Genomic DNA, 72,089 nt, shown 5'->3' on the forward strand with positions numbered 1-72,089 from the left:
GAACTAGTGGCTCAGGCTCACACAGTTTCCACCTGCTGGAAGACAAATTATATATAGCCGTACTAATAAAAATAATAATTAAAAATATTTAATGATGTTAACAACACAAGTCACTATTTTGGGACAGTATAGTAGGTTACAATAAATCTTGCCAAGTGAGAATGTAAAAGTACATCTTGTAATGTAACCATCCAGAGAAAATATTTATTGCACTGACCTTAAATCAGAGTCTACAGACTCTGAAGTGCAAAGAAATCTTAACATATAGTAAAATTTTGTTAATGATAATATCAATGATGTTATTTTGAATATATACATATACCTATATGTGTATCATATAGGGAAAAACAAATAACTGTTAATGTTAGAATCAAGATTTTTAGAGAGAGACATTAAGTTAAAATTCTGTGACTTTAAATTTCAATTGGAAATATTAGACAGAATTAATGACTTTTTTAAAAGGCAAAGTTGGTGGCCCACTCAAGCTGTCTTTTGTATCCTCACTCCCTCCCTCCCTCCCTCCCTCCCTTCCTTCCTTCCTTTTGTTTTGTTAATCCTCACCAGGATATATTTTTTTCTGTTAGTTTTTAGAGAGAGTGGGAGCAAACAGGCGAGACAGAGAGAGAGAAACATCGATGTGAGAGGGACACATTGATTAGTTGCCTCCTACACATGCCCCAACAGGGGCCAGAGATCCAGCCTGCAACCGAGGTGCGTGCTCTTGACCAGAATCCAACCCAAAACCCTTCAGTCTGAGAGCCAACACTCTAACCACTGAGCCAAATTGGCTAGGGCCAGAACTCATGACTTTTTGTTCTTTTCATATAAAAAATAAACATTTCCAAAACATGTTCACCAAAAAGGCATGAAAGTATGACAACCCAGGAACAGTGAGCATGCAGAATGCCTAAATTGTAGTATTCAAATTCCTCCACTAAAAGGAATCAGACTTCCTTGGGGGAAATAGCTGATTCTATATATGGTGTAGGAAAGTTCAAGATGAAGCTGCAATATCTCTCTTTTTAAAAAATATTTTTTATTGTATATTTGGTAAAGCCAATTTTCACAGAATGCTTTTGATGTTTATTTTAAAATATATTTTTATTGATTTCAGAGAGGAAGGGAGAGGAAGAGAGAGATAGAAACATCAATGATGAGAATCATTGATCGGCTGCCTCCTGTATGCCCCCTACTGGGGATTGAGCCCACAACCTGGGCATGTGCCCTTGACTGCAATCCAACCTGGGACCCTTCAGTTCACAAGCTGATGCTCTATCCACTGAGCCAAACCAGCTAGGGCTGCAATATCTCTTTGAGCCAGAAAGCAAGGACGCTATCAAAGACTGATGGGGTCATGTAAAAGAAAGCTGGAGCCAACACAAAGAGACTCCTTTTGACCAAAGTTAAGATTTTAATTGATTATGTCATATTTTATATAAAAAAGCTGTATTTCTAATGGTAGGAAGAGGTGATGGAGGAGTAGGAAGAGAAGGAATATAGAAAAGAAACACACCAAGCTCATTGGAAACTATTGGACGTTTGCTAGGACATCAACTCATTAATTAAATATTGACAATTAAAAAGAATTAAGCATTTATCTTACCCAGTAGAAACCCAGTGCATGAAATTCATGCACGGGTAGGGTTCCTAGGCCTAGCCTGTGATCAGGGCTGATCAGGTTCCCCAACTCCCTGCCTCCCCTCCTCCTCCTTTCCTCGCTCCCTCAGCACCCTGCCATGGCCACTGGTCACCTGCCATGTTCCGCACTTCCCCCTGGTGGTCAGCACACATCATAGCAAGTGATTGAACTCCTGGTCTCCGGTCGAACTCCTGAGGAGACACTTTGCATATTAGTCTTCTATATATGTATAGATGTTTATAAGTTTTATTTCAATGTAATTAAGTAGACTTGTGAATAAAGGAATTCAGAAGATTCTAGCAAAATAATACAGAATGATCAGAAAATTATAGTCATCATTTTACAAACACTAATGAAATAAGTTATTTAGGCAATACTCATTAATAGATGCTAGAATTATTAGGTGAAATGTTGATGAAGAACTCTACAATGAAGGGAACCAAACTGGTCAATCCCTTAATCCACTGGTTAATCTCAGCATTACTAAAATTGAGGTAACAAATGTGCCTTCTGATGTGGTTACAATACTAAGGAGACTACACCTCCTATGTAGTATTCTTAAACCTCTTCCCCCAGATATTGAATATGTATCAAATCAAGCCTTTAACACCTTTTTCTTTTGCTCCTTTTAAAAATTATGTATTGGTTTCAGGTGTACGACTTAGTGGTTAGACAATCATACTAATGGTTAAACATATACTGAAGTAGTTAAAGGTGAAATGACATGATACTTTGAATTTGCTTTAAAATATTGTAGAAAAGGAGGGAGAGAGGGAACAGATGAAAAAAATTGGCAAAATATTGATGGGTATTGAAGGCAGGGGACAGGTATATGAGAGGTTGCTGTACTTGCTATGTTTTTGTCTATTTGAAATTTTTACCAAAAAAAATTCAAAGTAACTTTTAGGAAGCCATTACGTTTCAAAAGGCAAAACTGGTTGTGAAAGGTAAGGCTTTTAAAAGTTTAGAAATGAAACACCTTGAGAGGAGAAATTAAGTTTCTTAACAATAAACAATCCAAAACCTGTGCTGGTGCAACTATAGAAAACCTAAGACAATCTCAAAATAGGTCAAAACTCTGGGAAGTTTTCACAATAAATACAGCAGGTAGGTATGAAAACACATAAAATGAATAAATGAATTAAATCCTTGGTGTTGCTATTTTAGAATAAGTTTAATTGTATACTTTTTAACACATTTTGTAATCACTGCATAAGTGTGTGTTTTGTCTGGTGTTCAGGGACTCGAGGTATTCAAAAGAATGTTATGCTAAATTGTAATTGCAATTTTGTACAGCAACAATCAAACTGTATTTAAATGCTTAAGAAAAATTGGTTTCCAAAGTTTTGTTTATCAGATACATGATTTTAATAAATTGAACATTAACTAAAGTACAAACAGTTATGAGTTTTTCACTAGATACACAAAAGACCTTGGAGATTTATTGAATTAATCTATAATACCTGGCATTGCAAAAACACTGAGTTAGTATTTTAAAGAGTCTTAGTGTTTTACTAAAGGAAAGAGATATTCACTACCATGAAAATCGAGACATGCTGCATTTTATTTTACTGATTAGTTCTTTTTTTCAGAATTATATCCATTTCTTAGATTCTAGTATCTTGCTTCCACAGGTGAGAGGGAAGGAATCATGACATTGCATTTTTGCAACTATTAGCATAAAGTGATTAAGTTGTTCAATGTTTTTTATAATACATGAGATTGTGTGTGTGTATCTAGTTCATGTAGACTGGCATCTTCTTTAGGAAACAATTATATTTATAATTGATGGATATACAATTATGATGATAATGATGAAGATGTCATGGAGCTATGTTGGTGGCCAGTGTATCTCATATTGATATAAGCAATGTTTCTAAACAACAGGACTTAATGAACATATCCTATCTAATAAAAGAGTAATATGCAGATTGACCATCACTCCAACACACAAGATGGCTGCCCCCATGTGGTCAAAGATGGCTGCCCCCAGGTGGACACAAGATGGCTACCACAAGATGGCCAGCAGGGGAGGGCAGTTGGGAGAGACCAGGCCTGCAAGGGAGGGCAGTTGGGGGTGATCAAGCCTGCAGGGGAGGGCAGTTAGGGGTGACCAGGCTGGCAGAGGAGGGAAATTGGGGGCGACCGGGCCTGTAGGGGAGGGCAGTTGGGGGGGACCAGGCCGGCAGAGGAGGGAAGTTGGGGGCAAACAGGCTGGCAGGGGAGCAGTTAGACATCAATCAGGCTGGCAGGGGAGTGGTCAGGGGGTGATCAGGTTGACAGGCAGAAGCAGTTAGGGGCAATCAGGAAGGCAGGCAGGCGAACAGTTGGGAGCCAGCAGTCCTGGATTATGAGAGGGATGTCCGGCTGCCCGTTTAGGCCTGATCCCGATCCTACCGGGATCGGGCCTAAATGGGCAGTTGGACATCCCTCAAGGGGTCCCAGATTGGAGAGGGTGCAGGCTGGGCTGAGGGACACACCACCGCCCCTATGCACGAATTTCGTGCACCGGGCCTCTAGTTTTATTACATTAGGATTAAAAAAAATACATATATTACTTGTCCAGTTACATGTCTTTTTCTGAAAGAGCTCTATTATGTAATTTAGAGCCTCAAGAAAAATACAAGAGAACATACACTTCTATCATTAATAAACTTTACATTTTAGTAATCCTAAGGATTGAATATGAAAGTTTTCCCTACCTTGCCCCAAAAGATAACAACTTATAGCTGCCCGTTTAAGAAGAGACTGACGTCTTTTTAATTCTCATAACTATAATATCTTTTTATTCCCCTGAGGGAACACCAGGCTCAGGCATATATGTCATGTCACAGACTGCTGTGACAGGCTTCCCTCAGATGCCAACAACTGTCAAAGTTTATGGCTTGAAAGTAAGTTACCCTTTGAACTTGGGGTATATCAGTGTGCTTAAACCCAGAAAGGCCCTGTGCAGAAATAAAAAGAAGAAGCATGAATTCATGTCCTTCTTACTCCTTTTGGCATCTCCTTTTACTCTCAGCCACGCTCATGTTTATGTGGCCTCCCATCTTCTCTCTCACAAGATCTGTTCTCTGGAAATTAGTGATTAATGACACATTTTCTACTGGATACAGTTGTATTTCTTGCTACCTTTCACACACAAAATTCCAATTCTTGAGGTTTCTCTTTGCCTTAGATGTGTGGCCCAAAACTGACAAGACTACTGAAACCTGTATAGTAATATATTATGCTGTATTACCAGTATAGCAAAAAATAAAGGGGCTGCGTGCATTTCATGTATTTCTGGATAAGCTGCTTTATATACTACTAGAGGCCTGGTGCACGAAATTCATGCACGGGGGGACGGGGGTGTCCCTCAGCCCAGCCTGCACCCTCTCCAATCTGGGATCCCTCTCACAATCCAGGACCGCTGGCTCCTAACCGCTCACCTGCTTGCCTGCCTGATTGCCCCTAACTGCTTCTGCCTGCCAGCCTAACCCTAACTCTAACCCTAACCCTAACCCTAACCCTAACCATAATGATGGAGATGGTGGGAAAATATATCAATTGAAATAACCACTGAGATGAATTTGGAGGTGGAGTGTTAGCTATGGGGCGGGGGAGGTAATTCTAGGCAGAGGAGAAAGCTTTGTGGAAGCTTGGGTGGGTATTTAGTAGCCACAGTTAGGGAATTGCAGTAGTTCCACTTGGCAGGAACATTGGATGAAGTAGCAAGAGATAACCAGAAGAAAAAGAAAATATATTGACACTTGAAGTGACTAATTTAGTACACTGGAATTCTAGCAGCAGGTGAATGAATGTATCTCATAATCTAAATTTACATTGAACTAATGGGGGGGAAGTATATAACTTATGTAAAGCCCACATAGAAAAATCAAATCTATTACAATAGAGAAGCTTAATATGAAAATTCCTAGGTACTCCTCTGCTACACAAAGGGAAACCCTGTAGGAGGTGGTAGAAGACAGTAAGAATTGTAAGTAATTCATTTAAATAAGATCAGTTTTGGCTTCTTCACAATAATTATATATGCTATGGAATTCTTAATGAATTGAGAAAGTTTGACCTAAAAGTTGCTTTTAAATATAAAGACAATGTTTGTAATCCTAAGAATGAAGTTGACATGTCATAATTCATTTAAATATTTAATCAAGTATTTATAGATTTAGAATTTGCTCCTTTTTGTCTTTGAGACTGGTGCATATATATTTTTCATTTCTCCAGTGTTTGTGTAAGCCCTTGAAAAGCTCAGAGACCCTGGGCTCCGTGCCTGTGTTGTGTAACAGAACAAATGGTCCTGCTTGGTACTTGGCAGTTGGGTTTGCACTGAAGTGTGGCAGGTGAAGAGGCACATTCCTTCTCCTTTGTCAGTGAATGAGTGGAAACCCAGGGTGTTCTTTTAGAGGTTTTACTTTTGAAAGATAAGTTTAAAGCCTACAAATATGCATTTACACTTATATTTTTCTGTAAATTATATATTAACAGATATATAACCAAATATAAATATATAAATAAGAGAGGTATTTACAGATATATAACTTTTACCAGATGCAAGATCCTGTGCTGGTTCTTACTCTTTTTAGTAGGCTACACCTTAAAAAGCTTTATACTATTTAGCAGCCAGTTATTAATTTTACAGGAATCGAGTTTTTACATATATTATCAACATAAAAATGATACTTTTCTAACTCCATTGTTTCTTCTGTATTTATTAGCTAGTAGACTATTGTAAGGAACAACTTTTTCTTTTCTTTTTTAAAAAAATATATTTTATTGATTTTTGTACAGAGAGGAAGGGAGAGGGATAGAAACATCCATTCAGCTGCCTCCTACACACCCCCCACTGGGGATGTGTCCACAACCAAGGTACATGCCCTTGACCAGAATCGAACCTGGGACCCTTCAGTCCGCAGGCTGACGCTCTATCCACTGAGCCAAACCAGTTAGGGCCAACTTTTTCTTATTATTTGTCTATCTGTATAGTCATCAATATGGAGTCATGGATTTTTATATTATTTAATAGGTTATTGTATTTAGTTGCTGCTTACATTACTCCAAATGTGGCCAGTGGGGGCTACTTTAAAGTGGTTCCTGGTCCCTTTACCATGTCCTCATATTTTTGAGCACTTTTTTTCTAAGGTGCTTAGGATCCTTTTAGTGTGGAAAGGTATTTATAAATAGTGATTTGTTTGTTAGTTGTGTTCCTTGCCAATGGATTTCATTTCTTTCCTGCAGCAAAGACAGCTAGAAAATACAAGTCACTCCCCCCATAACACACACATGCACACATTTATATTAAGATTTCCCATTCCAATTTGAACTCCATAGGGTTCTTCCTTTACTACCCTTATTCCATTTGTATCTCCCTTCTTCAGTGGAAACCCTTGTTTCTCTAGCATCAATATGTTTACTTACCTGTTCTGTTCTACAATACACAGAAGTTTCAGAATTGCTATACCACTAAAAACAAATTTACTCAGAAGAGTTCAGTATTTTTCAATTTTTATTTTCTTTATACTAAGGATACATAGTTAAACTGCTTACAAAAGTTCAAAAGTTATTTAGATTTTCTTAAATCCTCCTTAAGCCTTCTTAACAAATTTTGAGTGCTAATTCCCACTCTTTTGTTAGCTAATTTTCTATAGATGCCTTCCCAAACTCTCCATGTTAGTTTAGACCTGTTTATTACATGATTCCATAGCATCCCTTGATTTTCCTATATAGAACTTTTCCTTTTTAATATTTGTTATTTTTTACTGAATCTCCTCCCCCCAATATGCTGTAAGTTTCAAAAGGATAAAGATAATGTCTCTCTTATCACCTTTTATTCTCCTCTGACCACATAGTAGGTTTTAAATAAGTGTTCAAATAAATGAATTATATCTAATAATTGCTACAGGAGCTTCAGAAAAGGAGAAATTATAAAAGGTCATCTGTTACCTTCTTTCTTCCTCTCACTATCCTACCCTTTCCTTTCCTTTTCCAGAAGCAGAGATCTTTTCGTTTCAGTTGACAGACATTTGTTGAGAAACATCTATGCAGCACCTAATGCATATTTCCTGGGCACTGAAATATATATCATTCATGACCTTAAGATCTTGTGACAAAATGCATTGTTTAGTGACTTCACAAATCAAGTGGGTTGCTCAAAGACCCCAGAAGAATTGGGGCAGATGCTTTTCTACATTTATCTGTTCTTATTCGACTAATGATCCATACATTTCCAAGTTCATTCTTGAAGATATTTCTGCCAAGTGTGCTTTTTCTTCTGTGATTAAATGTAAAAATAGAACTTCTCACTTAGAAGCCTCTGAGTTAGTTCCCTGTATGAGTGTAAAAATTCATTACTGACAGGATTGCAATGAAAATAATTGTAAATAATTTAAGGTGTGTCTAGAGCTATGTGATTTCTTCTAATTTTGGCTGTCCAAATGAAAACCATGTGGCCCATGGTTAAACTGAAAATTTTCATTATGTGTTAAAAAACAATAAAGAGGAAACAAAGCATTTTGAACAATTGTGAGAACCTCTTCAAAAGAAATTTAAATAAAATATGAAAAAATACAGTTATTTCTATCACATGCTTTTCCTTCATTTGTTGCTGCTAGTCTCTAAGGTCCTGTGTCACCTTTTTTCATACCCTAAACCAGATCATTTGTTGTTTCTTTTGAATTCTCAGCACTCAATTAATATAGTTCCATTACTTCACCTTACCTCCTGGAGAAAAGTGGAGGCTAATCAAATAAAGAAGAATGCAAAAGGAGGCACTATGGTGTCATGGGGGGTGTAGGGCTTTGAACTCAGAAAGTCCTATCTCTACATCTCAGCTCTCCTAGATGGAAAGCCTTGGATGAAGCTGATGTTTCTAAAGACTTTAAAAAAAATCATTGATTTCAGAGAGAAAGGGATGAAGGGAGAGAGATAGAAACATCAGTGATGAAAGAGAATCATTGAACGGCTGCCTCCTGCATGCCCCACACTGGGGATCAAGGCCACAACCCCAGGCATGTGTCCTGACTGAGAATTGAGCTGTAATTTCCTGGTTCATAAGTTGACGCTCAAACACTGAGCCAGAATGGCTGGGCTAAAGTCTTATTTTTTTCATGACTGAAATATGGTTCATTTTATGTATATACAGGATGGAGCAAAAGTAGGTTTATAATTGTAAGTACACAGAACACAGTTTATTCTTGTATTATTATTTATTCATTATTGTATTATTTTCTACAAACAACTGTAAACCTACTTTTGCCCCACTCTGTATTTTGAGGATTAAAAATTACATACAGTAATGTTCCTCACACTGTGCCTGGTGCATAGAGAGTGTAATTTGTAGTTGTGTGTGAGTTTTTAACCTTCTCTCCATCCATAGACAATTATTATGTATTTATTATATATTTTGTGGGCTAGGTAGAATAGAAATTAATTGTAAAATATAGTCCCTATCAGGCAGTGAACCACGTCCAGCTTGGCCAGGAGTGAACCTGAAGAGTGGTGGTGAAGGATTAAAGAAGATAGACAAGAGAATACAGTTGGGACCAGGTGGATCACTGTGCCTGGATGAGGAAACTGACACAGCCTGTAAGCTGAGTCTTTATTTTATAGTCAGATCACACAAAGCAAAACAAGGGCAAGATGTTTACAGTGTTCTTGGGAATTTCAAATCTGCTTCTTTCCTGGTGTTGCCATTCTCTGAACTCTATCAAGCTTTGTTTAGGCAGCACTTGCTGTACCCCTCCACAGCCCACATCCCTTAGCTACCTATGACTGCAGGGTCAGACTATAAGGTTAAGCTTACAACCATAGCCTTTTGGCTATAATTGTGCTGGGAGGACTTTGCCCTCCAAGCTAGGACTTGTATGTGGCTTTTCCTCAAGTAAGTCCGAGGCTTGATCCTGTCCAAACTCTGTAGCCACTCTCCACAAGGCAGATTAAGGAGGACTGAACCTGGAGTTACTCTTACCATCTAGATAGGAAGAAGGCCATCCACATCTGTTAAAGAAGTAGCAGAACAGCCCAGCCAGCATGGCTCAGTGGTTGAGCATCAACCTATGAACCAGGAGGACACAGTTCAATTCCCAGTCAGGGCACATGCCCGGGTTGTGGACTCGATCCCCAGTGGGGGGCATGCAGGAGGTAGCCAATCAATATTCTCTCTTATCGTTGATGTTTCTATCTCTCTCTCCCTCTCTCTTCCTCTCTCTGAAATAAATAAAAATGTATTAAAAAACATAAAGAAAAGCAGAACATAATATCTACAGTTTGGCAGAATCCTCTGGAGGATTCAGCATGCAAGGAATCCAATGCAGGTACACGTGGGATTCAAAAGATGGGAAGAGCTTCTAAACTCCAGGAATGAGTACTATTTTTAAGAGGCAAATGTGTGAACCAAAACAGTCATATATTTTCACAGATACAAAGTTAATAGTTATTGTGCTAAAAGTGGGACAAAACTCAAATCTCTGGTACAGATGGGTGTAAAAAATGCACCCATTTTTTTCTTCTGCAAAGTCTGAAGACCTTAATAAGTTTATCAAGAGAGGGTTTCAGGAGACGGAAGAGCAAGTTAGCAGAGCTGGGATATAGAGAAGGGACTGAGTTCTAAGAATTAAGTAGAGTACTTGTTTTAAGGCTAGAGTCAGAGAAGTCATAAGCATGATTGGATGGTGAAATAATACAGAGAAGTGGATTATCATATCAGAATTATAAAACAGATTTTGACCAAGAACTAGTGATTTCTGTAGTGCTTATGAGACAGATGAAATAGGGAGGAATCTGAAATAGTCACTACACCCACCTTACTGGGTCCTTTTTATTTATTTACTAGAAGCCCGGTGCACGAAATTTGTGCATGGAGGCAGGGGAGTCCCTCAGCTCAGCCTGCACCCTCTCTCAATCCGGGACCCCTTGGACATTGCAACCTGGGACTGCTGGCTCCTAACCACTTGCCTGCCTGCCTGCTTGATCACCCCTAACCACTTGCCTGCCTGCCTGATGCCCCTAACTGCTCGCCTGCCTGCCTGATCACCCCTAACTGCCTCTGCCTGCCTGCCTGATGTCCCTAACCACTCTGCCTGCCGGCCTGATGCCCCTAACTGCTCACCTGCCTGATCACCCCTAACCACTTGCCTGCCTGCCTGATCACTCCTAGCCGCTTCTGCCTCAGCCCCCACTGCCGCGGCTTCGTCCGGAAGGACGTCTGGAATGAAGTCCGGAAGGTTGTTCGGCTATCTGGTCTAATTAGCATATTATACTTTTATTATTATAGATTTTCTGCATTAGAATGTTCCTGGGGCCCAGATTAATATATGAGGTCTCCAATGAAGTATGCAGTTAAGTCATTTATGGAGGAAGAGCTGCTTGGGCCATGAAACATTCCTGTTTTATACTCAGAATTTATATAGTTTATTTGACATTTTTCAGGAAGTCATGTCTAAAATCCATAGATTCCAGATATGTTTACCATAAATCATCTTGTAACAGATATATCCTGCTGTAGATGAGGACTGTTCTGCTAGCAAATGCCATTGGTTTGTTCCCTAGAAGTCATTAGTCTTAGCATATTTACAAGGATATTTGACTAGCTCATCTTTTTTTTTTTTTTCCTTTCCTGGAGATGTCCCCTGCCAATTGGAGGAAATGGATTGCAAATCTTTTATTTAACTTGTACTCCCCAGATGGTGAGACCCAGAAAACTGGAATCAAGTCAAATTGCCACCTTCCTGAAATCTGGATTACTTTTAGAGTTTGATTTAAGGACAGAACTGGGTTTGGGTAATACAGAACTGGGGAAAAATGCAAAGGAACTTTTGCACTTGTCCCCATCCTTAGTGAACGTATTAAAAAGGATGAATTGACATACAATAGATAAAAAGTTCCTCGAGTATATGGATAAAAGGAGATCAGGTGAGTTGGAGTAAGGGTTTATGACCATCTATGATTTCCTCTTTTAATTTAACCCTTTCTCTCAGCCTGTGGTGAAGTGAGGATGATTTCTGTAGACCACTAATGGGTAAAGTTCCGTCCATAAAGTCAAGGATCATTCAATGCAAAATCCAAAACAAAAGCATGAAAGGTAAAAGAGGAATTCACAATGAGAGAAGATTTTAATAGGTAGGTGGTTTCTGTGTCTTGAACAGGCTTGACTTAATTTATCATTGACATATGGCTCATCATCAAGCCTGAAGGCCTCTCCTAGTAACATCTCACACCAGTTGGAAATATTTTGTAGGATGATCATGATTCCTCACTCATAGTTTCTTTTGCAATTTTTAATACCCAAACTAATGCAAACAGATTGATTTCTTTTTTGGGTTTATAATTGAGGTTTCTTGCCTGCTCAGTTAACAGCTGGACAAGAACTAGATAGAACTCCTGCAATATACCTTCATATAAAGGTACAGAAAGAGAGGGAAATTAGGCAAGACAAAGTTGATAGTATCATTAACTAACAATTATTGTGTGAGCCTGGCTGGCTTTCCATCTTGCAACATGATGGGCTTTCCTAGTACCCTGTACCAAGACATTGAGTAGAACTTTTAAAGACTGGCCACAGGATATTTAGAGCTGATAATATCAAGGAAGAAGAAATGTTTGGAGAAGAACCCTACAGCTTCTGGTAGAATTTTCTGGTAAATATTCTAAGCAGTGAATCATCCTACCTTGCAACATTTCATCTGCTATTACCTTGGAGTATTATTTAAATACTAGAGGCCCGGTGCACAAAATTCATGCACTTGGGAGGGGTCCCTTAGCTGGCCTGCCTCCTCTCGCAGTCTGGGAGCCCTGGGGGGATGTCTGACTGATGGCTTAGTGGGCCTAAGCCGTCAGTTGGACATCCTTAGCATTGCCACAGAGGCTGGAGAGGCTCCCACCACTGCCGCTGTGCTTGCCAGCTGTGAACCTGGTTGCTGGCTGAGCGGCGCTCCCCCTGTGGGAGCACACTGACCACCAGGGAGCAGCTCCTGCATTGAGTGTCTGCCCCCTGGTGGTCAGTGTGCATCATAGTGACTGGTCATTCCACCATTCAGTCATTTGCATATTAGCCTTTTATTATATAGGATATGCTGTAGATGAGGCCCTCTAGAACCATAAGAAATGTAAAAAATTCACTGTTAACTCATTCTCGAATTGCCCACACTTAAAATCAAATTGCCCCCCTCTGCCCTGTGGGGCGTGTGCTGCACCTTGGGAACCACTGGGCTTGACACTTTTCCTCTCTGAGCTTCATTTCTGAATACATACGCATATACCATGGGAATTGTAATCTCTTCTCTGCCTACCTCACTGGGCATGAGGAGGTTCTGGTCATGAGGAGGTTCTGAGCTAATAAACCTAGAAATGTTTCATCAAGTAAGTGATGTCTAAATGGGAAGGGATTATTATTTGTAAGCCCACGGGTACCCTCACAGGTAGCAGGTGCTGATTAGCGGAGGAGGGCATAATTGTTTCCTGGGACTATAGCTATCGAAGCTTTGCAGAGGATCTGCAGGCCTTGGAGGGGCCATGTAGCAGTGGTCATCCCTGGAGGTGCTGGCGGGGGGAGGGTGGTAGAGGGCGCTAGGGGGCAGCAAGGCCAAAGGGGGAGTAACTGTCAAACCTCCCCACTTGGTGTCATTCTTTAAATTGTACTTGGCTTTTTCGCAGCTATACATGCTCAGAGTGGGGCTCCAATCTCCTGGAGAGGGGTGGGGGCCGGGCCAGGGTGGGGCCAGGCAGACTAGGAGGGCAGGTTTAGCCATGCCCCCAGCGAGGTGCTGCTGCTGGGGGGGGGGGGGGGTTGACCCTCGGGGGCCTCTCAGGCCTGCCTCCACCCTTGGTCTGGAGTTGTAGGAAGGAGAGGCATGCTCAGCCCCAGCAGAGAGGGCCCGACAGTGGCAGGCCGTGCGTCCCGGGGGCCCTGACGAGTGGTTGCCAGTGTGCTATTGTTGTGGGCACCCCTGGTGGGGGTGGCAGGGGAAGAGATCAGGAGTCGGAGGTGCAGGCTGTGGCTACCCCGGAGGCTGGGTCTTCTCCCCATCCGGTAACCCTCCCTGTGTCCCTGGGAGTGCGGGGGCTGGGGTAGGGTGTCCGTGCAGGGGGATTGGAAGAGCTCCCTGTGGCCGCTTTCGCTTCCTTCTTTGCAGTCCGGGCTCCTGTCAGGCACTCTCCTCAGACACCCGGGAACTTGGCTCCGGCTGCCCCGCCTCTCCATGGCTCCCTGCAGCCCCTGCTCCACTCAGCTCTCCCCGGCCACCCACCTGTCAGGAGGCTGCAAGGGTGCCCTGCTCCGGGCAGCTTGGTCTTGGGGCAGGGGTGGGGGTGTGGGGAGCAGCTACAGTAAAGTTTAGTAAACCCCAGGACGGCTTTGGGATTCAGCTGTGGGGCCGCAGGGGAGTCTGCCTGGGTGGGACGAAATTGCGCTAGACCTGGAGTCCTGCCCCACAGCCCCGCCCACCCTGTGAACGGTTGTGATGTGATGGCGTCCTGGATAATTTGCATATTCCTCTAATATATATATATAGATGTCTTATTGTTTTTCTTCATTTCCATGCATATATTTTTCTTTAAAAAATTTTTTTCTTTATTGATTAAGGTATTACATATGTGTCCTTACCATCCCATTGCCCCCCACACCCCCACTCATGCCCTCACCCCCCCTGGTGTCTGTGTCCATTGGTTAGGCTTATATACATGCATACAAGTCCTTTGGTTGATCTCTCCCCCTTACCCCCACCCTACCCTACCTTCCCTCTGAGGTTTGACAGTCTGATTGATACTTCTCTGTCTCTGGATCTGTTTTTGTTCATCAGTTTATGTTGTTCATTATATTCTATAAAAGAGTGAGATCATGTGACATTTATCTTTTTCTCTGTTGGCTTATTTCCTTAGCATAATGCTCTCCAGTTCCATCTATGCTGTTGTAAATGGTAAGAATTCCTTCTTTTTTACTGCAGCGTAGTATTCCATTGTGTAGATGTACCATAGTTTTCTAATCCACTCATCTGCTGATGGGTACTTAGGCTGTTTCCAAATCCTAGCTATGGTAAATTGTGCTGCTATGAACATAGGGGTGCATATATTTTTTCTGTTTCTAGTTTCTTGGGATATATTCCTAGAAGTGGGATCACTGGGTCAAATGGGAGTTCTATTTTTAGTTTTTTGAGGAAACTCCATACTGTTCTCCACAGTGGCTGCACCAGTCTGCATTCCCACCAGCAGTGCACGAGGATTCCTTTTTCTCCGCATCCTCGCCAGCACAAATCATTTGTTGATTTGTTGATGATAGCCATTCTGACAGGTGTGAGATGGTACTGCATTGTCATTTTGATTTGCATCTCTCAGATGATTATGATCATATGATCTGCATGTTTTCATATGTCTCTTGGCCTTCTTTATATCTTCTTTGAAAAGTATCTATTTACTAGTAGGTCCATTGCCCATTTTTTGATTGGGTTGTTTATCTTCCTTTTGTTAAATTGTATGAGTTCCCTGTAAATGTTGGAGATTAAATTCTTATCGGTGATAACATTGGAAAATATGTTCTCGCATGCAGTGGGCTTTCTTGATGTTTTGTTGATGGTTTCTTTTGCTGTGCAAAAGCTTTTTATTTTAATGTAGTCCCATTTATTTATTTTCTCTTTAGTTTCCATTGCCCTAGGAGCTATATGGGTGAAGAAATTGCTTCGGCATATGTCTGAGATTTTTCTGCCTGTGGATTCCTCTAGTATTTTTATGGTTTCCTGATTGTTTAAGTTCTTTATCCATTTTGAGTTTATTTTCGTGTATGGTATAAGTTGGTGGTCTAGTTTCAATTTTTGCATGTATCTGTCCAATTTTCCCAACACCATTTATTGAAGAGACTGTCTTGACTCCATTGGATGTTCTTGCCTTCTTTATCAAATATTAATTAAGCATAGTGGTGCTCAATTAATTTTGTTTCTGGAGAGCACAACCACTAGGTGCTCAATACATGTTTCTTGATTTAATTTGCAGATCTAAGAGACTTTGGGAAAAACTTTAAAAATTAGTCTCTTTGGTATCTATCTCTGCTAAGGCAGCTTTAAGAATCTGTAAAGACAGGCCAAGTACCTTGCCAATAATTTAAATTTTCTTTTGGTGGATATTCATTATTTCCAGCTTTGTTTTAAGAGCTTAGACAATAGTTCAAAAATAATACTTGAGTAAAGAGAAAGATAGATATAGAACATTCTATACTATAAAAAGAAAATTAAATTGCAATCAAATGAATTTTTTTAGTATAGTTTGTAATGGTTTTTAGGAGAAAGTGTTGAAAATTTTATAATTTTTTAATAGGTATTAATTTTTTTCTTTCTAATCTATTGTATTTCTAAGAAAATCTTAGGTTCTTCACTAATATTACAAATACTATTTATCTAGGTCAGATTTCAATCAGAAAAAGGTGTTATTTTAAATATTCCAACTGGGATCTCTAAGGGGTGAGTCCATGGAGTTTGTCCAGAGGCCTCTGCTGGCTTCTTGCATCTGCTCACACTCCTGCAGAGACTACTGGCTTCTTTTCCCCCACCTTCCAAATCTAGCCTAAGTACTCCTCATCCTCAGACTCTGGCTCAATTAAATTGTTAGGAATTCTGGGAAATGTAGTTTTGGCATCTTACATGTGATGCAAAGGACATGTAGAAAGGAGTGGGGAGAGATGCCCCAGAGACCATAGATCATTTTGCATACTATCTGTTCAGCATTTAAATATTTTTAAAGCAGTTGTAATACACAATTAGTATATTAATATTTATACATTTGCTTCAAAGATACACTAAACTACCTCTTAAGATAGAAACCAAACATTTTTAGATATATTCAAAGAAATTCAAATGGACTCTAGGTTTGATAGTTGAGTAGGAATAACTTGTTATTTCTCTTTGTCATCAAAGCTGGTGCTGACACTATAGAACACCCCAGCAGAACATTCTTTGTTTTTTGTTTCATTCTCTAAAAGTTATATGAACTATGGTAGACTAAGTTTTCTAATTTTTTGGTATCACAAATATGACTGCAGGACAATAATGGAGGGGCCAACTTTGCTATCTTTTCTTCTTAGGAAAAAGTTTAAGAATGATGGATATAAAAGACACTGAGTGAAGGATGTTTAGAAAGCAAAATTTATGGTTCATTTGTATACTTCTTTAGCAATATGCTTATTATTGTTATAGGTATAATTATTAATTATTGAACTTTAGGACTCTTTCTATATGGTGGGCTAAGTGCTTTATGTGGGCAGTTTAAAAATTATGATCTGCATTAAGCATTAATATTCTCATTTTATGGATAAAGGCAATAGAGATTAACATTGCAGGCAGTAAGTGACACAGCCAGGAGTTAAACCTACAGGGCCCTTGCTTTTAACCAATTGCATGAGCATTTATCATTAAGAGGAACCTTAGTCTAAACTATGGATTTTATACTTCAGTAAACTAAAAGCTAAAGAGCTGAAGCATCTTGCCTTTGTTCATACTGCCAATTGCAGAATTGTTACTATGACCCATATACAATAGCTAGACCAGGCTAACCTTAGCTGCAATAACAAATGGCTTGAAATCTCAGTGGCTTTAGTACCATGAAAGTTTGTTTCCTCATTTATAAAATGTAGTAGAGGACAGGCAATCCCACCCTATGGCACATAGCCTCCCCTCACTTTTAACTGCCTGGGACTGAAAATGGCATGTTAGATTTCACGATAGAGAATTACTCAAATGATCTCAACCTAACAGCTGGGAAATATGGACTTGTTATAGGTGCTGTGAATCCACAGTATTGTCCCTGTCACAGTAGGAGTCCTGATACCCAGTCACATACATTTATCATAACATTAGTCTGCCTCTCACCTCAGACATTCTCCCCTTTGAAGCTGGTTTGATATTCTTCAGTAATAGTATTCTTAGCTAAAGTATATCTTTTTCCATAAAGCTAGTCATTCTGGTCATTTTATTCTTACTTTAAAAAATATTAACTGTGGCTGCATATAATGGTGTAAATATTTTTAAATTTCTACTTTACATAAATATCAAAGTATATATGCAACATTCCATATAAGGCCCATTTCTGAATAGATGGGGGACTTACCAGGTTTCATAGAGACAGCTCTGGTTTCAAATTTATTTCTTTTAGTTTTACAATTCACATTTCATATCCCACTTTCTCTTGAAAAATGTCATTATGACTTTTTGCTGTATGATCTTAGATGAAATAGCTATAGAAATATGCCTTTATGATAAAGAGGAGAATTTGGCCAAGAATTAACATTCTTTATGTTGTTCTACAGAGAAAAGCTATACAAAAGCTATAAAATATATTTGGTATATGAAGTATAATGAATAGAAGATATATAATGATGCAAAAAACCTCAAATATGTATTGAATAATAACTAAAAGTAAAGGAAAAGATGTGGGTATTGCTCTATATTGATACCTAAGAATCATAAGATATTGTTAGATAGTTGAATATCACCAAATGAGGTGTGTAGTTCAGGGTTAACTCAGTGGGCTAGGCATGTTCAAACCCTGCACAGTCCAGAGAAAGGATTGGATCCTTGACTAGCTCCAGGGAGACAGTCTCTGAGCCCTAGGAATATTCTGCCTGAAAAGAGTATCTTTGTATACCTTGTTGTATTGTAAATCAGCAAATGAGATACAAGACGCCTTAATGAGCCAAATAATTAGGAGTTGTTTATTGCGCGTGGCCCAGAGGGAGGTGTCTCTTCCAAATCTCTGAGCACCACATACAGGAAGTTTCCCATATTTATTCTTTTTGAGCCTCTTTGTTTGCAGATATTACAAAGAACTCTGTGTGAGTTATTATTACAGACAGTTGTAACCTTGAATACATAATGAGTTAGTAATTGGCATAAGAATATGGGAATTATTATCAGTATTAGTCTACCCTGTTTTCCCGAAAATAAGACAGTGTCTTATATTAATTTTTGCCCCCAAAGACATGCTAGGCCTTATTTTCAGGGGATGTCTTATTTTTCCATGAAGAAGAATATGGTACACATTTATTGTTAAATGAAAATAAAGGAAATTTTTTACCTGTATATGGTACGGTAGTACAGTAGTTGTCAACACAAACCAGACAAACTGTGAATCCTACAGTATCAAGAATTTACTCATTTATTCAATGACAATCATGTCATCATCTTCTGGAACATTATCATAACAATCCAATTCCTGAATTTCCTGGTGAATTTCTTGTGACTCCATTTCTTTCAGAATCAGTGGACCAAATCTCTCATGTTTAGCAATAGCACTGTCTTTAAATGAGTACTTCTTGTCAAGGTAGCCTGCTCGCAGGCATTTGCAATGCAACTGTCAGTGATTTTCTCCCATGAATTCTTCACCCAAGTCACAACTTCTTGCAGTTTAGGTTTCACAAAGTTTCCACACTGATTTCTCTCCATTCTATTTTCAATGTAGTCATTAATTTCCATGCGCAAATTGTCTTTGAATGGCTTGTTTATTGCAATATCAAGAGTCTGGAGATAGGCTGTCATTCCTGCGGGAATCATTATCTGATCTATTTTTCTTTCGTGAAGAAATGTCTTCATGTCTTTAGCGCGGTGAGTGCTGGCTGCATCCCAGACTAGCAGACCTCTTTGGCTCCCTCGCATAACAAGCAGCAGCATTAAATCGACCCACTTCCTTATAACTGCTTGTGTGGCCCAGGCTTTTTCAGTTTCAAGAATAAAAACGCCCAAAACACGTTCAATCTTTTCCTTCTTGCCCTTAGAAATGATTAAAGGTGGGATTTTAGTGCCATCCAGACAAATTGCCAAAATACAGGAAACACGTGCACTTTCGTAAGCAGTGGAGGGAATGTACGCTAAGGAGGCACCCCGCTGTTCAATTGTTGTTTGAGATGATTGGCCCATAAACACTGCAGTTTCATCCATAGCAATCATGTTGGAAAGATTGTATTTAGAGAAGTCAGCATCATCAATAAAGGACTTGAATGCAAGTGCTCGCTTCATAACTTGAGTATCTTCCAACCTAAACAATGTTGTAGATCTTCTTAAAGACAGTTCACTTCGCTGAAGGAAATTATCCAGCCGGTGTTGTGATGCTTTGAAGTCTTTGGGGGCTATGTCAAACTGTGGTGCCATTGCAAGGGCAAATTCTTAAATCTGAGCCCTATTCACAACCAAAGCCTTTGCTCTCCTGTCAACAACCCATTCACAGATCAGGTCTTCCAGCTCGGAAAATAATGGTTGCCGACCTGATCCACCCTTGCGCTTTTTAGCATTTCCCTTGTCCACTTGTTCAATGAGGTTACCATACTCTGCTCGCCATTTTCGGACCAATCGGATACTCAACATCTTCTCTTTGCAGAAAGTAGTAAGATTTTGGCCCCAAGAGTCTTCCACGATTCCTTTCTTGTACTCCACAGAATAGCTTTTTCTTTTTGCGCTCATTTCTAGGGGTAAAAAAAAAAGGAATTGGGGTATCAAGGTGGGGGGTCACTCAAAATGACACAGGGGGGATCAGAGGGGAGAATCAAAATGGCACAGGAGAATCAGAGGGGGGATTACCATTTTAGTAACCCCTTTTGATCCTCCTGTGTCATTTTGATTGTCCCTCCTGATCCTCCTGTGTCATTTTGATTGTCCCCTCTGATCCTCCTGTGTCATTTTAAGTGATCCCCCTGCCCCCACCCCTGTGCCACTGAACACCTTCACCAGACATCCCCCCTACCCCTTTATCAGACATTTACCCCCTGGGGCCTGCCTGGGGACAGTCACTGGGCTTGCTGGGGCCTGGATCTGGGCTGGAGCAGGGTCTGCCACTGACTGAGAACCTTCAGTCATCATGAAGGCAGCCGCGAGCATCAGGTAGTGTCACCAGAGATAGACCAGCACTCACCACCTTCGCCGCATCCTGTCCGCTCTAATCCTCCTGTTCTTCTACACGCATCTGCGAAAGTCTCCTCCTCTCTCCCCCCGAGCTCACCGCTCACTCTGACCTCCGCTCCGCCTCCACACAGCAGTGACGTCAGGACTCCGCGTAACGTCACTGGTTGCTAGACGCCAGTCGGGGCGGCCCTAGCGACCAGTTTATGGTACATTAATTTTCATTCTGAGACAGAGCCTGGGGGCCTTATTTTCGGGGGATGCCTTATATTTCACTCAGAAGGAAACCTGTAAGTAGGTCTTATTTTCGGAGGATGTTTTATTTTCGGGGAAACATGGTATTACGTTGGATGGCTAGCTTGCAAGGCCAGACAGTTAAGTTTATCTTTTTCTATTATTTGAACTGAAAACAAAGTCATTTTATAGAATAAGAGACTGTCTTAAAGTGACAGAGTTTACAATGACAGAGTTTACAGTGGCAGAGTTTATAGGACTAGGGACTATCTAACAATAGCAGAGAATTCAAACAGCAGTTTTATTCAAGATGGAGGTTACTATGCTTCAACCTGAGACCTTGGAGTACAGCAGAAAGTTTATGCTAACAGTGAGCATTATGGTGAATACCTGTTTTAGTTCTTTGAGATCTTGGTCCATGGCCATGCTGTATCAGTTTGAGCTCTGGCAGGGGTAGGGTGTGGTGAGGAGGAAAGTTGGACACTGAATACTTAGGTCAGTCATGTAAACATGGAGTGCCTTTGTGACTGGCCTCCAACAAAACCTAGGATTCTAGTGAGCTTCTCTCATTGACAATATATCATACACGTTGTTACCCATTGTTCCCGGGAGAATTAAATGCTGTCTGTAGCCCTAGCTGGCTTGGCTCAGTGAATAGAGTGCCAGCCTGTGGACTGAAGGGTCCCAGGTTTGATTCTGGCTAAGAGCACATGCCTGGGTTGCGGGCTCAATCCCCGGTAGGGATGTGTAGGAGGCAGCTGATCAATGATTCTCTCTCATCATTGATGTTTCTATCTCTCACACCTTATCCCTTCCTCTCTGAAATCAATAAAGAAATATATTTAAAAACATAAATGCTGTCTGTAGATCTCTAACAGGAAAGATACCTGGAAGCTTGTGCCTGGTTTCTCCAAGACTCTGGCTTATGCATCCTTTGAATTTGCTGATGTTAATATATATCCTTTCACTACAATAAACTATGACTGAATATAACAGCTTTTTTAAATTCTGTGAGTTCTAGAAAATCATTTTACAGAGGGTAAAATTAAAGCATTTTATAGAGGACAAAATGAGTCCCTTGAAATTTTCAATAGAATTATGAGACACACTACGTATCAAAATAAAATATGAAACATTTTAAAAGTATGTTATCATTTACAAAAATTCTCCATAATTTACTGTTTGTTATAGGAATTCAGAAAGAGTGAGAATCACTTCAAATTACAAAGGTCGAACAATATTTTATGGAAGAAGAGTTATGATGTTGAGCTGGATCTTCAGGGCTTAGGAAAGGAGAGAAGACAGAACTGGGTAAGGAAAATTCTATCCAGGGTCAAAGGGCAATAAGCAGAACATTTCAGCTGAAGTGTGAATTTAAGAAAGGTAAGTAAAGAGTTAAGACTGGAAATGAAGATTGGGGCTAAATTGTAGAGTTTTAATATTGCTGTTGTTTACCCTAAAACTAAAAGCTACATTAAGTAAATTAAGCTAATCAAATACCAGAAAGTTTCTGGATAGAGAGCATTCCCTCTAGGGGGGGTCTCCATATGCTGTTAAATTCTAATAATGAAGTAAGTCTTACTGCCAGAAAAAAGTCACTAGAATAATAACCTAGTGGGGTTCCACATGTATTATCTTACAATGATGTCCACATCAAATTTGCACAATTTATAACTGCAAAATTGAGTTGTCTGCAGCCAGAAATTGTAAGCTCCACTTGTCTTGCGAGAATCCAGCTGTGTTCTTTTTTGGATTGTTGTAACATCACAGTAATAAATATTTTGTAGTCAGAATTTAGCTCACAGTTTTGGTGGTGATTCATGATGCAAAACTGTCTCCAGCTCAGCTTCCCTGTGGCTTCACTGTCCCTAAAGCCCCCAAACTGCTATTGTCAGGAAGACACACTGGTATTACTTTGGTTGTTATTCAATGAGTTCCCTAAATACATGCCATTTTCTTTGGGAGTCTTCAGGATATTAGTGGATTAAAAAGCCAAGAGGCTAGATAAGATCATGAGGGGAGGGAGTGCAAATAGAAAAAAGTGAGAAGTTTAAAGACTGAGACTTGAAGCCTTTCAATGTTTAGATGATGGGTTGATGAGGAGAAAACAATGGAGACACAGAGGTGCTTCCAGAGATGTGGAAGGAAAATCAGGCTGGAGTGGTCCTGGAAGGCAGGTGAAAAATGTGTTTCAAGGAGGTGGACTATGGCCTCTGAAATCCTGGTGAAGGGGAAGTAAGATGAGCATTGAGAACTAACCATTGTATTTAGCAACTGAAGGTTGTTGGTCACCTTTCAATTTCAGTGAAGTGGTGGGGGCAAAGGTCCAATTTGAATGGACTCTGGAGAGAACAACAGAAGAGTCATTGAGGGCGGAGTATAGACAAGGAGAGGAGTTTTGCTCTAAAAGAGAATGGGGTGATTGCTGGAAGTGGACTCTAAGAGAATTTTTAAGATGAGAGATGTTTACATTCCATTGAGCGAGAGAAGATTGATGACACAGGAGAGAGGAGAGGAACTGAAACAATGTTCTTGAGTAAGCAAGAGGGGATTGGATCTATGCACAAGTGGAAGGATTGGATTTATCTAAAAGCATGGATAATTCTTCCAAATTAACTGGAGAGAAGGCAAAATATACAGGTGCAGATGTTGCTGGATGGATAGATGTGGTGATGGGCGCTTGTAAGTCCCCTTCTGATTGCTTCAGTTTCTCAGAAAAACAGAAAGCCAGGTCATCAGTTGGGAGTGAAGTATTGAAAAGTTTGAAAAGTCCCCTTCTCATCAGCCTATCTAAAATTCAGCCCTCTTAGCACTCATCCCTTGCTTACTATATTTTGCTTACTTATGTGTGTTGTCTACCTCTCCACCAGAATGTGAACTGCATGAGAATAAGATTCTATGTCTGATTTATTTACTGGTGTAACTGCAGAACCTAGAACGCTACCAAGTAAATAGGTGCTCAGTAAATACTTGTTAAATTAATTACTGACAGGACTTTGTGATTATTAGATTGGAGTGGATTGGGCTTTTTAATACAAATACAAAGAAAGAAGTATCTGTGTATCTTATAAGAGTGACTGAAAAGCTATGGGGCTTGGAGACGTATCATCCTAACAGTTGGGAAAAAACCAGGATGCTGAGTGGTTTGAAGAAAAAATGGAAGAAAAATAGGTTGGTTTCTACTGGCATCCTCCTGACTCCAGCTCATTCAACAAATTGGTTTATAGTATTTTATGTGTTGCAAAGAAAGGAGAATCTTTACTTACCTGAATGCTTTCCAAAGCTTGGACAAAATAGACTGCTTGTGGCCTAGACAAATTATAAATATCAAGTCTCCTTCTCTTTCACAGCATGCAGCAAAAATGTCAAGTTCAGCAGCTGACAGTATGACAAATGATAGAACTGGTGGCCAAAGGGAAGTGAATCTTAATAAAACATTAAAATCCATGGTTGTGTGGCATACTTTTTGGAATCCATATGCTTCTCTGCCAAATCCAGCCCACACTGCTGTAATTACTTATACAAAAACATATTTTGAATATAGCTATGCCAATAATAGTTTCCAATTACATAAAACTATCAAGAAAAAGAAATGCATGAAGTAATAAGACATCCTGTAATTAAGGGACATACAAAATGGAAACAGAGATAGATATTCTTGTCATATGTCAGTGTGACCACACATTCATCCTTTAAACAGGGGTGGGGAACTTTTTGTCTGTCAAGGGTCATTTGGATATTTATAACATCATTCAAGGGCCATACAAAATTATCAACTTAAAAATTATCCTGCTATATTTGGTCAAACATTTCATTAACTCAACCCTAATGCCTTGGCAGGGCCAGACCAAATGATTTTGAGTGCTTTATACGTCCCCCACCCCTTCTTTAAAATAACTATCACTTTCTTATTGGCAGTGTGCTCTTGTGAATAGATAGAAAGAGAGCTAGGCAAGGGAATCAAAGACTCATATCTGAATCTGATCAGTCAGGATGAGTCATAAACACAGAAACCAATCCAGGTCTGATCTTATCTTTCCCTCCCTCCCTCCCTCCCTCCCTTTCTTCCTTCCTTACTTCTTTCCTTCCCTCCTTCCTGTCTCCTTCCTTTTCTTCTCTCTCCTCTTTCTTTTAGAAAGTTTTAATGCAGAAAATTGTTGCACAGTTGATGAAAGGACTGAGAAGCTGATGGGAAAGGGAGTGTGATGGGCAATTTAGAAATTAGCAAAAACAAGAAGCAATGGCAACCCCTAAAGCTAAAGTTGCTGGAAGGAGATGGCTTGTCAGAGTCCCAAACTGAGGCCTTCTAATGGGAGCTAGAACTAGCCATACCCATGAGACCTGGAGCCAAGAAGGAGCTATTGATGCTCTGGAAACGTTAGTTCAAGGATGAAGCAGGAGAGGAGTCTATCCTGGTTCTTTCCTGTGGCCTCCCACTCTCCACCAGGACCTGGCCCTCCCAGCCTTTGGCCCAATATATCTATCTGGAAGCCACAATAAAGGAACTTGGGAGCTATAATTCCCACCAATAGAGAGCAGGGCAGAGAGAAGGCATAGGATGTATCTGAGAGCAAAGAAAATAGCTCAGAAACCCTGTTAAAGCTTTTATTAGCTGTGAGTCCTTCAGTGATTTTTTCTTAACATTTAGAGTCTTAATTTCTTCATTTGCAATATGAGGAGAGGGACACCTATCTCACAGTTTTGTGTTAATAAATGAAATAATAAATATACAGTGTCTGGTTCATATTGGGAGCTCAAGGCAAATTTTCCCCCTATCCCATTTAGAAATATTCCTCAAAGCATTGCTTTCTTAGAAAGATGAAGAAACTAATGATTCTGAAGATAATTTGGTCATCAAATCTTATCTTTGGCAATGCTTTAATTTTAGTAATTTTCATCAGAAGCAGCACAGAACCCAAAGGTGACTCAAAGGGGCTCACATTTATCTAGAATTGTTTCTTTGACATCTTGGTCACTTCCAGTTTGCCCCTGACAAGAAAATGTTTGTAGCAATGGCCACATAAATCAATTAACAAGTGTTTCTAGAAAAAAGAAAAGTCAATAGTCCCTAATCCTGCTGCTAAAATAGAATATTGTAATTTTTCATAGATCTTGAAAGAATTTTTAATGGCTCCCTACAATCTTAAGGTAGACATGTCTCTTGACAGTAAAACCCACACTCAGGATTAAAAACATGCTCACAAAAGTGTGCATGAGGAAACACAATAAAACCTTATTATTTAGTTTGTCATAATTTGAAATTGGGATAAATTGGTCTTGGAAAGATTTAAATTCCTGCTGAAAGATCTAATTAATTCAATTCATCAGACTCTTATTGAGTCCCTATCATTGCTTTCTGACCTAGAGCTGGGCTAAGGAAAACAAACTCAAAGCACCATCCCTAGTAAGTCCTGGGATCAAAATGTGACTTTGTCACACACTAGAGTGATTTTGGACAAGCCAACAACCCGTGGATAGTAATATCTTCTCTGTAGTATTTCCCTGGCATTTAACCAAGGAAACCTGTGAGAGGGTTTGTCCTACCACCTGGTTCCACATTCTTAAGAAGTAATTGATTATTCACATTCTTTTCTTCTCTGGGAATTGCTCTGCCTTTTAACGACCAATTCTAGTTATCTGGTCACTGGAGAGTAATAAAAAAATTATTTTAAAATATTTTCTGTATTTTTAGAATTATTAATACTCAAGCATGCCCTATCCAGAGTTTACTTTAATTAAAAAGGGGTTGGCTCAGTTGATAAAGCATGGGCCTGTGGACTGAAGGATCCCTGGTTCGATCCTGGGTTGCAGGCTCAATCCCCAGTGGGGGGCATGCAGGAAGCAGCCCATCAATGATTCTCTCTCATCATTGATGTTTCTCTCTCTCCCTCTTCTTTCCTCTCTGAAATCAATAAAAAAAAATATTTTAAAAAGAGGTTTTGTTTTGTGTTTGTCACATATATAAGAAAGCATAATTGGGAAAGGGGAGGGTCATTTTTTTTCTCTTGATAATCAGATTACTACAGAAAATTAGGAACCAGAGCTATATGGAGGCAGAAAATATTTTTTAACTTCATTTTTAGGGGCACCACTGCTATTTTGGGGGTACATTTTCCCTTTAGTCTTTTAATTGACAGTTTTCTTTATGTAATTGAAATGATACTGTATGTACATATGTATTTTACATCTCATTTTTTCAGGGAACTATATTATAAGCATATTTCCATGTCATTAAACACACTGTTAAGCACCATGTTACATTATAGACATGTATCACAATTATCTGAGGGGATGAAATTATTCCCCAATGTTGGGCCTTTGCTTAAGTCCCATTGTCTTTATTATAAATAGCACTGTAAATATGTGAGTACATAAATGTATAACCACATGGTTGAATTGTTTCCTGAAACCAGACATCGATTCTCATCATATATTCATAGGTTGTAAAATTTTCAAAAACACTTGGTAATAAGTATGATTGGATAAAGATGATGTGGCACATATATATAATGGAATACTACTCAGCCATAAGAAAAGATTAAATACTGTCATTTGTGACAACATGGATGGACCTTGAGAATATCATGCTAAGTGAAATAAGTCAGACAGAAAAAGTCAAGAACCACATAATGTCACTCATATGTGGCATATAAAACTGAAAGCAGCCAATGAATAAACAAGAAACACAAACAAATAAAAACTCATAGACACAGATAACAATATGGCAGCTACCAGAGGGAAGGGGGAAGAGAGGTAGTAAAGGGTAAAAGGGAGGGGTCAAATATATGGTGACAGAAGATGATTTGACTGTGGGTGGTGGGCACACAATGCAATATACAGATCATGTATCATAGAAATGTACACTTGAAACCTATATAATCTTATTAGCCACTGCTATCTGAATACATTTTTTTGAGAAAAAAAAAAGTACCAAACGGAGTACATCAGCAAGGGTATTGGTATTATAACTTGTTTATTTTTAACTTTAAGAAAGAAAATAATGTATATTATTTCAACTTTCAGTTGTTAAAATAATAATGAGATTGAGAATTTTCTGATATGCGTATTGACCATTTGAATTTCTTCTTTGGCAAATTACTTTTGAAAAGGCAATTTCTTTTCCAGTTTCATTCATTAAATAGTTCTTTAGCATTTTTCATGCTGAAGATAATGGAACAAGAGTTAGTGCATAAAATATAATCCCTATCCTTTAAATATTGAAGGAGAGAAGGAAAAAATGCAGTGTCATAAGATCAACAATGGAAACAGAAATGGTTTGCAGTTAGAACAGAGGATGGAGTGATTAGTCTTTGAGAGTGAGAAAGTTTTTAAAGAACTAATAAAAAATTTTCAGGCAGATAACTAAGGGGAAGGCTCTTCAGTGAAGAGAATTACTGATCATTTACAAAGCCTGGAAATTTGGAGAAGCAATTATTCATAAAGGGAAGTGATGATTGTGGGAAGATGGAGACGTGTGCAAGAAGCGGATCGTGATGAACCTCATATTCCATGCTGAGCAGTATGACTTGACCATGAGGGTGATAGATAGCATCTAAATTCAGCCTTCTTATCTAATAATTTATGATTTCATAACTAAAGAAGTAGATAGAAATTTAAGCTTCTTAAATGTCTTATCTGTAAGCTAGAACAATCTGTTTATATTTTTGCTTTGTTAAACATGCTATGGAAAAACCAAAACCGATTATGTGCAGTTACCTTGGAGACATGAAAATTATTTTAGGAAGGAGACTGATTGCCTTGTCCAATAGTTCAATCCCACCAGGGCCCAATTATTTCCTAGGTATCACACACATCCTTTATCTACTTAGTTTTGGGAAACTGTGACACTTATCACATCACAGTAAATTTATATGTATTTTAACATTGTCAACAAATTTTCACTTTACACAAATTCAACATTCATGTCTTTACCAAGCCATTGTGTCACATTTCACTTAGGGATGTAATTAAACCATACTTCCCTTTCAGGGTACAAATACTATTTCTTGTCAGAGAGAAGGCCAAGGAATCTAAAATAGCTCTACCTTTCCCTGCCCTCAGCCTTATCCAGAACATTGTGTGGTCCTATAATGCCACCTGTTTGTAGTTGGCAGCCATTCTCCACCTTGGTAGCCAAGTATGTGTATCTTCTGTGGATTTTACCAGGTGAAACACAGAGCTTTTATGAGTCTCCAAAGGAAATATAAGTCTGGGACTATTGATCAACTGCTCCCTGCACTTGTCATTCTCATTCCTCTAACTTTCTCCCGTTTCATTCATTTCCTGTCCCCAGTCACAGCTTTTAGCACCTCCTAACATCAGCTAGTTATGGACTTTGGCTGCTCTTAGAACTTTGCCTCTTGGATTACATGTTGGGCTGTCTACTGTTTGATTGGATGGCAGTCTCTAGTTTAAGCAAGTGAGGTTCAAAAATGCATACCTACTGATATTGGTGGGAACTCAATTGTTTCTTTCCCATCAATCCCCACTTGTCTCCTTACCACATTCCACCTTCAGTTATGGGAACTATGTTTAAGAATCTAAATACGTCCGCTCAATCCCACCCCTTCCTCCTTCTGCCTCTCCTCCAGGTGACTAGCACCTAGTACATGCTGCCTCTTCTGTTTGGAGCCCTTCTGTCTCCACCCCCTCTCGTCATCTGCTGCTTGTATTTATGCTTTACAACTCATGCCTCAGATGCTCAGCCTCTGAGGAAACATTCCTAATTACTATCCCAACCAACCCTGATCACTTCAGTTGTTTTGAGAGTCTTTCCTATGGATCCCCATAGCTCATTGTGTGTGCCCCAACTGGACACTCTTCATACACTGTTTAGTTATGTGTACTTACTCATCTGTCTCTAAATTCCTTGAAGACAGGGAACCCATATTTTAGGCTTGCCACTGACATACATTTAACAAAATCTATTTTTGATTGTTGAATAATGGCATGAAAGAAGAAGCTCTGAAAAACAGCAGAGTGCCTTACAGATTAATGTTTAACCCTTTCTCACTAATTTGTAATTTCCATATTGGATCTTTTCAAAAATATCCCCTGAAGACTCTACTAACACTTCACTGTACATATCCTAATAGAAGAAGAAATTAACTTATTTTCAGCCTTTAATTAGCTTTTCACTAATTTCAAAAATTTAGATAAGGACTATTATCCCTGCCATGAATAAAATTAAAGCCTCTTCTCTTACATCCATGTAAAATGGGTTTTGTTTGTATTATCTCTATTACAGTCTGAAAATATGGTCTAGATAAGAACTGATAAATTCAGGAGCTTGTTCAACCTGTATTATAGGATCACCACACCATTGTCCCCATTTCTATAGTCCTGGTTCTCTCTTCAGTTTTGTTTGTTTGTTTTGTTCAATTTTCAGAACCAGAAAATTTTCTGTGAACTATATTAAGGGATTTAACATTTAGATAATAAAATATATCTATTGTTTACTCTTAATAACCTTGTGTCATGCATTTCTTTATGTCAGAAATTTCAGCCATTATTGCTGATTGGAAGTTCCTCAGAATATACGACAGAATATATAGGCACCATCAGGTAGGATAGTTTGTATTTCCTCTTGGCAGAAGCAATACCAGTTTGCATTTTGCTAGTCAACTGCAGGTGGAACCTGAGTAAACTGGCTCCTGGTTTCTAAAAGACTCGTGAAAGACTCCAGTAACACTCTGGGTGCTGTTTGGTTGGTGCCCCTTAATCTAATTTAAATGAATAGAAGTCCTAGGAGAAATGCAGATGGAGGAGAAGGAAGGGCATCTACAATGTCCAGGGGGTAATCTTCTGGACTGCTGGGTGCTGATCTCTCCTTATGTGGGTGTTTTTGCCTGTAGCCTGAAAGGAATGAGCACAAGTTTCAACAAAATATATCAGGTCACCACAGGATAAGTCCTGATTTGAGCTTGTTACAAAAATTTAGAGACACAGAACCATGGAACAGACTGATAGATCTGATAGGTCTCAGGTCTCCCCCTGGGGTGGGGGTAGGAGGGAGAGGTTAACCAAAGAACTTATATGCATACTAGAAGCTCGGTGCATGAAATTCATGCATGGATAGGGTCTCTAGGCCTCGCCAGCGATCAGGGCCAATCGGGGCCTTCCAGCTGCAGGCCAGGACCTTCCTTCATTCCACGCAGTCCCCTGGTGGTCAGCACACATCATATCGAGCAATCAAACTCTCGGTCTCCCAGTCAAACTCCCAAGGGGCACTTTGCATATTAGCCTTTTATATATGTAGATATATATAGCCCATGGACACAGACAATAGTGCAGTGAAGGCCTGGGGTGGGGCAGGAGCTGGATGGAGGGGGGTAAAGGGGTGGGGGAAATGGTGAACATCTATAATATTCTCAACAATAAATTCTTTTAAAAATTTAGAATCTTCAACTAAATAAACAAGAATAAAAGCATACATCTGCTTCATTTAAAAAATTCAGAAAGCTAAACATATTTATTGGGGATCTATTGTATATTAAGCACTGTTCTAAAAATTATCCTGTTCCTATATAATAAAAGGCTAATACGCAAATTGTCCCCTTGGGAGTTCGACTGAGAGACCGGGAGTTCAAACGCTCACTATGACATGCACTGACCATCAGGGGATGGTGTGGAACATGGCGGGTGACCAGTGTCAGCAGCAGGGCACTGAGGGAGCAAGGGAAGGAGGAGGCAGGGAGGCGGGGAACCTGATTGGCCCTGATCGCCTGGCCAGGCCTACATGTGGGAGGCTGCCTAATGTCTTCACTAGCAGAGAGGTGTAGACAAGGAGCCCGGAATGCTGGTTACCCTTGAGCCCTGGCAAAGGTCAGAGCTATGCACCGACTGTTTAGTTGAAACAATGGTAGCTGAAGCAACTTCCCGACCAGATAGTCTCATGTAAATCCTTACTGATAAGATAGTCTGTTACTGGAAGTTGCCTGCCTAAGGGCTATATGTGAATCCCAAATTGGATAAAAGGATGGTAAGGCCTGAGCACAAGGGGAGTCCTTCCTCTTGTGTTGGGCTCCCACCTGGCCCCCCAATTTCTAAATTATTATTTCTTGTCTTGTCTCTGTCATTTGCACAGGGCCTGAAACCTGAACCACATGGGATGTGGGTCTTTACACCTAGGGACCCTACCCGTGCATGAATTTCATGCACTGGGCCTCTAGTAGATAATATAACAAGGGTATTGACAAAAGTTATTGAACAAGTCACCATGGGATTGAAATTAGAAGTGAATGTGGAAATAATTGGATGATAGGCAAAATAAAAATGAAAATCATCATAATCAAGGTAATAAATACGTGTATTATTCATTGTCTTTAACAACATTGATTTCACTCTGTGTGTTGACTATGTTATTTTAAGCTTCATAGTATAACCCTGTATCAGTCTCTAGTTAACAGCAAAACAAATACACAAGATTTAGGTCCACTAAGTATTCTAGAAGTGAAAAATAATGTATATAATATTTTAAGAAGTGAATTACCAGCAACTTTCTACTCAGCTGACATTTAGCACAGAGGTCCACTTTTATTTGGCCTCAGGAAATTATTGTAACTAGAGGGAAAGCAAAGCCAAAGATACACATTTTTAAGCTTGAGCAAAAATCTGAGAAGTGTCAATTTATTACTAAAATTTGGGATCCTAATTTTAAAAATGTATTTTTACCCAACTAGTTTTGACTGTATTGGGTCACTCTGAAAGAAATGATGCTTCTGTCATAAATAAAGTTGTTAGGAAGAAGAATCTCTTCAGGACTGTAAACAAGGCTTTCTGTCCCATAGAAATGATTGGATGTTTGAAGTGACATCATGGAAGATTTTTTTGTGATATATCACAGCTTCACAAGAGAACTTTTCTAGCAAGAAAAAAGTTAATCGCAATAATATACTTTGAAAGGAATTTATAAAAAAAAAATGTCTGCTGGACACAGAGATAACTAGTATGGCTATTTAAATGCCTTAAATTCATATGTAGATTATTAATGAACATATAGGTCCCTATTAAATAATCTTCACTCTATAGCAAGCATGTCAAACTTGTGGCCTGCAGGCCGCATGCCTTGTTTATTTGTCCCGTGTTAGCCTTTGAGTTTAACATGCTTGCTCTATAGCATAGCTGAGTTTAAATAAGATTAGATTTTGGTAAGATACTTTATAAAGAATCTCATTTTTTGCTATTTATTTAAAATTAGAATATATATATATTATTTTGGGGAGGAAAAGAAGTCCCTAAACACTTGATTAAAAAAAGCAAAACCCTAGTGATCAAGTCTATGCTATGCTCACCATCATGGTTTATCAACAGCAAAGATCTATGGAAAGACAAAGTTCCTACTTGGTCATTTATACATATTTTTTAATCAAATTATCTTTTTTCTTTTGTTATTGCACAACTTTAAGAGATTTTTATTTAGATACTTTGAAATTCTCTTCTATTCCTGTTCCCCTAGCCTGCTTATATATTCTTCCTGCTATATCTTTGCACTGCATTTAAGGATCCCTAAAATTGTTGTATGACTTTTTTTTTCTTCTATTTTTGACATTCCTTCCAAATGTATACATAGTTAGGTAATTCTAGCTCTTTAACAAACAAATGCCAAAATGTTAACAGCTTAGCACAATATAAGGTTATTCTATGCTCATCTAATAATCTAATGTGTATGTTGCTGGTTGGAAGGCAACCTTCTTCTCCAAGGAGTTTCAAGGACACCAGCTATTCCTTATGAAGGTCCATTGTCCCCTCAAGTGAAGAAGGTACATTTTGCTCTGAACAGCCTGGACATGATTCACAATACTTCTGCTTCTCTTCCATTGACAAAAACATTCCCTACTAAAAGCGTGATGCACAAAATTCATGCAAGGGTAGGCCTTTGCAGCCCCAGCTGCCTCCCAGCCCCAGCTGCCTCCCAGCACCAGCTGCCGGGGCCCTTGGGGCCCAGCTGCCTTGTGGCTCCGCCCCCCACCCACACCTGCCTTGGCCTGACACTGCCCTCATCTGCCACCACACACCCCCAGTTCCCCAGATTCGCAGATGGATTGCCCCATAGAGGGTGTCCTGGGCCTCCCTCTTTGGGGTGATCTTGGAGCCCCCTGATTGATCGCCCTGCTGGCTGGTGGCCTGGGCCTCCCTTTGCTGGGTGATCATGGGGCAATAGCAGCCCCCCCCCACCCGCCCCGAGCAATCGCATCGCACCTGCCTTGGCTGGCCTGGTGCCAGTGCATGTCATAGCATGGTCATTGGACAGTCGTTCTGCTATTTGGCTGTTCTATTTGCATATTATGCTTTTATTATTATAGACTAGAGGCCCAATGCATGAAAATTCATGCAAGAATGGGCCTTCCTTCCCCTGGCTGCCAGAGCCCCCTTTCTGCTCCAGCCTGGAGCCACCTTTCCACCTTCCCATGCTGCCCAGAGCCCTGGGGTGGCTGGGTGGTGTGGAATGCCTGCATTGTTGCCATGGTGATGACGCAAGCGTCCCGCCCTACCCCCAGCCACTGAGCACCTGCATATGCAAATTAACCTTCCATCTTTGTTGGGTTAATTTGCATAGTCCTGATTGGCTGGTGGGCGTCGCGAAGGTACGGTCAATTAGCATGTTACTCTTTTATTAGTGTAGATGGCCCAACCCAAATGCAAAGTATAAGTATATTAATCACCAGCTGGCCACTGCTTCCCTGCCGGTGGTCTTTCTTGGCATCTAGAAGGGAATCTGGAGAAGGGGCTGCTGTAAATGATTAAAGAGTCCAGAGACAAAACATAATTTTGAAAGGCATTTTGGGGAGCCAGAGGAGACTTAGCTAAAAGAAACAAGTTCTCCTGTCTCTCTGGACTCCTTGATTTTTATTAACACAAATTGTCCTAAGGCAAAGTAGATATATACATCAAAGGCCAAGGTGTAGTATACAGAATCCATTGTCAGATTGGAGGAACTGCCTACAGCTGTTCAGGTGTTTAGCCAGTAGGAGGCAATAACATGTAGATTGAAATGCCCTCAGCTGTCTGGCAGCAAGAAATCATTTATGCACCCTTTTCAGGTTAGGGGAAATGCCCTCAGCCATTCCAGATGATTCAGCCCTGCTGACATGCTGGAATTAGCTTCCAGCACTTCCCAACTGTGACCCTCCACTATGAAAGAGGGAACAACAACTTTTATTAAGCAGGTAGATGTTACTATCACCAATTTGCCATAGAACTAGACTGTAGCTACACACTTGGTCAGGAGATACCATTATTGTCAATGATGGACTTTAACCTCAAAAGTTCTATATATCTGAAGTCTAGGTTATGCAAAATTAATTTGAGGTGAGAAAATACATTAACATTTTTATAGTACTTTGCTTTTCCTACTTCAACAAATCACTAGCTTTGAGAAAATGAAGATGCCTAGAGTAAGAAAAAGTTAATTCATTTATATAAGAAATATGTACTGAACATGTGTTGAGAATTAGATGGCCTAGGGCTAAAGTAATAAGAAAAATAAAACCATCTATATTCTTGAATTACTCTTAGAAAAGTGAGCAGAGTTGCTATTATTTTTAATTTAAATTCTTTATTGTTTAAAGTATTACATATGTCTCCTTTTTTCCCCATTGACCTCTCCCTGGCTGCTCCCAATCCCCAGCACATGCCCTCACCCCCCTACTATCTGTGTACATTGGTTATGCTTATATGCATGCATACAAGTCCTTTCGGTTGATCTCTTACCACCCCCGCTCCCTTGCCTTCTCTCTGAGGTTTGACGGTCTACACTCTATTCGATGCCTCTCTGTCTCTGGATCTATTTTTGTTCACCAGTTTATATTGTTCATTATATTCCACAAATGAGTGAGATCATGTGATATTTATCTTTCTCCGATTGGCTTATTTTGCTTAGCATAATGCTCTCTAGTCCATCCATGTTATTGCAAATGGTAAGAGTTCTTTCTTTTTTTTATAGCAGCATAGTATTCCACTGTGTAGATGTACCACAGTTTTTTAATCCACTCATCTGCTAATGGGCACTTAGGTTGTTTCCAAAACTTAGCTATTATTAATTGTGCTGCTATGAACATAGGGGTGCATATATCCTTTCTGATTGGTGTTTCTGATTTCTTGGGATATATTCCTAGAATTGGGATTACTGAGTCAAATGGAAGTTCCATTTTTAATTTTTTGAGGAAACTCCATATTATTTTCCACAGTGGCTGCAATAGTCTGCATTCCCACCAGCAATGCATGAGGGTTCCTTTTTCTCCATATCCTCGCCAGCACTTGTTGTCTTTTTTTTTTTTTTTTTTGTAGGAGAGGGGAGTATTTCTTTGTCATATTTATCCCTATAAATTTCTGAAGGCAAATATTTGTTTCTCACTGGCTCCAGACTCCTCCGATGAGTAAATGAATGAGTGAATGACCTGGAGCTGAAGAGGAGTGGTGGCTCTGAGCTAGGTTTAATGGTCAGTATTTGAACATGACCTTACTCAAACTTCCAGACAGCATGTGAATCCAGAGAAGGCGGTGAGCACTGCATGTACTACCTCACTAAATACTATAACATGCACCCCTCCCTGCGTGCGATAACTAAGCCTCCCTCACCTGGCCCTGAGTTCTGCCATCCTGCTCCCAGTATTCTCTGCTGTTGGGTAAATGTTCTGCCCCACCAAGGTGCAGATCTCACCATCTGTGTTGAGTACCAGGGCTGTCTACACAATGTTGCAGTCGCTAGCAATGTAAGAAGACTCTTCCTCTTTTTGCATGACATTCAGTTGACAGAGAAGTCTTGTAGCCTATTTACCAGTCCCTTGTTATTCCTTGGCATTGACACAAACACTATCCTTGAAATACAGTATCAGGCACACTAGATATGGACTCAGACTAGGGTGCAAATCCCAGCTTTACCACCTGCTTCTTAAACAATCTTCATCTTTCTGAGCCTCAGTTTTCTCATGATTAAATAGGCAAAACACTAATACCGGCCCTACTTCCATTAGAGGTTTCTTTTGAGGATCAAAATGCGATAATAGTGTGGTGAAGGCCTAGGGAGGAAGGTGGAGAGGTGGAAGGGGGTCAGTGGGGTGGGGGAGAGGATATCTATAATACTTTCAACAATAAAGATAAATTTTTAAAAATGAGATAATGGTTGTGAGAGTGTATTGTGAAGTATAGTATTATAAAAATTTGAATAAATTCTTTTTAATTATTGTTAACTTTTAAAAGAAAATAGGGAAAAAACTTTATGAGAAAAAAAGACTCCTCTGAAATTCTCATTCCTCCAAAGATAATAGACAAAAATATTCCAGATGATGATGTCATTTTCTTTTTACGAAAAGCTTAGCATTTTGTTGCCTCTGGTGGGGAACAGAGAATATAAGATTAAGAGAGAGGCATTAGCCATTGCTGAAAGAAAAAGCATAGAGAAATTCTTTGTGTGGACATTTTTAGGGGAACAATATCACAGAAATAGTTCAACTAACATGAACTTTGTAGAAAATGTTAAATGATCCTCGAAGTGACAGATAATACATTTTGATACAGTGTGGTAGGAAATACCTACTTTTTAAATGAAGTGATTTAGGAATCTATTTTCAATGTGAGGTGAACCCATAATTCAAAGGAGGTCATTATAAATTATTAGTGCTTAGAATCTTGTTTGCAGCTAATATAGGAAATTGTAGACATTGTTCATGGACACGTTATATTCAGCTGTAACTTCTTTTCTGATAAAAGGAATATGAGTGTCTCCATTACTGGCAAGAATTTGGATGTCACCTTCAAATTTGTTCCTGATAATTTTAAGACAGTATACATTTTGAAAAGTCCAACACTTGACTCCTAGAATATATTTTTCCTATTTCAGCATTAACAGGGTAAATGACATTCTAAGGACTTAAAAATCATCAATATGGCTCACATTTTATCATTCTTGAGCCTAAACTTATTTTAGCTGCAGACATAGTTATTTTAGATATGAAGATATTGCTAATGAGATTGAAGTGAGGGGGTTTGGTCTCTGGATTTCATCACAGTTACATCCTAATCAAGGCACCAGCTGAAAGAATATGAATGGGTGGGCTGTGGCTATAACTAGCAAAACAATTCAAAATGAATTTTCTACCTATGAGGATCATTAACATCACTTTGCCATGCACGTAATTACTCCTAAGCTAGATTCCTTTTCCTTTGCATTTATTTTTACTTTTTAAATTTTCCAGTGAGCAAATCCATTTTTGAAACTTAATTTTATTTACATGATACTACACAGAGTTCAAAAGTGATTTTAAAAGAAATAAGTAATTTAAAGAGAGTAACTGTTCTTTCCTTGAAAGTTACTGAAATTTTTCTAGTGAGTTAAAGGTACTTTAAAACATAATAGGATAAGCAGGAATAAAGGAGGAAAGGGAAAAAATGCAGAGTAATTTCAAATACAACAACTCATACCTCCACAAAAGCCAGCAGTTTATCCCAAGAATTAGAAATTTAGTAGAGTTTATCAAGACAAGAAAATCTCATGATTTATTCAATTGAAAAATCACGTTTATACCATTTCTGCAATTGGTCTCGAATTTGTCCCCTGGCTTCCATTGCCCTTCACCTACTCCATTCATATTATCTGCATTATTGCCATAGCCTCCTTTCTCTGGGACCATCCTTTTACCCTTGCCATCTTCAAATCAAAGCAAGAGATGGCTTCTGCTGCCTGTAGGTTGAAATCTCAACCACGAGGTTTGCAAAGTCCTCCATAGTAAGACATCTCTCAACCTTCCTAGCCACATTTTCTGCTTGTATTCTAACATCAGTAATGTAGATTAGATTTAATAGAAATGATGATTCATTTAGATTTTATTCAATTAGGTATGATTAGAAATAGTATCTCTAAAGCATCATCTTGCATCATTCCTGGGAAATAGGCATTAATAAGTTGTAACTGCTAGTATTACTTTTGCTGTTAGTGTTATTATTGTTATTTACAATCTATGCTTGGAATGCCTACTCAAGTGTTATCCTTCTTTAAAACTCCCCAATTCCAAGGATACTCACTTCCTCACTGTCTCACTGCACACTATTGAAACCTTATTTATAATTCATATCATTCTACTTTAGGGCATTGAGAATTAAGTGACCTAGTGTTAACTGGAGGGGAGCATACCTGGTCTCCACTGGTTGCTGCTGGGGGTGGAGTTTTTGTGATATCCCCGATAGCCCAAGAAAAGAAATTTTCTAAGACTGTCACAGGAGCATGTGACATAGTAGAAAGCTTTATTTCCATGGAATTATACCCCTGGGTTTCCAAAGTCCTATCTCCCATAGTCCAGTCATAGAAGAAGTGTAGATGGGGTTTCAGTAGAGCAGAGCTAAAATCAGAGCTAGTGTCCAGGGTTTCCATCCCATATTTGCATATTCCAATACAGCATCAGGCTAGCTGCAGTCCATTAGCTCATTGTGTGTGGGTTCTGCATGGCCATGGGCCATATGGGTGAATACCAGGAAGCGAAAAGTGAGCTGGGAGCACAGGAGCAACAAGATTCCCCCCAAAATGAACTCCTTTGTTTAGGGATTATGTATTCCCAAATGTTCCTGTGCTTGTAGTGGCCATGCCCATTCTGGCCAACCATCCCTGGCCTCAGGTGTGATTGACAGAAACGTACCTTTCCCATGTCACCTCAACTTTACGGGGCATGTGTCTGTCTTTTCTTTGTTGGTTGAATCTCGTCCCCCAATGTTTAGCAGGGAATAAGACCATATTCCCCGAGGAGTGTGAAACTGCAGCTTCCTGGTGAAACTACCCAAATGACATGCTTGTAATGTCTGGCCTCCCTTTGCTCCTTTCCTGTGGTTAGTAACTAGCTAATTACAACAGTACCACTAGGGCTGGAAGTGATAAGAAATATAAAACCCCATCTATGCTCTTGAATTACTCTTTGTACGGAAGAGTGTCAACCTAAGAAATTTTTATGAGTTTATTTAAGCTAAACTGATGACAATTGCCGGGAAGCAAAATTTCAAAGGACTGAGAAAATGCTCCAGAAAATGGCAGTTCTGCATCCTGCTTTATACATTACAATCAAAAGAGAAGATGTAAATGGTTTCCATAAAACCCATTGGTGATATATTAGGGGGGCAAGAGAAAGCGTGTAAGTGTGGGAATAACTACATGGGAATCCTCTGGGACTGGATAAAAAGTAAAATGGTATACAGGTGGGTACAGGATAGTTAATAATTAACAATTAACATAACTATGACAATGAGAGGGTTTGTGGTCTCCCCTCTAGTGTGGTGCCTGTGCTTTGAGGGGTCTGGAAAAGTGAAATTACTTGGTTTTTGCAAAGGCATGTTTATCAGGTATGTTATTGTAGATACAACAAGACAACAGACAGGCTTAGTTAAGGTGAAGATTGACCTTTGTCAGGGAAGATTCTAGCCTAGGACATGACTACCTGCCATAAACTGCTTTCAGTTTAAAAGTTGTCATTTCAGACCTTCCTATGTGGTTACTGTAGGCCTCTGGATTTGTGAGGCTGCCACACCAGCCTCCCCAGAGCTTGCTAGGTTTAGTATGTGGCCCATTTTCATCCACAAGAGGAATATTTCTCTGCCATATTTATTCCTGTAAGCAGTGTTGGTGTTTTTTCTCTGATAGTCTGTCTTTTCATTATAACAATGAACTTTTGGGCAATATAAACCATTTCCACTCTAGCATTACAACTTCTAAAATAGTATTTTATATGCAGTAGATAATAAATAGTTGCTGGAATGAAAGTGTGGCATAGGAAAACCATTATGTAATATGTTCAAATAAATTACAGATTAACTTTACAAAATTATGGTTATGGTGACCAAATAACGTATTGTTCCAAATGGGGACACTTTATAAGAGATAAATTATATGATAAGTTATTGATAATTATATGTGAACAACAGGCACACACTTGAATGGATGGTCATCATGAGTAAAAGAAAACTCTGTGAAAGTAGAGTTGAATACTGCGGTAAAGATTATCCTAATTATATTACCCTCTTCCCTTTGGCCGTCATGAAACCAACCCTGTTAGAGAGACGGTTGGGTGTAATCAGTTTTTTTAAATATGGAGGAGCACTAATAGAAGCAATTGAAATATGTGCCACAGTTTGAAGATCTTTGGAAGTAACCTGGATTAACCAGACTACAGAGAATTTGAAGTGAGCTCCCTTCTCCTATGCACCTGCAATGGAGAGTGCAAGCAGAATGTTTTAAATCTGCCTGCCATGCTGAGCAGGAGTGTTATGGGGGAGTGTTGCTGGGCAGAGAAGTGTGCTGCCTCCTAAGTGTAAAACCCTTGCCTTAGCTCCCTCCTCTCTCCCAGAATTTCTCAGGCTGTAGCCATTTAAACGATAGCCTTCATGGCTGTGTGCATCTTTCTGTTTTCACTGTGTTTGTTTGTTTTTTTCCTTGTCTGTTAATGCTGGGTGAACATGTTCTTGGACCATCAGTGGTGTTGCTGCCAGAGTGTGAAAGAAGGGCATTTTCCAAAGAGGGGTACTGGTGGAAGTGACCCTGCTGTGGGTAGGGCAGGAGGTTGGGTGAGCCAGAAAATTGTCAGGATCCACACTGAAGTCAAAAGTATGCTGGAGAGGGAGGAAGCAATGCTTTCTGTCCCAGTTCTCCCAGAGAAGGGATCTCAGATGAGGAGTTTTATACTCACTAGGGGAGCAGCCAGTCATTGGCCAGTGTCCAGCAAGAACAGAGTAACTACAATATCACACGTGGTTCCATGGAGGGCTGTTAGTATAGTGTCAGGGAAATTCTGAGCTGAGAGCCAGACCTAGAGCCTAGGATCTAACCCAGCAGGGCCACCAACTAGCTGTGCGATGTAGAACAAGTCACATAACAACCCTGTGTCTTAAGTTATAAAGACAGTGACAATCACTGGGTATTTCATAATAATGAGGATTTATGCTAAATCACTTGTAAAACTGTAAATAGCTTCAAATGTTTTGCCCTTTATTATTAGACGATTCCTTACGTTGAAGTCTTTGAGTTGTATTTGTTCCTTTAAGTACAGGTCTGAGTGCGATTAAGCTGTTTCTTTTCTTGCTTGCAATTCTTGGGCCACATTACAAGACAAGTATTATTACTTAATGAAAAACAAGTAAGTGGCTTTCGGTTTTCAAATTAAGAAAATTAGCTTGAGATGATATGGCTTTTGACAGCCATAATGTTTGTGAGCCAAGCTGTCCAATTTGGAATGCAGACACACTCAATATGTAGGGTTTAATTGACTCTGAAAAAAAGAGTACATTGTTTTGAAGCACTATTGTATCTTAATGTATCTAATTTCATTAAGTACTTTGAGGGGGAAATACTGGACTTGTGATCCAGTTCAGCTCAGCCAGTCAGTTGCTCTGTGACCTCTGGGGAGTTACTTACTAGTAATATCTCTGGGTCTTAATTTTATTTGCAAATCACTTGGAGTAGATAGTGTCTAAAGTCCCTTCTAGTTCTAAAACTCAGACTATTTCACAATCCTTACAATTTTATAAAAAGTAATTTTAAATTTAAATGTTTTTTTTCCTTTTCATTAAAACTAATAAATGCTTGGCTGGGATTAATTCATCCAGCACCAAATAAGTGACAGCAAGATGACAGTATTTACAAAATGAAACTGTCATAATGAAAGAGCTACTTTTTGGAAAAGGATATTAAAGTGCAGTTGACTTTGAAATAACCTGCCTAGGCAGGTCTCACAAATTCTACTGAAAGCAATGTTCTTGAAACCGTTTGCTTAGTATGCAAATTAAAATCATCATTAAAAGATCAGTGGCTGTGTGGTAGCTCTATGATTGATAATTTCCATGGCCCAGGGGAGAGATCTGAGTTAATTAGCCTGCTGATCTCTTGCCTCCTTTGCCTCCTAGGACCCAGCAGAGTGCAGAGGTGCTTCCTTGGGGGAAAAGAGAGGACCTTCCATCATGGATGCCAGACTCTTAAGCTGAACTAGGTGATCTCATCCACCTCCTCGCCCCATTCTTTTTAGTTGATGATGGTCTTAATAAAAAAGCCAGAGTTATTAACACTGTATCCGATCCCTCATGGAAAGCAAAGTAATAAATTGTAGAAATAAAATTCTTAGCAAGAATTAAGAAAAATGTAATGCAAATTCCAAAAATGTTTTAAAAGGATAAAGTCCATACACTTTCCTTTATGCATATCCCCCTCTCCGCTCTTGCCTCTTTGTTCCCACCTTTACTGTAGACATCTGAGTGTAGGAGAAAGAGCAGAGCCTCCTGGCTTTCCTGCTAACTTGTTTTATAACCTTGGCAAGTGAATACCTCTGTGGGACTGTTTCTTTGTGTGCAAAAATGTTCTAGCTTTAACAACTAACTCTTTGACGTTACTCCATAATTCCTTGTATTTTTACTGAAAAAAAAAAAAAGACAGTAAGAATATCATGAAATCTGAAGGGCAGAAAAGTTGTAGGTCAGAAATTGGTAAGTCAGGGTAGGTTTAAGAAGACAAAACAGAGATGGTTGGGGATTTGAAGTGTCAGTAGTCTGAGACCAGCTCAGTAAGAATTAGAGTTGCCGAAATGCCTAGGCTTTCTGCACTTTGACCTGGCGACTCTGTTCCTACCCTGGACACTTGAATTAGTCAAATAAGTCCGTTCTGGATGTTTTAACCCAGCTTCATACTATTTTAATCACCTCCTTTTTCACTTCTATTCTCCAGTTGTTGAGCTTTCATGGCAAAAATCATGAAGCACTCAGACTGATATTACCAAAAAATCTGTGGTCTGCAACCCTTCATCAACTCCCCTCAACCCCACTCCATATTCTTTCTCTCTGTCCTCCCCCTGAGCAGAATACTTTTCTTGACTCCACAGAAAATAGTAAGATTTTTTTTTTATCGGGACCACTTCAGTGTTTCCCTTTCTCACAGCATGTACACTTGGTTGTTTTCCCTTCTTAAGAACTTGTCCTACATTCTCTTGTTACTTCCCCATTAGTTTCCCGCTTTTCCTTACTAAACTCCTAAGAAAAGGTATGTTCCTCTTTCTTCCTCACCTTCTATTGTCTTTTTGATCAGTTTCTATGTTTGGATTCCCTCAGAAGCAGACTCTGGGATACACATTCAAGTGCAAGTAGATTATTTGGAAGGTGATATTTTCCAAGGAAATATATCAGGGGTAGAAGGAAGCAAGACAAGGAAGAGAAGGAAGCCAAAACAGTGTGTGCAATCAAATACGTTTTGCTGAAAACTCTCAAATCTGTCTCTCCAGAGCATGTCATAAGTTTTAGGTCAATATTTATAAATCTACTAAATGCCCCCAACTGAATATCTACAGCAACTCCAACCCAACTTATACAATGATTGATGTTGTGGATTCAAGGCCTCGCTCTTCTACTTGCTAGATATGTAACATTGAGCAAACTATTTAATCTCCATAATTTCCAGATTATTCCTCTGTAAAAACAGGAATAATAATAGTGTATCAATATTGGCACAGTAGTGTATGAATACTGTTTTGAGGAATAAATGAAGTTGTTTCCGTTAAGCACTGAGCACAGTGACTGATACATAAGAAGTGATCAGTAATCATTAGCTTCCATTTTTAGTGCAATAAGGACATTCTCCACAAACTAATTTTTTATCATGCATTCCCTATCTTTGTTAATTGTCATCTACCCACTTAAATCAGAAATTTTTGAATCATCCCACAATCTTTTCTCACTCTCAACATCAGGCACAATATTCTGCCAATTTCACCTCCCACATATTTTCTAAATTTGTCATTTCCTCTTCATCCTTCTCCCTCTGTCTACTGCCAGCCTTCATCACTTGCTTAGATTGGACTTCCTTAGGAAAGTCTTTCTGCCCACAATGCCTAGCATAGTGTCTGACACAAAGTAATCATTTAATAAATGTTTGAATGAATGACTATCATCAAATCACCTCTACAGTAATAAATGGTACTACATTAATGGATAGTATATGGCTGCCTCAGAGTCTTCCTTGATTCCATTTTATTCTCCACAGCACACATTTCATTCATGGTAACCCTGTGGCCTCTACTGCCAAAAAAATACCCAGAGTCCAAGCATTTCTCAATACCTCTCCTGATACAGCCCTGGTTTAAGACCAGACTCATCTGTCCATCCAGACTTTCCTCTTCCTGACTTTCTATATATCTGCACGGGGAAACTGACCTGATCAAAGCACAAATTAGATCTTACCATGCCTCTGCTTAATACCTTCTTATAGCTTCTCGATAAATTCTTAAATATCATCTGCAAGGATTCCAAAATCCTCTATTGACATTTCACACCTTATTTCTTTTCCATTGTTCCTTCACTCACTTTATTTTGGCTACAATGGCCTTTGTAGTATACCTGGAACACACCAAACCTGCACCCTTTACATTTGCTGTTTTCTGCTTGGACCAATTAGAAATAGCTAAATTGTTAAGATGATAAGATTGAGTGTTTAATTATCATTAGTGTAGAGCAATAAATGAAAATTGCTATTTGAGTGTTATGAAAAAGTGTCCCGTAGCATTCTGATACGGAAGAAGTATTATATGGCCAGGGTGTTCTGAGAAGACTTCTGTTGCTGAAGTTTCTTAGTGGACAAATAACTGTTTGCCATAGTTTATAATGCACATTTCCCTTCTTCAATTTATTTCTATGAAATTTTAAAATAACGATAATGTTAACATCTTAATGAAATGAAACATTCAAAGTTCTGACTCTTTGAAGGGGTGAGTTGAAATATGATGTGTGTGTGTGTGTGTGTGTGTGTGTGTGTGTGTGGCAGCAATTAGCAGATACATAAGGAAGATGCCATAAGGAAGATGCCTCTGGTTTGGGGGCCCAGACTACTTATCAAATTGCAGCCACCTGCCACAACCTCCTCATTTCACTTAACCTGTAAATTCTGAACAAGTTTCTGAGTTTCCCTTGATTTCCCTTGAGCGTTTCTGTACCAAAACAGCTCTATGATAAACTTGAGCTGAGAAACAAATTGGGTTGAGAACACTCTCATGATTTCTATTACCAGAGAATTCCGCTGCTTTTAATTATAGCACGCATTTCCAGGGTGTTGTTTAGGGACAAAAGAAAAAATTCATGGCATTTTTAAAAAAGGAAGAGGCAGGCCCTAGCCAGTTTGGCTCAGTGGATGGAGCGTCAGCCTGCAGACTGAAGGGTCCCGGGTTCAATTCAGGTCAAGGGTACATGCCTGAGTTGCAGGCTTGATCCCCAGTAGGGGGCGTGCAGGAGGCAGCCGATCAATGATTCTCTCTTATTGATGTTTCTCTCTCTCCCTCTCCCTTCCTCTCTGAAATCAATAAAAATGTATTTTTTTTAGAAAAGAAGGGGTAGGAGAATGAGTTTCATGTATTAGTGCTGTCATGCTTGAGGAGACTGTGATCCACATAATGAGATAATTTGATATCATAAACTACTTCTTGAATTCTACCTAGGTCAGTAATGATAAAGTGGGATACATAAAAATCACTTTATAAATAAAGAGCTCATGAGTATATGACTTAGCCAAACAAAAATAAATAAATCCAGATAAATTTCATCAATGCTAATACAAAATCTAAAAAGCAGCTTCATTCTCATTCCCAGAACCAGGCAATGACAGACAAATGAGAGCACTTAGAAATATTAGTGCTGATGATTTTATATTTTTTTCACCCAAAATATTGGTAAATATAAATATGCTATTTATGTAGACTCCAGAATTGACATTAGAAAGTATAAAGCAGCCAAAACCGGTTTGGCTCAGTGGATAGAGCGTCGGCCTGGGGACTGAAGGGTCCCAGGTTCGATTCCGGTCAAGGGCATGTACCTTGGTTGCGGGCACATCCCCAGTGGGGAGTGTGCAGGAGGCAGCTGATCGATGTTTCTCTCTCATCGATGTTTCTGGCTCTCTATCCCTCTCCCTTCCTCTCTGTAAAAAATCAATAAAATATATTTAAAAAAAAAAAAAAAAAAAAAAAAAAAGAAAGTATAAAGCAGTTGACTGCTGTGGCATAAATTGTTAGCTGATGTACTTTCTGGATATTCAGGTAGACTATATATCCCAGCCTCCTTTGCAGTTAGATGTAGGCATGCAAGTGAACTTTCGCCAATTGAATGAGATCAAAGGTGATGAAGATCCTTTTAAGTCAGGTCCATAAAGCCTTTTATGCATAATTTTCATTGCCTCTTTCCTTTCTGGCTTGATGCAAATGAACACAGTGACCTTGGAAGTAACAAATTCAAGCGATAGAGATACAGATAGAACTTGGGTCCTTGAACCATTTGGTAGAAAGCCACTTGTCAATCAGAATTTTACCTAAGTAAGAAAAAAGCCTATGAGATATGGAGATTTATACTATGTAGTGTTATCTTTACATATACAGTTGTTTCAACTTGTTGCTTATAAATTAAAGGTCCTATTTGTTCAGTCACAAACTTTTCATAAAAAGTGCTGAGAATTTTAAACAGTATCTTCAATCTCAGAATCTTATATTTTCTTACTCTGAATGTAACTTTCCAACAATACTTCCCAATTGGGAAAATTCTCTCCATTGATATTATGTGGTATTACATAACTTCCCATAAAGCTAAGAGCTTCCAACTGAACTTTTTCTCAATCATTTAAATTTATACATTATGATGTTTTAGGCCAGTTAATTAACAATAAAAGTCAAATAGTTACATAGTTCAGAACTGTGTACTTATAAAGGAAATGAAGCTAAAGTAAAATCATTATGTCAAGTAATTCTAAGGTTTACAATCATTATCCTCAAATAGCATACCACAAAGAATTACCTGTGAAAAAAAGGCTTCTGAGATCATGTCATGAGTATTATTTCAAGCAGTGGATAAAAAGATATCTTTTTAAAAAAGAAAAAAAGAAAAAAAAAATACCCTCAGACATTGCTTTTTGGAATGTAACTGGTACAGCCATTATGCAAAATAATATGAAAATTTCCCAAAAAATTAAGAGTAGAGTTACCATATGATCCAGCAATCCCTCTTCTGGATATTTACCACCCCAAAATTGAAAGTATTTATTTGTAAATATATTATGTACCCCTGTGTTCATTGCAGCATATTCATGGTAGCTAAAACATAGAAACAACCTAAATGTTCTTTGCTGGATAAAGAAGATATGGGTACATATATATAATGGAATACTACTCAGCTGTAAGAAAATATGAAATACTGCCATTATTGACAACATGATGGATCTTGAAAATACCATGCTAAGTGAAATAAGTCAGAAAGAAAAGTCAAGAGCCATATGATTTTATTCATATATGGGATGTAAAACAGAAAACAACAAATGAACAAACAAAACAAATAAACTTAGATACAGAGGACAGAATTGGGGAGGTTGAAGATGGTTAAGGGAATAAAAAATATGGTGATGGAAGAAGACTAGACTTTGGATGGTGAACCCACAATGCACTGTACAGATGATGTATTATAGAATTGTACACTTGAAACTTATATAATGTTATTAACCAATGTCACCTAATAAATTTCATAAAAAATAAGGACACATGGCCGGTTCTTCAAATGGTAAAAATATTTATTGGTGTCTTTTCATAACCACATGGACAGATATCTCCAGATATTAACTAAAGGAAGATAATGTATGAAAAAAATTTAGATCCAGCAATGCAATTATAGGTTACGATACAATTCTCAATATAAAAAGCTTTTATTCTTGAACTTTATGCTTTTTTAAGAAAACTGAAAACACTTTTGTTACTGATTGCAAACCAAGATTTTCTTCTTAAACAGTTAATCAATCATACTGTTCCCTGGTTTACAAATTGAAGATTATGGAAATGAATTCCAACATGTTGACTCATGCATGCAGTAATATCACTCTAACAGTACTTAATTCGTATACGTGAATGTTTATGAACATCCAGAGGTTTACAAGAAACATGAGTGAGAATTCTTGGTAAGGAAAGGCAGAGATCATCTTAGTTGAAGAAGGACCAAACTCTTAAGTTGTGATAAACAACTTTCTTAGGAACAGAAAATCAGTTGAGGATATTTTTATAACCATCATTCTAGTTTAGATATCAACTGATTCATTATTATCTGCTAGAGGCCCAGTGCATGAATTCGTGCACAGGTGGGGTCCCTAGGCCTGGCCAGCAATCAGGGCTGATCGGGGCCAGGCCAATTGGGGCCTGCCAGCTGGGGGAAGGATTGGGGGAGGGATCGTGGGAAGTTGGCCACCGGCACTAAGAAGGGAGCTGACCCTTGGCCTCCCTGGAAAGGGGTCACATCCACTGCCACCCACACCCTTGTTCCCCATCCCAGCCCGGGGCCCAAAGGCCCTGGAGGGGTCAGGAGAGGAGGCGATGGTCACCAGGCCAGGTGCCAAAGGAACAGATGCTGGATGCCGATACCGCTGTTGGTGCCCCATCACTGCGTGATTCCCCCCTCCCCCCTCCCCTTTCCCTTGCTGCTGCGCCCACCCACCATGGTGGGTGGGTGGGTGGACCCCAGGTAAGGGAGAGGACAGGAGCAAGACAAACCCTGTGTCTAGGGCTGATTTTCAGTAGATAGCAGTGAGGGAACTGCTCTGCTATGTACAAAACCCTGATCCAGAAGCAGGTCATCTACAAATGGTTTAGAACCAGGGACTGATGAGGGCCAGCCATCCTGGGGGAGGGATCATGGGAAGTTGGCCGGCCACGGGAGGTTGGCTGTGGGAGCGCACTGATTGAGCATCTGCCCCCTGGTGGTCAGTGCGCATCATAGCAACTGGTTGACCCATCGTTCTGGTCATTCAGTAGTAATGGTTGCTTAGGCTTTTATATATATATAGACTAGAGGCCCAGTGCATGAATTCGTGCACGGGTGAGGTCCAGCCAACCCGGCCCCAATTGGGGTGGATCGGGGCCAGGCCTTTTGGGAGGAGGAGACAGTGGGAGGTTGGGCTGGCTAAGGGGAGGGGCCATGGGCAATTGGCCAGCGGACTCTGCCCCTGATTAGCATCGGGGGGGGGGGGGCTGGTTGGGGGTTGGTCTGACTGTGGGGAGGGGCTATGGGCGGTGGGCTGGCTGGCCCCACCCCCACATGGGGGGCCGATTGGGGGTCAGTGGCCCGGGGAGGGGCCATGGGAGGTTGGCTGGCCAGACTCACCCCAGATTGGTGTGTGTGTGGGGGGCGATTGGGTGCAGAGCTGGCTGGGGGGAGGGGCCATGGGCCAATTGGGGTGGTGGGGGACCCATCGGGGGCGGGGCCAGCCAGGGGGATAGGCCATAGGCAATTGGCCGGTGGCCCTGCCCCTGATCGGGGTGAGGGGCCGATCTGGGGTGGGGCTGGGTGGGGGCAGGGACTGCAGGAGGTTGGCCAGCAGTCCCTGCCCCCTATTGGCAGGGGACAATAAAGGGTCCGGCCGGCCAGGGGGGAGGGGCTGCTGGCTGATCAGAGTGGTGGGGGTCCATTGGGGGTGGGCCTGGCCAGGGGGAGGGGCTTCTGGAGGTTGGCCAGCCAGCCCCACCCCCTATTGGGATAGGGGGGGCAATCAGGGGTGGAGCAGGCTTGGGGGAGGGGCTGTGGGCCAATCGGGGTGGGAGAGGCCAATCAGGGGTGGAGCAGGCTTGGGGGAGGGGCTGTGGGCCAATCAGGGTGGGAGAGGCCAATCAGGGGCAGGGCCGGCCAGGGGAGGGGCTGAGGGAGGTTGGCTGGCTGGCCCCATGCCCTGATCAGGCTGGTTCACTGGCCGCAGTGGGCATCATAGTGACTGGTTGTTCCAGTTGTTACGGCGTTCTGGTCGCTGGCTTTTTGTATATATAGATGCTTTCTTTTCCTTTAATCTAGTCCACATATGCCAACAGAGCATTGCTTTCTGGGTGCTCCTACCTTCACAAAATGGAGCTGGACATTTAAGAGCCCTCATAATAAATTACTCGTTGGTACTGAGTTCCCAGCTGCTTCTCATGGCAAATCCATTTTTACTTCCAAGCTCTTGACGAATTTTCATCTAAATAATACTTTTATTCCTCTGTCCTACTTTCTTCCTTCTCTCCTAATTCTGCCACTTCCCATTCCCCTGTCCCACCAAAAGGATAGTATTTTATGAAGTCTTTGCTGTGGTGTCTTAGTCAGTTCTGTCCTCCAGCCTCTGCTCATTCTGTTTCCTTGATCAATACATACTTGGCGGAAGGAACACTGACCTGCATTTAGGTGTTCTCCAAACTTTGGCAGCTACGTGTAGGTTACCTAAATTATTTTGGCTTTGAATTTTTTAAAATTGGTAAAATGGACATAAATATACCTGTCAAAAGATTAGGGACAGAAATTATGTCTTCAAAAGCACCTAGTAGAATTCCTGGCAATAATAGACACATAGTAAATATTAGTGTTTTAGCCACATAGAAATTGTCCCAAAACTTAGTAGCTTAAAATAATAGTGATGATTTATTATTTTCAAGATGTTCAAATAGGCCAAGCCAGGCCATCCTTGCTTAGAATCTTTCATGCAGCAGTCATTTGAAGAAAATGAAGGGTACAAGGAGGCTCACTTGTGTAGCTAGCAGGTTGGTCCTAGGCTGGGGATCTCAGCCTCTTTTCTTGCTGTGTAGACTTTTTCACAGAACTGCTTGAGTATGCTCATGGATGGTGGCTAGCTTTCGTGCAGTGAGGGATCCAAGAAATCAAGGTAAAGATGGCAGTACTGTTTATGAACTAGCCTTGGAAATTACACACCACCATATTCTATTGGTCACACAGATTTAATGGGGTGGGCAGGGTATTACCTAATCGTGTGAACACCAGAACATATGGATCATTGGATACTGGCTACCATAGTTAGATACCGATTTCTTTAGAGAAAACCCTGACAACCTGGATTGCAGTTGTACTAACTGGACTGCTTCCCAATATTTCTTTTCAGATTAGCTAAGCCCAACCTGCCTCTCTTTACCTTTACCTTCCTTGTTCATGTTATCCTCTCTCTCTCTCTCTCTCTCTCTCTCTCTCTCTCTCTCTCTCCCCTACCCCCAGGACTAGCATCCACATCTAAATTTTGTGCACACTATTTTCCAAATGGGAATAATCGCTTTAAAAAAATAAACATTTTAATTTAGAATAGTTTTAGATTTACAAGTTCCCATATCCCCAACACACCAACTTTCCCCTGGTTCTCAACACACAAAGTTTGCCCTGGCTGTGACTTGAAAGAGAGAAAGGTTTTTGATAGGCCAGGATGGAACAGTGTAAGTGAAAGCACTATTGTTAGAAACTCGTGTCCTTCTGAATGTCGGAGGTGACAGAATCCAGCATTTGAAAGAGATGCAGAGTGGTACAAACTAGAGAACTAAATAAATCAGATGAAGTTTCTGTTCTAGTTCAAGGAACAATTATTATTAAAGAAATAATTTTAAGAAATTAAGGTAATAAAACCAGATATGAACAGGTAACCAATTTGGAAAATTCATGGTTCAAATAATCCAATATTAAATGACTTGTTTTCTAAAACCTGTGTTAAAAATAATGTTTAATTAAGGTGGAGTTGAAGTATGTAATTTTTATTATCTTTCTTATGGTTTTTGTCACAAGATTAAATAGTAAAATAATAATTGTCACTTTTTAATATATTTTATTGATTTTTTTACAGAGAGGAAGGGAGAGGGATAGAGAGTTAGAAACATTGATGACAGAGAAACATCGATCAGCTGACTCCTGCACACCCCCTACTGTGGATGTTCCTGCAACCAAGGTACATGCCCTTGACCAGAATCGAACCTGTGACCCTTCAGTCCGCAGGCCAACACTCGGGCTATTGTCACTTTTTTTGTTAATCCTCACCCAAGGATACTTTTTCCATTGATTTTTAGAGAGAGTGGCAGGGAGAGGTAGAGATAGAGAGAAACATTAATGTGAGAGAGACACATCATTTGGTTGCCTCCTGTATGTGCCCTATCAGGACCAAGGATTGAGCCCACAATCGAGGTATGCGCCCTTGACCGAAATTGAAACCACTACCCTTCAATCTGTGGGCCAATGCTTTAACCACTGAGCAACTGTCTAGGACAGTAATTGTCACTTTTTTTTTTTACCATTTTAATTTTTTATTGGTTGAGGTATTACATATGTGTCCTTATCTCCCCATTGCCCCCAACCCCCCTACTCCTGCCCTTACCCGCCTGTTGTCTGTGTCCATTGGTTAGGCTCATATGCATGCATACAAGTCCTTTGGTTGGTCTCTCCCCCTTACCCCCACCCTCCCCTACCTTCCCTCTGAGGTGTGACGGTCTGTAATTGTCACTTTTAAGTAAAGAAATTATTTGGCTGAATAGTGATTTAGCTTTTGTGAACAAATACCTCATCTCAGAGAAATAATTATTCAATGGAATGAGACTTCCTTGGTTGGGGTGGAAAAGCAGTTTGTTTCACTGAGCAAGATGTTTGTATAATGATCCTATGGGGAGAGCAGGAAAGTTATCATTGCCTATTTACAGATGAGCAAACTGAGGCTCAGGAGAACACTGTCCTGAACAAGCCAAGACCATAGTGTGAGTAGATGTTGAAAGTAAAGTAGACTAAACCAAAGATTCATAGTTTGTAAAAAGTTTCAAGAACAGAGATCTGTGGAGAAAATGAGGCATGTTACCTAGAAGGTATGTCCCTTTTGTAGAACCCAAGTGTGTAGATTCTGTGTGTTTGCCCATAGCAAGTCTGAAGGCATAAAACTTGAGTGGCACTGACTGAAGAAGGGAAGCTATTTCAAGATTCTTATTCTCTCTCTCTCTCTCTCTCTCTCTCTCTCTCTCTGTCCGACACACACACTACCTTTGAATTTTGTTATTAAAATATTGGAGAGCAATGATAGTGGGAAAATCCTACAGCAGACCTCAGAAGCCTCCTGAAAGGTCTTCCTCTTCCCCCAGACCCACAGTTTCCCAAACTATCATTCTTAGTGACTCCAGGTTATCACCTCTCAAAAAAAAAAAAAAAAATTCCACCATGCATCTTAACATGACAATTCCTTCCTTACTTAGCTGCAAAATGCAGGTCTAAACATGTCACCCTTACCCCTGAATAAAAACCTTTGATGGCTCCCTGCAAGATAAAGTCAACCTCTTTAGCTCGACATACATAACTTTTAAATATCAGGTCCTTAAGTTCCATTGTAACCTCATTTTTCACCACTTTACATCATGAATGCTACACTGTAGGCACACTAAACTGCCATATAGTGGGGTAAGAGGGGCTGGTGTTCAGACTCACACAACATTTTCACTTGAGCAGTTTCACCTGCCCATAATAACCATGCTAGAGTTGTGACAACAGCTGCTGCTCTATTGGCTGAGTGCCTACTTATGACAAGCATTGTAGTAGGTACTTTACATGTTATATTTCAGTTAAACCTTATAAAAGCCCTTTTCAGAGTAATGATATCCAATTTAAGTGTGGAAAACAGATTTATAGGTTAATTTCCACCCAAGGACCCACAGCTAATACAAAGAGGATTCAAGTTCAAATCTGCCTCCAAAGCCTATTTTCTTTCTCTTACTCAGTGTCATGAAGAGCTATACCTCTGGGGCCATATGGTACTGGGTTTTAATGTTAGCCCTGCCATTCACAGGCAGAATAAGCTATATAAATTGGTTAATCTCTCCAAATCCCAGTTTTCTCATTTGTAAAAATTAGGATATTAGTAAGCACCTCTTCCATAAAACTTCTGTGAGAACCAAAGGAGAAAATAGATATAAAGTGTTTAGCTCCTAGTATTATTGTATCTCATCACGTCTTTCTGGAAAACGCTTAGTAATTTTTTATGACCTACTTCAAATGTCCCTTTCTAAGTTGATATCTTACACAACTCTGCCAGTCAGAATTGTTTTTTCCTAAGTTCCCATATGACTTTAGCCTTAGAATTATTTTTCTGTTTCCCACTAGATAAGAGGTTCATGAGTTATTCTATCTTAGTCTGGGTTCCCGACAAAGCACACTCTGAGACAAGGATTTGAGTCAAGCAGAGGTTCAAGGAACATGTATAGATAAGAGAGGAAGCAATAATGGAAAGGAAGGCAGCCTTTAAGATGTATTTTTAAGATGTATCACAGTGGATAACCGATACTTACTATCTCATAGGGAAACTATGAAAAACTGTGCAAAGCTTAGTACTCAGAATTATTTCACCCAAGAAAGTGAGATCTGAGTATTTTTCCTCCTACACTGATTATTCATTGGTTACAAGCTACCCCTCTACCAATACAGGCATTTCTGGCTTGAGGTGCACATAGGCATAGTGGGTTCTGGAAGCCTGAGGCTAGCCCACCAACAAAGATGCTGGTACTGCCTTTGCAAGTCAAGCTGATGTATGGTAAGGGGGTCTGAGAGAACAGAGGTGGAACACTGGGTGTGTCTGCTATAATATATCTTATACTTCCGTATAATCACTTATGCATTCATTTATGCATCCATTTATCTGACCTTACTCTGTCAATCTCCTTTCACCTCAATTTTTTTTTTTCTGTACAATGACTAGCATGGATCAAACAAACAAGTGATTAAAGAAGGAAAAGGAGGAAAGAGAAGTAAAGGAAGGAAAAGAGGAAAAGGAAGAGTAAGAGAAAAGCATGGAATGGGAAGAAAGGGAAGGAGAGAGGAAGAAGGGAAGGGAGGGGAGAGGAAAGGGAAAAAAGAATTATATGCCATGATTTGGAATGGAGAAGTATCATTTCTTTTTACTGCTCATGGCAGCAATAAATAAAATGTGTATAGATGATAAAGAAAGAATTCCCAGCATGGCATAGATAAAGTTGTCTAAATGTCAATCCAGGTTATTTAATCCTATCTAATAAAAGAGTAATATGCAAATTGACCATACCTCCGCTACACCCACAAGCCACGCCCACCAGCCAATCAGGAGCAATTATGCAAATTAACCCAACCAAAATGGCTGCGGCCACAGAGCTGCAGCAAGCAGGAGGCTTGGGTTTCCCCGGCAATGAAGGAAGCCAAGCTTTCCGCCTGCCCTGGCCTGCCTTGGCCTCCGCTGAAGGCTACAAAGTTTCAATTATAGAAGATAAATAAATCCCAACAAAAATGGTGGCAGCCACAGAGATGGAGAGAGCAGCAGGCTTGAGTTGCCCTGGTGATGGAGGAAGCCAAGTTTCCCCAACCCTGGCCTGCCTTGGCCTCCACTTAAGGCTACAAAGTTTCAATCATAGAAGATAAATAAATCCCAACAAAAATGGCTGCAGCCACGGTGCGAAGAGGAGGCTTGGCTCCACTGAAGGCTACAAAGTTTCAATTATAGAAGATAAATAAATCCCAGATACCAGGACCTCTGCTTGGGTTGCCGGGGGGGCGTGGCCGGCCTGCAAACCACCACAGGCCCCTCTAGGATTGGGCCTAAACGGGCAGTCGGACATCCCTCTCCCAATCCAGGACTGCTGGCTCCCAACTGCTCGCCTGCCTGCTCTCCTGATTGCCCCTAACCGCTTCTGCCTGCCAGCCTGATCACCCCCTAACCACTCCCCTGCCAGCCTGATTGATGCCTAACTGCTCCCCTGCCAGCCTGTTTGCCCCTAACTGCCCTCCCCTAACTGCAGGCCTGGTCACCCCTAACTGCCCTCCCCTGCAGGCTTGATCACACCCAACTGCCCTCCCTTGCAGGCCTGGTCCCTCCCAACTGCCCTCCCCTGCTGGCCATCTTGTGGCGGCCATATTGTGTCCACATGGAGGCAGCCATCTTTGACCACATAGGGGAAGCCATCTTGTGTGTTGGAGTGATGGTCAATTTGCATATTATTCTTTTATTAGATAGGATTAGATAGGATAGAGGCCTGGTGCATGGGTGGGGGCCGGCTGGTTTTCCCTGAAGGGTGTCCTGGATCAGGGTGGGGGTTCCCTTGTGGTGTGGGGCGGCCTGGGTGAGGGGCCTGTGGTGGTTTGCAGGCTGGCCATGCCCCCTGGTGACCCAATTGGAGGCCCTGGTATCTAGGATTTATTTATCTTTTATAATTGAAACTTTGTAGCCTCAGTGGAGCCAAGCTTCCTGCTTGTTCCATGGCTGCAGCCATTTTTGCTGGGATTTATTTATCTTCTATAATTGAAACTTTGTAGCCTTAAGTGGAGGCCAAGGCAGGCCAGGGCTGGGGAAACTTGGCTTCCTCCATCACTGGGGGCAACTCAAGCCTCCTGCTCTCTCTCTCTGTGGCTGCCACCATTTTTGTTGGGATTTATTTATCTTCTATAATTGAAACTTTGTAGCCTTCAGTGGAGGCCAAGGCAAGCCAAGGCAGGCAGAAAGCTTGGCTTCCTCCATTGCCAGGGAAACCCAAGCCTCCTGCTTGCTTCAGCTTCTGGCCACAGCCATCTTGGTTGGGTTAATTTGCATACTCGCTCCTGATTGGTTGGTGGGTGTGGCTTGTGGGTTTAGCAGAGGTATGGTCAATTTGCATATTACTACTTTATTAGATAAAATACTGGTATCATAGTTCCTTAACCTTCTAAATACATATGGCCTTTATCTCTACTCCACTTGAGCTACCCACAGGCATGACCACACCTGAAACTTGGCATCCTTCAAGATAGCTCTCTATCCCAGATCTAGGAATCGGGCTTAAACGTGCAGTCGGACATCCCTTGAGGGGTCCCAGATTGGAGAGGGTGCAGGCTGGGCTGAGGGACACACACCCTTCCGTGCATGAATTTCGTGCACCAGGCCTCTAGTATTATAATAAATTGCAAATCAGAGTTATTGTCTCTTACTCTTTCCTTGCCTGATCAAAAGCTGGAAAGTTGCTATAAAGCTACACAGGAGCCCTGATATTTGTCATATGCAGTTTGAGAAAAGAGTCTAAAAAAATAAATGAGTATTTTTTTTCTTGCTGTATTAGGTAATGAGTTTTATAATGGAAATACAATTGCAAGTTACATAATCAAGTAGGTCAGAGCTATTGATCTGCCCAGTGACAAGACTTCCTTAGTGAATTGCATTATTTTGAAAGGATGGTCTGAAAGCTATTGATGGCAAAAAAGTCTTATAGTACCTGATTTTTTTTTAAAAAAATCTCCATTAGGATAAGTCTCATTGATTCTGTACATCAAAAATGTTAGGCTAGCCTGGCCAGTATGACTCAGTGGTTGAATGTCAACCCATGAAGCAGGAGGTCACTGTTTAATTCCCAGTCAGGTCACATGCTTGGGTTTTTGGGCTTGATCCCCAGTAGGATACATGCAGAGGCAACCAATCAATGATTCATTCATTGATGTTTCTATCTCTCTCTCTCCTTCTCCCTTTTACTCTCTGAAATCAACAAAAACATATTTTTAAAAAATGTTAGGCTAAAGAAGCTTTGTGTGGCAATGTGGTAATGTGGAAGCAGGTGAAACACTTCTGATTAGCATATGTGACCTTGGAGTCACCACAAAAACACCTTGGATTCTGATTACATCATTTGTAATATTGAGAGATTGATCTAAGTCAGACGTTGGAAATTCAGATGTTGATGCCTCCTGAATAAAAGATAGGGATGGTGGTGAATTGAAGAGCATATCCACCAGTTAATGGGGCAGTTATCATTGAGATCTGACCAATGGCTCCCATGTTGACCTTCCAGCCTTGGGCTGTCAAATCTCCCAATATTTCCTGAGAACTAAAACCTGACATATATTTTAATTCTTTAGATTTTAATGTATTAGTACAGTTTTTATAAAAAACACAATATGGGCCAAAGATGGCTTATCAACCTCAGGCCACATGTAACCTATCATTTATTATAGTAGATCTCTGGACTAGATGCATCTCAAACACCCTTCCAGTTATGCAGCTTTTGAAAATAAAGGATGAAGGCATATGTGTTATTTAACTCTGAGACCTTTGCATAGTGCTGCTCTTGTTCCTACACCTGCTTTCTTCCTGAAAGGGGTTTATGTATCTTGGCTGAGGTCCAGGATAGTCACCAATAATCTTTCTCATTTAGGAAGTTCTGCAGTAGTTTTAGCATCCTCTTTTCTGATTACTCAGCTATAGGTTCAGAACCCTAAATATTAATAGAGATAACCATCCAAACTTTAGATACCTATTACCAAAATGTAGGTTACCTTAAAAATTCTGGAACTTTGTTGAAGTCTCCTCTAACATCTTTAAATCCTCTTTGATCTTTAATTAGGATGGAAAGTTTGACCTCCTTGAGTTCCAGGTTACATCTTCAATCCCAAAGGATACCACTGAAAATTGGTTAGTTATTTAAAGTGAGTGATAGTAGCACAATCTAGACATAGGAGGTTAATCCAGGGAGAAGAACAATAGAAAATACAAAAATAATAGATGGGGCAAGGTGTCAGAAAGAGTGGGATGACATAGGAAGGAATGGGACCCACCTGGAAGGGATGCCTTGAAAAAGAATCTCTTCCTCTGAGGTGGATGGGACAAACAAGAGCTTCTGAAGCCAAACTATTGAGAATAAGAGAGATGATCATATGGCCACTTTTCTGCAAAATAGGAGCTAAGGCTTTATTTAGGAAGTTTATATCAGTAGGCTAATCTTTGAAAAGCAAGAAAAAGATTGAGAAAAGGTTCTGTGGAAAATGTCATAGGTAGACAAATGTGAATGATTTAAAAAACACACCAAGTAGATTTAAGATTTAATAGATTTGAGGCAGCAAGAACCCAATGGGGAACAAAATGAACCAGCATATTGCTCTTCTCTAAGAAGGCAATTATTAGCTTTAAGATAATTGAAGAATGGAAAAGAGCCTAGGGTGGGAGAAGGGAAACTCTGGTTTCCTAGATCAGGGATAGAGAGCTATTCTGAAGGATGCCAAGTTTCAGGTGTGGTCATGCCTGTGGGTAGCTCAAATGGAGTAGAGATAAAGGCCATATGTATTTAGAAGGTTAAGGAACTATGATACCAGTAGGGGGAAGATGCTAAAGTTACTAAGGAATGTAAATGTAAAAGACAAGTGCTAAAAAATTTGAAGAAGGTAAGAGGTTACTCTGAAGGGTAGCTATATCTAGGGATTATAGTAGGGAGCAAGGAGCTAATTATCCTTGTTTTGTGATTTTTGACAAATGGCATAAGGTGTTGCATTCAGAGGATAGAATTGTCAGGGAAATGGAGTTGTTAATAAGAAATCACTCTTTCATGTTTGGTGAGAAGATAAAAAGAGCAACGCAGTCATGTTTTCTGGCAACGGGATAAGACTTTCAATGGGAAGATACAGCAGAAGATTATGGAAGAGATAGGGGAGGAGTAGAACTAAGCTATAAACAAAAGAAATCAGTCTTTCATGTTTGGTGAGAAGAAAAACAACTATAGCAAGGAATAGCTTTGAAATAGGCAGACCTGGATTTGAATCCTGGCTCTGTCACTTTCTAGCCTATGTAGGGGTTGATCTGATTTTAGAAGCCCACTTTAAGAAAAAAAGTGCAGGAAGTAACATCAGCCTGATGGCAGACTAGAAAGTCCTAGCCCTCGTGCCCCCCCCCCCAAAAAAAAACACAAAAAAACACACAACACAGCAGTTTTACAACTACCCACCAGTGAAAATAGCTCAGGAACGCCCGAGGTACAATTACAAATCTATAGCAACCCAGTGAAGCACACAAATTGAAGATGGTAGAAAAGTGTAGGAAGTGTTTTGCCTGCATCACCCCATGCCTGTCCCAGCACAATTTGGCTCCAAGGGGGACCCCCTTACTGCAAACTCCTCCCTTGGGAGAAAAGGAAGACCGGAGGATCCCAGCAGCCCTCACAACTGATGACCCCAGCAGCCCTTACCACCACCATGGACACACATGGCTTCAGCCGCTGAGGACTCCAGCTGACCCCGCTGACAAAACTGCACAAGAGTCCTCACCACTGCACACCCTTTAAACAGGAGTGGGTGCTGTGTCCCCTGGGGCCAGAGATCTTCCCTCCCTCAGCCTACCCTCCCTCCCCCATCCTGGTATTACAGCATGAGCACCCATGCTCCTGACCCTAGCTGGCACCAAGAGGGATCCCCTTGGCCACAGGGGGAAAAAGAGATCAAGAGGATGTCAGCAATCCTCATCACCATTGTGAACATCTGCAGTACAGTTTAAGTTGTTATCAACTTAAAATAGAAAGTTATAACTATGGGATTTTTTATGTAAGCCTTGAACTGATCAAAAAGAAAAAAAACCTATAATAGATACACAGAAGATAAAGATGAAAGAATCAAAGCAAATCACCACCCAAAAAAACATCAAATAACAAAGAAAGACAGCAAGAGAGGAAAACAAACCAACCAACCAACCCGCCCCTGCAAAACAGACAGAAAACAATGAACTAAATGGCAGTAGAGAGAGATCACCTATGAATAATCCCTTACAGTGGGGTGGCTAACAATAACTTAACCAAACATAAGATACCACTAAACCCAAATAGAGTGTATTCCCACCTCTATGTGACCTTATTCATCTCCGAAAAATGTTCACGGCCACTTCAGTGCCACCAGGGAGAATGTGACGGCAAGGGCATTGTGGTGGAAAAAGAAAACAGTCTTAATTGATTTCTGTTGAAGCATTTTGCTTTTGCAGATTACAAAAAAAAAAAAAAAAAAAAAGTCTTTTGATGATGTGAACACAGTGCTAGGGCTTCCTACAGAGCCTTCCAAGGGGCCCAGGCAAGTAGAGGACCTGAAGGCTAAGCCGCTTTAGCTTTACAGTGAATCAATGGCTGTCTTACTGAGTGATCTCTTGTTAGCTACGTCCCTTCTCTAGTATCCATTTCTCCATCTCACAGGGATGAATGAGGGAGATGAATGGAAAGAATGTATGTAAAGTGTCAGTACCTGGCATATAGTAAATAATTAATAAATGGCAAATAAAAAATTACTAGATTTTGCAAACCAGCGGCATCTTATTTTGTGTATTTGATTATAACAGGTGCCATCTCTGAGGCTATGAAGGTTTTTTGTTTTTGTGGTTTGTTTTCACTAAAGACAGGGTAGGCTACTTGAGTATTTTCTGGAAGCACCTTGCAGTGATAATGGAATCACCAGGGACGGGTGGAGGTGGGGGCAGTTTTTGAGCAGAGCAATGAAGGCAAAACAGCTTAAATCCATTAAGAAGTCCTTTTACCCTGCTACCTGTAACGGGTACCTGGGATCTGATACGCACATGCATCATATCTTCATACATTCCTGATAGAAGGTCAGCAATATGTGGACAAATATATGAGCAAGCACACCCACCTTTTGAGCAGCTTTGGTGTGCCCGGCATTGTGCTGCACCTCCATCTTTTGCCACCTCAGTTAAGCTTCATAGCAAACCTGTGTTCATGAAGGTCCTCAATAAGCAGATGGAGAACCGAACATGGAGAGGAGATCAGCTTCATCAGCCAGCCCTCACTTGGAATGTTTTGTGTAGATGTGAAAAGCCCCAGGGGAAGGAAGCTGTGCTCTGTTTGTCTGTGTGGTTCTCAGCTACACTACAGCAGTGCCTGAACCAACTGACCTGTCCCCCCTGCTCCTTATTCTGTCCTGGGGCATTGTAGTACATATATACAATGGGATACTACTCAGCCGTCGTGTTAGTATGGATGGAGCTTAAGAATATCATGCTAAGTGAAATAAGTCAGTCAGAAAAAGTCAAGAGCTATAAGATTTCACTCATATGTGGGATATAAAACTGAAAGCAACAAATGAACAAATAAGAAAAACCAACAAAAACTCATAGACACAGACAACAGTGTGGTGGTTACCAGAAGGAAGGGGGTAGAGGGTAGTATAAGTGTCCACTTATTCTCCCAACTTGTCCAGTGATTGGTTGGGGCAGCTCTGAGAAGAGAACCACTCTGGCTCTCTTTAGCTGAGCCAAATCCTGAAGAACCAATGGGTGGAGGCTGACTGCTGATCATTTTCCCTGGATCTGGACAGCATGGCCTTCCTTGAAGGCAGAGCTGAGCAGTGCATTTTCATATCTGCCATTGGAAAATGATATTTTAAGCACCTCTCACAAAATAACAAGATAACACAATTTATATTGGAATAGTAACTCATCTATTATCTGGAGTTTGTGTATTTATTTTTATTTTTAATTGAAATAAATGCTAATGATTTTTTTTAAATGTTAGGTTTCTCTTTAAAATCACACACCTCTAAATTACAGAGAGGAGGAAATGACCATTTGGCTCTAAGTAAGTGTGAATTTTTTATTTAGTAGATGGTAGTTGTGTTAAAGAGCACAGGTCCTTTTAGTTGTCTTTCCTCATTCCATAAAAAAAGAGGCATAAATTCCGTAACCAAAATAGTCTTGGATGTTTATGAGTCAACTAGAGGCCTGGTGCATAATTCGTGCATGGGTGGGGTCCCTCTCCCAGTCCTGATGGGGGCAGCCAGGCCATGGGGCGGGACCACAGGAGGTTGGCTGGCCATGGAAGGTTGGCTGGCCATGGAAGGTTGGCTCTGGAGCACATTGACTACCAGGGGGCAGTTCCTGCATTGAGCATCTGCCCCCTGGTGGTCAGTGTCGGCCGGTTGTTCAGTCAACCAGTCATAATGGTCACTTAGGCTTTTATATATATAGATTCTTTTTCTGATAATAAAAGCTTCAAAGCTAAACATAAAGTCCTGATAAAATTGACTGAGTGAATGCTAAGGATAGGTGGTAAATCCAAAGAATGAAAAGACAATTGCCAAAAAGGAGTGTTTAAAAAGCCCCAAGTAGTGTAGATCATCCTCAAGAGGAAGGAATGAGAAATGAGTTTATTCTCCAATAAATGGGCATTAGTGTCAGAAATGAAGACTCTTAAGAGGGGCTAATGCACAACTAACTCCCTGGGAAAATATCGATATACTAGAGGCCCGGTGCACGAAATTCGTGCATGGGGGGGGTTCCCTCAGCCGAGCCTGCACCCTCTCCAATCTGGGAACCCTTGAGGGATGTCCAACCGCCCGTTTAGGCCCGATCCCACTAGCTCCCAATGGCCCTCCCCTCCAGGCCTGGTCCTCCTCCACAGCCCTCCCCCTGCTGGCCTGTTCTGCCCCAACTGTCCTCCCTTGCAGGCCTGATCACCCACAACTGCCCTCCCTGCTGGCCTGATTGCTCACAACTGCCCTCCCCTGTAGGCCTGGTCCCCCCCAACTGCCCTCCCCTGCAGGCCTAGTCCCCCCCAACTGCCCTCCCCTGCATGTCTGGTCCTCCCACCAACTTCCCTCCCCTGCAGGCCGGGGTCCCCCCCAACTGCCCTCCCCTGCAGGCCTGGGTCCCCCCAACTGCCCTCCCTTGCTGTCCTGGTCTCCCCCAACTGCCCTCCTCTGCTGGCCTGGTCACCCCTAACTTCCCACAACTGCCCTCCCCTGCAGGCCATCTTGTGGCAGCCATCTTGTGGCAGCCATCTTGTGTCCACATAGGGGCAGCCATATTTGACCACATGGGGGCGGCCATCTTGTGTCTTGGTGTGACAGTCAATTTGCATATTACCCTTTTATTAGATAGGATACATATGTATATAGATACTTTGTGTATATATACATACTAGAGGCCTGGTGCATGAAAATTCATGCACTGGACGGGGGTCCCTCAGCCTGGCCTGCCCCCTCTCACAGTCTGGGAGCCCTCAGGGGCAGGAGGCAACCCGGCGATCAGGGGAACGCGACACCCCCATCACACTTCTGCTGCTGCCACTGCTGGCAGCGCAAGCCTCGGCCGGCCCTGGTTACCTGAGCCTCAGGCAGTCCTGGGTGGCTGGGAAGCCGACATCCGAGGCTTGTCTGCACCTCGGAATCGCCCTGGATGGCTGGGGAGTTGAGGGGACTGGGGGAATCCAGAGGCAGGTGCGTGGTGCAGCTGGACCTGCCTGGGGGCGGGCCTGGCCATGCCATGCACCTGCCACCCTGGCAGGGCTGAAGGGACTGGGCACCGCTATCTTGTGGCTGTGGATGCCACCATCTTTGAGGGTGTGACAGTCAATTAGCATATTCTCTCCTTATTGGCTGTGGGTGCTGCTATCTTTGTGAGGGCATGACAGTCAATTAGCATATTCCCTCTTTATTAGATAGGGTATGTATATGTATATATGTGTGTGTGTGTGTGTGTGTGTGTGTGTGTGTGTCTGTGCAAACTTTGCAGATAAAATTCCAATATGACTCATAAAAGAACACAGATGCAAACATGTATATATAGAAATCTGCATGTTGGCAAATGAACAAATCTATGTTTCTGTTGAGCAAATGAATCTTGCCTAACTCCTGAAAATGAATTATCCTTTAAAAACTAGTGTCAAACCCTTTGGTAGAGGATTATTATTCAGTTCTTTAAGGGAAGGTGTAGAGGGCTGCCTGGGAAGGCACATGGGCATTTCTTTAAATTGTTGTCAGCTGAGCCGGAGGTGACTGGCAGAGCTGCATCTCGGTTACACCCTCCCCAAGAAGGTGGGGGGCGTTATCAGTACTGACTTTTTACCTTTGTCGGAGGTGTTTGTCTCTTTCTTTCTTTTATTTCTTAATCCCCAGCTCCTACACTCAGGAACCAGACCTATTCCTTTTCCGTGCTGGACGCGGAAAAGAGAGAACACCTCTACAGGAAGGGATCTTATTAAAATCCCTAGAGTGGTGGTTGGCATATAGTAGTTACTCAATGAATGTTTTGTGGATGAAGGATAGATGGGTGATGAATGAATGATATTTGATTAATCACAAGCAGAATAAAGGAATGAGTCAATCTTTAGAAGCTATATTACAGTCATGATTTACTTCACCTGGCTCAAATCAGTGCCAGTGGTTATAGGAATTATTAGAATTGGAGTGGACTTTAGGAATCATCTAGTTAAATCCTCCTAGTTTGCACAGGGGAAAGTGAGGCTTAGAGGCATGAAATGACTCACATAAGATGACTCAACCAATTTGTGATCTGACCTGTTCTAGACCCAGGGAATTCTGGCATTGGATTCATAGTGTTGCATGCTGTGTGTGTGAATGTAAGTTTGTGTGTGTGCATTCAGTATTTATTTTTGTGGCTATTCTAGATTTAAGCTCATTTTAGATTCCAGTAAACCTGATCATTGAAAACAGTTGGGGCCCTGTCTCACCTGCTTGTTCTGTTTATTGTTTCTACACAATAAACATTTCAGTCTTCTGCTAGTGCAGGTACTAGATTAAAGCCATATAATGTCATGCACTTTGCTGTTCACTTTCCATCTCAGATGTCCTCTGAGGCTAACCTTTCAACAGAGTGACTTCTGTCATCATTAAAGGATCCACAGAGCTCTGCTGCAGAGTAATAACCTTGGCAGCACTGTGCCTGATGCCAGCCCTCTCTCCGCAGCTGGCTATAGAATTTGGTCCTTTCTGGCACTCAGTCACCCATGACACAGAAACTGGCCTTCTATGATCTTTCTATTTTTAATTGTAGGCTTATTTATCTTCTCCCATAATTTCTCTTCTCCTTAGCCTCTGTAATGCCTTGTTTTGGGGTCAGGCTCAGCTCAACTTTCACTTGCTTCATTTAACCTCTCTATTCTCCTGACAGCTCATTCTTTTCCTTTGTCAAAGTTACACTTTGCAGAATGTTCTCAGTCTGTAATTGGGGTTTTGGTTCATGCTTAGGGGAAGTATGTATTTTATTTCTAATTATAAAGTCCTACTTTATAGCTGGAAAGAAAATATTTATTGAGCAGGAATGGCTGTAAGCATCAGGGATAGGAGCACTGAATGAAGTCGTCCCTGTCCTCCATGGAGGTAACATCCTAGAGGGGTGGGCAGATAAACGAATGTACATTCAATAGAAGAGAGGTAGTGATAGTGCTATGAAGAAAAATAAAGCAGGGCGAGGAAACAGACAAGAACACAGAGGTGAAGGAGCAATATTTTAGGTAGAGTCAGGAAAACCTCTCTTAGGATATGACATTGAACAGAAATAAGAATGAACTGAGGAAGCAGACTCTGCAAAGACCTGGGTAAGTGTGTGCCAGACAGAAGAGCTAAGAAATGAAAAGGCCTTGAGGTGGAAATAAGCATGATCATTTCAAAGATGAACAAGAAGGCCACTGTGGCCTGAGGAATGGTCCCAGAGGGTAATGGTAGAAAGGTGGAGAGGGGGCCAGGGCCAGATCTCTTATAGCCGGGGGAAAGATGTGAGAAAGCCATTGGAGAAGAAGAGAAGGAGAGTGTGGTCTGAATGACGCCCTGCTGAGACTGTCCTGGCTGCTGTGTGGAGAATTGACGGGGCAGGAGGTGGGGAGATGGGGATAGGTGAGAGTGGAAACAGGGAAGCCAGTTAGGTGGCTTTGAAGTAAGATCTAGGGAAAATTGAAGGGATGGAAGTAGAGTTGATCAGAAGTGATCAAATTTAGGTTATATTTTGCTCTTATGTGTACTCAACTAAAGAGTGCATTCAAGAATGACTCCTATCTGGTTTGTGTGATGGGTAGGGAAGAAATTGAAGAGTTCTGATTATATGCAAACTAGAGGCCCAGTAGACAAAATTTGTCCACGGTGGGGGGGGGGGTGTCCCTCAACCCAGCCTGCACCCTCTTGCAATCTGGGACCACTGGCTTCTAACCACTCGCCTGCCTGCCTGATCACCCCTAACCACCCACCTGCTTGCCTGATGTCCCTAACCACTCATCTGCCTGCTTGATCACCCCTAACTGCCTCTACTTGCCTGCTTGATCACCCCTAACTGCTCGCCTGCCTGCCTGATCACCCCTAACCGCCTCTGCTTCAGCCCCTGCCATGGCAGCTTCATCTGGAAGGACGTCCGGAATGATGTCCAGAAGATCATTCAGCTGTCCGGTCTAATTAGCATATTACACTTTTATTATTATAGATTTGAGATCCTGGACTTGGAAAATTCAAATGAATAAAAATACTTTTAAAAAATCTCAAATATAGTGCTCAAATTCAAAGGAAAATACCTTTTAACATTATAGTTTCCTTTCTGAATGTATGTACTTCATATTTTTTATTTAGCTTTAAATCTACCTTATTTCAAAAGAATTATGTTCTCTGTACATGAACTCACAAACAAAACTGTATTGTATTAGATGATGTTTTAATGTGTAAAGGGAGTTTTCTGAAAAGTTTCTCTCTGTGCAAACTAAAACTGTCTGTGCAAGTTTTAAATATACAAGGCTGAGCGGACTCCAGGAAAGCCCAGGGCTTAACATGTGAAAAGGTGGCTGGTCTCTCAGTGTAAATACAATGTGGGAACATTGGTATCAATGTGTAGATATGTTAGCCTCTCTTGATTCTCTCAGCTATTGATGTTTAATGTTAGTAAGAGATAGAAGAGGATGAGGTCAGCTTCATAAGAAGCTCTGTGTCAGTCTAAGGAGAAGGTGGTATTGATTTTTAGAAGCTTAAAACTGCAATAGTTTGCAGTAGAAACAACCTGGATTGAGAGTGCAGATAGCTGCCTGCCAGTCCTGACATTTTCATTTTACTACCGTGTGGCCTTCAGTCACGCGATCCATCTGGAATTTAGTTTTCACACATTTAAAGTAGGGTTTACACTATGAAGTTTTTACAAGTGTTTTGAGCATTCAGTAAAGTAATGTACATTAAAATACTTTAAGGGTAATGAAACAGTACACCATATGATCCTATGTAATAAAGAGGTAATATGCAAATTGACCATCACACCAACACAAGATAGCCACCCCCATGTGGTCAAAGGTGGCCACCACAAGATGGCTGGCAGGGGAGGACAGTTGTGGGTGATCAGGCCAGCAGGGGAGGGCAGTTGGGAGGGAACAGGCCTGAAAGGAAGGGAAGTTGGGCAGGACCAGGCCTGAAAGGAAGGGCAGTTGGGGGTGATCAGGCCTGCAGGGGAGGGTAGTTAGGGGTGACCAGGCCAGAAGAGGAGGGCAGTTGGGGGTGACCGGAACTGCAGGGGAGGGCAGTTGGGGGGAAGCAGGCCAGCAGGGGAAGGCAGTTGGGGGTGACCAGGCCGGCAGGGGAGAACAGTTAGGGGCGACCAGGCCAGCAGGGTTGGGCAGTTAGGGGCAATTGGGCTGACAGGGAAGCAGTTAAGCATTGATCAGGCTGGCAGGGGAGTGGTTAGGGGGTGATCAGTCTGGCAGGCAGAAGCAGTTAGGGGCAATAAGGCAGGCAGGCAGGCAGGCAAGTGGTTGGGAACCAGCAGTCCTGGATTGTGAGAGGGATGTCGGACTGCCCGTTTAGGCCCAATCACTTGAGGGGTCCCAGATTGGAGAGGGTGCAGGCTGGGCTGAGGGACACACACAACCCCTGTGCACGAATTTTATGCACCCTGCCTCTAGTATAGAATATGAAGTATTCTATCAAAACAACATAGAATATACAAGAGTTATTTAGGAGTCACATTTCTGATCATGCTGTGCCATTCAAATATGCTGATGGTGGAATTGCACACATATACACACATCAGTTTTCTAAATACTAAGAGCTATAAAATTACACATGATGTGGAATTAAAAATATAATTTCCTCATATCTCATTATCACAGTACAGATTATTATAATCCTATCTAATAAAAGAGAGAGGCTGGGGGAAGGTCAATGGGGAAAAAAAGAAGATATATGTACTAATATATGTAATACTTTAATCAATAAAAAAAAGAAAAAGAGAAAAAAAATAATAAAATAGTAATATGCAAATTGACCGTACCTCTGCTATACCCACAAGCCACGCCCACCAGCCAATCAGGAGGGAGTATGCAAATTAACCCAACCAAGATGACTGCGGCCACGGAGAGAGCAGGAGGCTTGGGTTTCCCCGGCAATGGAGGAAGCCAAGCTTTCTGCCTGCCCTGGCCTGCCTTGGCCTCTGCTGAAGGCTACAAAGTTTCAATTATAGAAGATAAATAAATCCCAACAAAAATGGCGGCAGCCATGAAGTGACCAGGAGGCTTGGCTCTGTTCAAGGCTACATAGTTTCAACTATAAAAGATAAACAAATCCCAGATACCAGGGCCTCCACTTGGGTCACTGGGGGGCGTGGCCAGCCTGAAAACCACCACAAGCCCCTCGCCCAGGCCACCCCACGCCCCAAGGGAACCCCCATCCTGATCCAGGACACCTTTCAGGGCAAACCAGCTGGCCCCCACCTGTGCACCAGGCCTCTATCTTATCTAATAAAAGAGTAATATGCAAATTGACCATCACTCCAACACACAAGATGGCTGCCCCAATGTGGTCAAAGATGACTGCCCCCATGTGGACACAAGATGGCCACCACAAGATGGCCAGCAGGAGAGGGTAGTTGGGAGGGACCTGCAAGGGAGGGCAGTTGTGGGTGATCAGGCCAGCAGGGAAGGGCAGTTGGGAGGGACCAGGCCTGCAAGGGAGGGCAGAGGGGGTGATCAAGCCTGCAGGGGAGGGCAGTTAGGGGTAAACAGGCTGGCAGGGGAGCAGTTAGGCATCAATCAGGCTGGCAGGGGAGTGTTTAGGGAGTGATCAAGCTGGCAGGCAGAAGCAGTTAGGGGCAATCAGGAGAGCAGGCAGGCAAGCAGTTTGGAGCCCGCAGTCCTGGATTGTGAGAGGGATGTCTGACCGCCCGTTTATGCCATATCCTACCTAAACGGGAAGTCGGACATCCCCCGAGGGGTCCCAGATTGGACAGGGTGCAGGCTGGGATGAGGGACACAACTCCCCATGCACGAATTTCGTGCCCGGTGCACAAAATTCGTGCATGGGGGGTTGTGTCCCTCAGCCCAGCCTGCACCCTCTCCAATGCAGGCAGTTGGACATCCCTCTCACTATCCAGGACTGCTGGCTTCTAACAACTCACCTGCCTGCCTGCCTGATTGCCCCTAATGGCTTCTGCCTGCCAGCCTGATAGCATCCTAACCACTCCCCTGCCAGCCTGATTGATGCCTAACTGCTCCCCTGCCAGCCAGATTGATGCCTAACTGCTCCCCTGCTGGTATGATTTACACCTAACTGCTCTCCTGTTGGCCCTATCGCCCCCAACTGCCCTCCCCTGCTGGCCCGATTACCCCTAACTGCCATCCTCTGCAGGCCTGGTCCCCCCCCCCCCAACTGCCCTACCCTGCTGGCCATCTTGTGACAATGTGAGGGCGACCACCTTGTGACGACGTGGGGCGACCACCTTGTGACAACATAGTGTGGCCATCTTGTGGCGGCTATCTTGTGACAACATGGGGGTGGCCATCTTGTGATGACATGGAGGCGGCCATCTTGTGATGATGTGGGGGAGGCCATCTTGTGACTATGTGGTGGCATCCATCTTTTGACAACATGGGGCGGCCATCTTGTGATGATATGCGGGTGGCCATCTTGTCATGACATGGGATGGCCATCTTGTGACATGAGGGCATGAGGGTCAATTTGCATATTACCTCTTCATTATATAGGATGACGTGTTATACTTTATCTCTGATGATATGCTGACATAAGTAAATAGACATGGCAACTATTAATAAATCTCTACTACGAAAGCAAATGGGTGAAAATTTCAGTGGCTGATGTAATTTGAGCAGTCACAACCAACCAAAAGTTTCTGTGGGTACCCTTGATAATTTTTCAGTGAGGTACCTGAAAAAGTACAAATTATGTTATTTCTGCTCAAGGTAAATTGAAACCATCTTTGAGTGTGTGTGTGTGTGTGTGTGTGTGTGTCTAATATGCCTCTTTTTTCTCTATCTTGTTCACATAACTTCATATATATTGTAATTTGAATTGTAAATGTGTCAAAAACTAAAGAAAAAGGCATACCTTATGAGTAAAAATGAATTGCATGGAGATTCAAGGGCAATGCTGATTTATACAGCTCTAAAACTTTCTAAGTCTTATAATTTTTTAATTCTTAACCTCACAGTGGGTAATATAGAGTCTTTTACAGTGAACACTGAGTAAGGCATGAAAATAAACTTGTTACTCAATAAAGTGTAACAGTTTTTTTTTTTAACTTGCACATACTTATACCAACAAATACATTGAAAAAAGCATATGAAAAAATTGTCACTTGTTTTATTTGATGCCTTATTCCAAAAAACCCCCAAAAAACAAACCTGAAATTATTTATGAAGCAATGTCAGTAAAAATGATATGGTTAAGGAAAACATTGCCTAAAGTGACGTGCTAGGGATTTCATTCCCATGATTTGGTTCTGAGCTTCCTAGAAGGTCAGCACAAAAGGAAACTTGAGCTATGAGTCACAGTGTCAATTATAGGAAAGCAAAGCAATTTGCTACAATAGAGGAATTTCTTTTGTTGTGTTTTGTTTTCCCCAACAGAAAGACATTTGTGTAAATAGGTATAAGTTTAATTGTCTAGGCCAGTGGTCGGCAAACTCATTAGTCAACAGAGTGGCAAACCGTGGCTCGCGAGCCGCAGTTTGCCGACCACTGGTATAGGCTGATTTTTCCTTTTATTACTTAAAATGCTGTGGTTACCTGCTTGGTAATAAGTCTTTATATTGAGAATCAACCCATGCAATCCCT

Source organism: Plecotus auritus (assembly GCF_963455305.1).
Source record: "Plecotus auritus genome assembly, chromosome: 2".
Taxonomy (NCBI): domain Eukaryota; kingdom Metazoa; phylum Chordata; class Mammalia; order Chiroptera; family Vespertilionidae; genus Plecotus; species Plecotus auritus.